Genomic DNA, 72,089 nt, shown 5'->3' with positions numbered 1-72,089 from the left:
TTTGCTTTGCTTCAAGTAAACCTAGCTTTGTTAAGACTTTTCTGTGTGTTTGTCCCAGAATCCTTTCTTCAGGGAGACCAAGAACCAATCCAGTCCCAAAATCTGATCTGACACAGGTAGCACTGACTCCTCTTTAAGAAGAACAAAACTACCATGTTGGAGACCAAGCTTTGGACACATGAACCTTGGAGGATACACTCAAACTACGTCATGTCCTAAAGAACTTGATCCAAGTAGCTTTTAACTTATCAGGCAAGGAGACTGCTTACCTGACAGGCAAGGAGACTTTAAAAGAAAATTACTGTGTGGTATATAGTCAAGAGTGGGAGTTGATGTTGAGATTATGGTTTAAAAAAATACCACACTAATAAGGAAAAAGTAGTGATAGTAATGTTTGGGTCCAAAGTAGATAAAATGACAGTAGATAGAAATGCACATTTGCACAGATAAACAGATGGGAGAGATGATGTAACCATAGAGAAAGAGATGTGGAAAGAATATTTGCCTTGTTTGTTGACATTGTATACCCTTAATTCTTTAAACTAAAATCAACCAGCCACTCAAAGAAAGAAAGCATTTAGAAAACTGCCACAAAGACACTGTCAAAGAATGGCTAGTGTTAGTCTTAGGAAGAAACAGCAAAGCATGTTAAATAAGGAGCAAGTACTTTTCTCTATTTAGTCCCACTAAAAAGGAGGGAGCTAACCATCCAGAAGTAGGAGAAAGAATACACCTGGCTATAACAACAGAGGTTCTTAAATTTTTGGTTCTCCAGACTCCCATTCACTCCTAAAAATTATTGAGGATTACATGAGCGTTTTTTCATATAAGGTATATCTATCACTATTTTCTATATTTAGACTTTAAATTAAGACATTTGCTTCTGCATTTAATCTATTGTAATATATTGGTTTGAGGGAAACACATGAAGAAAATTTGGCCTTACAAACATGTAGCTGAAAAATGGGGGAATAATTTAATATCCTTTTTAAGTAATTGTGAATAATTTTCTTTAATATTAGGCTAAAACATTACAAATAGCAATAGTTTCTTGGAAGTTAGATGCAAAGTAAAACCTGAAAATCACATTGGTAAGCTTTTTGTACTCTGCACATTACACATTGCATTTGTGTATCATTTTTCCATGTGTAATTTTACAGCACAATTTATTGGCCATTTGAAAACTATTGATTCACTGAGTTATGAAGTTCATCCAAATGTTGGTACATATCATTTTAATTTTTTTGGATGTACCCAAAACATCCACAGGCTTAATTCACTAGAAAATGTCACATAGGAATGTTCTTAATTCTATTCATAGGAATGTATGACATCACAAACAAAGTATTTCCAATAAAGGAAGCTCATCCTAGCCATGGTATCCAGGATTTTTGTAAAGGTCAGACAAATAGATGTGCAGTGGTTTCATGACTGACATTAGCTACTCAGTCTTTAGTTCCCCAAACAATTCTTTTTTTCTAAATTCTGACAGAGCAACAAATGTGGGGTTTACCATACCAAACCATTCTTCAGTTCTCTGGACACCAACTGAATGTCTGATAATTCAGTTATGACACTAGAGTTGATGCACACCCAAGGTTAAGAGCTCAGCATCACAGGCTTCCCCCATGTCAGATGCCAATTGCAAGTAGTGAGTCCCTAGGGTTTCCACATTTATGTCTGAATTTGCTACATATTGGTGGTTGATGACTTCTTGCTCTGATTTGTTCATTTTGACATCTCAGAGAATTAGGGACACACATCTACCTGCCTGGTTTATTATGAAGGCTAAAATAAGGGTACAGATGAAAATGGTACATAGGGTAAGGTCCAGGAGGATCCCCAGTACAGAACCTTCTTTCCTTATGGAATTGGCATAATACTCTCCCTTCACATGGAAGTGTTCACCAACCCAGAAGCTCTGTGAAATCTGTACATAGAAGATTTTTGTGGAGGTTTCAAAAAAGACATGATTGATTATTCATTCAATACCCAGCTTCTTTTTGTCCCTGCAGGGTAAGGCATGAGGATGAGAGTTCCAAATCTTTAATCATTGCTTGTTTTTTCTGGTGAGGAGCCCCTGTTCAGGAGCAAACTATGAGTCACCTCATTATACCAAGAAAATGCTTCTATTGCCCCCTCCCCAAATGCCAAAGGAGTTAGGAGCTCTGTGTGAGGAACCAGGGTCAAAGTAAAATGTTAGAACAAAACATGCTGCTAGCTTGCTAGCACTCAAATGATTATAAAGGTTTTAGGGGCTCTATATTAGGAGCGAGTATTAGGGGTGTGTGTGAGTGTGAGGGAGAGAGAGAGAGAGAAAGAGAGAGAGAATTACATGATTACTTGCTATTTCCCAGTCATCTTTACTCATATCATCACTAACCTAATGACTAAAAATGTTCAAGTATTAGGAAAGTATTAAGCTCTTACTGACAGGTACAAATTTTCCATATTTTCATTTTTACCCCTTGAAAGCTCAAATTTTATCATTGCCAATAACTACTGTCTACCGTTTATCTTTCTTTCACTTTTAAGAACATATCTGCCAAATATTCAAGTCTAAATAATCATATTTTATCTGTCTTCAAGGAAATAAAAATTCTTCAAGAAAAAAATTTCCTGTGGGGGAAAAATGTCTAGTTCAGCCTAAATAGCAAACAATTCACTTTTTCTCAATATCCCATCATACTCCAGATGCTACAAGAGTTTAATGTCAATTTCCAATATTTTTATTAAGATTTAATGATATATACATTCTCAGGTTTATATTTAATAAAAATTAATTAGTTTTACATCTTTATCAAAGGCATTCCTAAGTGGAGCTGGCTTCTTTCTCCTGTGAATGCCTGCTGGTGAGAGGAACCATAACTGCTGGTGTGGTTTGGCGCCACTGTCTTCATTTGTTCTAAGGCACCAGCGACTCTACCAATCATTAACTTTGCATAAAGTGTGCTATGATAACACAGTAAAAATGAAACATATATATACTATATATGTAATATTATGAAAATGATTTTGACCTCACGGACCTCTAAAGTGTCTCTGGGTTCCATGAATCACAAATTGACAACCTAGTTTTCAGACTTAAGTCTTTTTTTTCCCCTGATAAAAGTCTCCTAAATATGGTCTTATAAACACTTCTAGTAGATCACATGCTTTCAAAAAAACTTTATTTAGTTTAAACAAAGAGGAGAATTATGATTACTATTGATTTTTATGTTAAGGAAGTTTAGTTATTTCATAGTATTTACCTAATTAACATAAGTAAGCCTTGCAAGTCAGTTACATAAAGTATAAAACAATTTATTGGCTAAAAAATATTATGGCCGTATAACATATGTGGTGATGTAAGAAACTAGGTGAAAATGTGAGACTTGTAATAGCCATGAAAAAGGACCACTTTGTAGAATTATCAAAAATTACATGTGATAAAATTGGTTTATAATGTAAATTAGTATAGATTTATGTCATATTAGCATTCTAAAATCTTGGTTAAAAATCTGATGTCTGCTCCTGTTTTTCCATACTTGTTAACTTTTGGTTTTCCATGAGTTAAAAACATTTCTAATGTTTTTCTTGCTTTTCTCTTTCATTCTCTTTTTAATGAGACATAATTTGGATAGAAGCCACCCACCTACCACATACTAGCTTGCTTCTCCCAGGAAACGAATCATGCACCATTGATTTCATAATGCTGTTGTTTTCATGCACTATAGGATATTTGACTAATACTGATTCCAGTTGTATAGCAGTATTTATTAGTAAATCCAAAGTAAAAATCAATCTCTTCATATTTTCTTTCACTATTTTTGCCTTCTATAATTGAAATCTAGAAGATTCTATTCCAAAAGTAGTATTTACTTACACTGCTTAATTTTCATTTAGGAAACAATGTTGTTTATAGTTAGCATTTCCAATTATGAAGCTTAAAATACTTAAGGAGATGCTTCTACTTAAGCATGATCTTTGCTAAGCGATAATAATACCTATTTTTTATCATCTCCTATAAATATTACATCTTATAATAACCCACTATGTAAATTTGAAATTGTTACATAAAAAACTGTCATCATACTTTTATGTCTTCTTTGAAGAGAACTGGAATAAGGTGATAGTGAAAGATTTCCCTGTTAGTTAGAACATAGCTCATACTTAAAATATTCAAAAGTATTCTTACAGTCTTTCCAATTTATAGGATATGGAAATGAAAGTGATGCTCTTTTGTATGATATATATCATGTCTAGAATGGAAACTTAGCCCAAAGAACTATCAAATTAAGGAGAAAATAATAAGTACATGAAGAAAAAATGCAAAATAGAATATCTAGAGATACTGTAAAGTTAAAATAATCATAACATTCAGATGTAGATAAGGATGAAAGATTTCTTGACAAAAGTAGCATTCGAGTTGGGCCTTAAGTAGGAGAAAAGTTGAGTAGGTAGATATGTGTTTGGAAGGCAAATGAATAAGAAGAATAAGCAGACATTAGGAACAGAAGCAGAAAAGTGATTTTAGAGAGGAATGAATCATGCACTTTTTATAGAGCATGGAGTGAATACATGCAAGACAGTAGGACAAAGAGGCAAAAGTGAGGAGGCTAAGAAAACATGAGGCCTGGAGAATTTTTTAAAAATGTCTTTACAAAAGACATTATACAAACCCAAACCCACCAAAAAGAAAAGCACAAGCAAGCAAAACAAAAGCAAGTTTTAGGAGGAAAAGCTGTCTTGATCCAGAAGAAAATGAGTTTATATTTGGATACTTATTTTTATAGGTGTTTCTTAATATTGTGCCTTTCCATAGAAAGTCTTGCCTTTTGGTTAAAATCAAAGAATTAATTTTGAACCAAATATTAAAAAGTAATTTTATTGCTAGCAGGAGGAGCACAGGCTTTGGAATTAAAGACAGTCTGAGGCCTGAGTCAGCTTCCTTTACATTATACTCAGCTTCTCAAATTGCACCCTATCTCTCTACCTGGGAAGTTTCATTGCTCATGGGCTGCAGACCCCCAGTTTGCAGGATTCCATTGATGCAGTGTGTTTGACTCTTCGGTGTCCCATGATGGGTTAGTTTTGAGTGTTGAAGTTATATACTATGACTTTCCCCTGAGGGTTTATATATTTATATTGCTCATGAGACTGTAAGCAGTATAAGCCACTGAGAGGTAATTCACCACTTGGCTCTAAGAGCAGATTCCAACCATACATTACTGTAGTGGAGGAGAAATATTAGACAATGACAACACTATGAAATGTACCTATGAACCTTAGAACTATTCTATAAGGTAAGAAGAGCACTAGCACACATGTTAGGGCTGATTCTCAGCCTGGGAGAAATAAATTCCAAACTGAGTATTTGTTCCTGAAAAATGATAAAGTTAAAAGGGGTTTGTAGTTTGTCACTTGTGATGGGGTGTTTGTAGAAAGTCAAATGGTTCTTTCTCATTGCACTAAACTCCCTGTGAACTGGCAACTGAGATAAAAAGATTTTATAGTTCTCCTCATTAATGTTCATCCCCTTTTGTCTATTTATTGTAGGTGGCTTCCAACATGTTTTATTTTCATTACTCCTTTAAGTAATGTATTTACCTGATGAAACCATCTCCTGGAGCTAAAAACTAATATTAATGTATTATTAAAACCATTTCTGTGTTTGCTTTTATAATTAAGTCCTCAAAAGCAAAACACACCAATCACTTAACTTTATATTGCATGTAGCTAATTTTTAAGTGAAATAAAGTCAGATTCTCTAGAGCAATTGATTGGATGAAAAACTGATTAGTAAAGTTAGAGAAATATATACCATGGTTATATTTAAATAGAGTTTATTTGGCTATGATAGCAAACCAAACTTTGGAAACCTAAACATGCTTAATTAAAATAATTTTTGCAGAGCTATATTTGAACAAACAATATAGTAGCAGCAATTATCTATAATTATGCAGTTCCAATCACAGAATAATAGAGGTTTCAATGTCAGTAAGCACAATAAGAATAATTATGCTTTCATTATTCTGATGGGCATGTAATTAGCAGCTTTAAAAAAACCTTTGTAGGAACATAACAGTCACAGTTTCATTAAAGATTTACATTGTAAGCAGCTGAATTAATCGTATTGTAGTTAAAACTGACCTTTTCTGTAACAGTTTTAGATCCCAAGCTAGCACTTTTTCAAACTGCCTATTTTGCCTTTTCAAGCATTAGAACTCCCCTCCCCCCCATTACTACTATGTATGCCTAACAGCATGATGGTATGACTTTTAGAAACCTTACCTTTACCAAATCCAAAACTCAGTGCTCTGTTTTCTGCCACACTCTCCAATGAATTGGGAGGATACCACTTGTTTGGATGTTTGAGGGACCTAGGGCAACAAACTCAGGAACCTGTGGAGCAACTAGGAACCTGGCTAGCACACAGGCTGCAAAGCTCCTGACATCCAGCAGTGGCTCCCAGTACATAAAGAAGGATGGTTCTATAAGAAATCAGCCCTGAACCCTGACCAGCCCTGCTCTCAGACCACCTACAGTACCAATTTCTTCCCTAGGAACTATCAGAGACTACAACTAGTTTTCTCTCTCTGAATGGAACTAGACAATAAGCCTTAATCCCTGAGAACATGGGAAAATATTTGGCTTCTAATCTATTCCCCCAGTCCAGTGGTGAAAAAAAACCTATACCCATTAACCCTAATATTACCCAGTCCTGCCTAAACATTGAGAATACCTCAAGTGAAAGACTATACATGATTAAAAGTTCTAAAAATGTATACACTAATCCCACCACAAAACAAAAGAAGTAAGAAAAAATAAGGCAACATGACTCATCCAAAAGTCCACAATTCCACAATAATGGGCCATAGAGATAGTGAAGTGGATAAACTCTCAGACATGAATTCAAAAGAATGCTTATAAAAATAATCAATGAATGTAAAGAGGATATGAATGAATTCAAAGAGAATAAAAGTGAACAGCTTAATGAAATATGAAAGACAATGCAGGATATGAAATAGTAATTCAATAAAATATATTAATCTTGAAAAAATCAATTGAAATTTTGAAAATGAACAGTTCAATAAGATAAATTTTAAAAAAAACTAAGTTGAAAGCCTAGTCATTAAACTGGATCAAGCCGTATAAAGAATAGCAAAGCTTGAAAACAAAATAGATGAATTAGAACATTCATATGAAGAAAAAAAAAGTTCAAAAAATATGCAAGATTGCTGGGAAACCATTAAAAGAACAATTCTGTGAATTAAGGGGATAAAAGAAGAGGTGCAAGCTAAAGACTTAGAAAATATATTCAGTAAAATGATGGCAAAAAAATTGCCAAATCTTGAGAAAGATTTGGTTATGTTGTTAAAGAAGGTTTTAGAACACAAAATAGACAAGACCATGTTATATTAGTTAGAATATTAAGCATACAGAACAAGGAAAGAATATTGAAAGCTACAAAAGAATATCAACAAGTCACACATCAAGGAAACCCATTAGAAAAACAACAAACTTCACATAAACTCTAAAAGTAAGGAGGGCATGGAATAATGTATTTGAACCCTGAAAGGAAATAACTGCCAATCTGGACCACTGTATTCAGCAAAGCTACCCTTCATAACTGAAGGAGATATAAATAACTGACATGATAAATAAATACAGAAAGAAATTATGACCACTAAGCAAACCTGTGCTGCAGAAAATAATGGAAAGAATCTTACACATAGAAGAGAAAGAAAAAAAATCTCACTAGATGAGCAGATAAGCAAATGAAGATTAGGAAAGTATTAAACATTATAAAAACAAATGGTAGAAATGACTACCTATACTTCAATATAAAATCTGAACTTAATGGTCTCAATTTTCTGATCAAGAGACACAAGCTGGCAGATTAGATTAAAAAAACAAGACCAAACTATTTGTTGCTTACAAGAAAAACACCTAACTGGTAAAGACAAACACATGCTTAAAGTGAAAGAATGGAAAAAATGTCCTAAACAAACTATAACTGAAAGCAATCTATAGTAACTATACTCATATGTTACTTCAGACCAAAATTTGTCAGAAGAGACAAAGAAGATCACTCAACATTGATAAAAGGAACAATCTGTCAAAAGGATATTGAAATTAAAATTCGTATACACTGAACATCAGAACACACAATTTTATAAAACAAATGTTACTTCGCACAAAAGGGCAGATAGATCCCAAAACAACAATAGTGGATGACATCAATACTGCACTCTCACCTACAGATAGGTCATCAAGACCAAAATAATAAATACCCAAACTCCATAATTAAACACTATAAACCAAACAGACTTACTAGAGATCTACAGAACATTCCACCAACAGTTACAGAACCCACATGTTTCTCAGCAGTCCATGGAACTTCTACAAAATATCACATATTAGGACTTAATGAAAGTATAACAAATTATAAGAAAATGGTAATAACTTTCTGTACTTTATCAGGTTGCAGTGGAATAAACTAGAAATCTATAGCAAGCAAAACTACAGAAAATAGCACATGGAGACTGAACAATGCACTTTTGTATCATTAGCAAGTCACTGAAGAAATAAGGGAGGAAGAAATTAGAAAATCCTTAGAATTTAATGAAAATGAAAACACACAATTTACTAGAAACTTTGGTACATAACAAAGGCAGAGCTAAGAGGAAGTTTGGGACTAGGGGAAAATACATTAAAAAAATCAGAGATCTCTGAAGTAAATTATCTAATGGTATAACTCAAGCTCTTAGAAAAACAAGCCAAACCCAAAAGCAATAGATGGAAAGAAATAGCAAGGATCAGGAAAGAAATTAATGAAAAGAAGACTAAAAATGATACATAGAATCAATGATACAGAGTTGGTTCTTTGAAAAGACAAATAAGATTGACAAACCTTTAGCCAAATTAACCAAAAGAAAAAGACCAAAGACCCAAGTTATTAATTACAGATGAAAAAAAAGGATATATCAGTAAAACCAATGAAAATTAGAGAGTCATTAAGGAAAATTTAGAACATAGTATTTCGTAAACTGGAAAATCTAGAAGAAATGAATGTATATCTAGACACATAGGAACTACCAAAAATGAACTAAGAGGATAAAACCATTTAAACAGATCTATAGTAAGCAATGAAATTGAAGCAATAAGTCACTCAACAAAGAAAATTCCAGGACCAAATGGATTCACTACCAAATTCTTCCAGACTTTTGAAATGTAACTAACTCTAACCCTCCTCAAATGAATCCATAAAATTGGAAGGAAAGGAAATCTAGTAAACTCATTGTATGAAGCCAGTATTACACTGATACCAAAATTAGAAAAGGACACAAAGATGAAAAGAATAGACCAATTCCTTAATGGGCATAGATGCAGAAATTCTCAGTAGAATTCTTTCAAACTGAATTCACCAACCCATTATAAAGACCATACACCATGGTCAAGTTAATATGCATGCATGAAATTAGTATAATGAAGCATACTAAAGATTTTTTTGTGAAGAAAAACAGGGGGGGAAGATAACAAAAAGTAATAGAAGAGGGCAAAAATGTGCATTCTTATTTTTTTGTTAATGTTCATTTGTTTACTTAATAGAAATTGGAATTTTCATATCAATATCAATTATTTTATTTTGTTATCTTTGTGAACTTGGAACTTAGTCCATTTATTTGTCAAATTTTCAATACTTTTTAATAGTTTTTTTGTGATATTTATATTAAAGCAATACTAACACTATCATCATAGTGTACATATATTACCAATCTATTGTCTTTAATTTTTTATTTTGCATGCAGTTGTTAAATTATATTATCAAACTTTGAAACATTTTATTGTACTTCTAAACTTAAAAATTCATGCTTTCTTCAAAATTTCACTAAAAATCTAATTCTGTTTCCCTTGATTATATCATAATAAAATGCATAATAATGAAGTTATGTATTTTACTTCTAATCTAAGATTCTAAATTGATTTTTATAAATGGTTTACCTATTTATCCAATACCACATGAAAAAAAATGCAAATTTTAAGTAAGAAATGATGCCTCTGTTTGCAAATAACCAAAACATCTCCTTGCTAAGGAAAACCACCTAAAAAATAAATAGGTGAAAATAGTGATATAAGAGGAAGTATAACTTAACAAATGGTACCTTTTGGAATTTAGTATCAGTGAATAGAGTCAGATTTCACAAGAGTTGGATATAAAATGAAAAAACTAACAAAAACCAAGATCACAAACCCCAAAACAAGCAGAAGGAAAGAAATAATTAAGATAAGGGCTGAAATCAATGAAATGGAAACAAAAAAAAAATACAAAGAATCAATGAAACAAAAAGCTGGTTCTTTGAAAAAAATAAATAAGATTGACAGACCCCTGGCAAACCTAACTAAAATGAGAAGAGAAAAAACACAAATCAGTAAAATCAGAAATGCAAAATGAGAGATAACAATAAACACCACAGAAATTCAAGAAATCATCAGAGACTACTTTGAGAGCCTACACTTTAATAAATTTGAAAATCTCAAAGAAATGGACAGATTTCTAGAAACTTACAACTACCCAAAACTGAACCAAGAGGATACTAATCACCTGAATAAATCTATAACACAAAAAGAAATTGAAACTCCCATCAAGAGCCTCCCAAAAAAGAAAAGTCCAGGGCTCAATGGATTCACTGCTGAATTCTATCAGACATTTAAAGAAGAATGAATACCAACCCTCCTTAAACTGCTCCACGAAATAGAATGGGAAAGAACACTGCCTAACTCATTTTATGAAGCCAATATTACTCACATCCCATAACCAGACAAAGACACCTCCAAAAAAGAGAACTACAGGCCAATTTCCCTAATGAACCTAATGCAAAAATCCTCAATAAAATAATGGCAAACCGTATCCAACAACACATCAGAAAGATCATTCACCATGATCAAGTTGGCTTCATTCCAGGGATGCAGGGGTGGTTCAACATACACAAATCTATAAATGTAGTACAGAACATTAATAGAAGCAAAGACAAAAACCACTTGATCATCTCAATAGATGCAGAAAAAGCCTACTACAAGACCCAACACCACTTCATGATAAAAGCTCTAAAACAACTAGGAATAGAAGGAATGTACCTCAACATTGTAAAGGCCATATATGACAAACCTACAGCCAACATCATACTTAATGGTGAAAAACTGAAACCATTCCCCCTAAAATCAGGAATGAGACAAGGATGCCCACTATCCCCACTCCTATTCAACATAGTGCTGGAATTTCTAGCCAGAGCAATTAGGCAAGAAGAAGAAATAAAAGGAATACAAACAGGTAAAGAAACTGTCAAAATATCCTTATTTGCAGATGATATGATCCTATATCTTAAAGACCCAAAAAACTCTACCCCAAAACTCTTAGACACCATAAACAGCTACAGTAAGGTGGCAGGATACAAAATCAACCTAAAAAAAATCATTAGCTTTTCTGTACACCAACAATGAACAAACTGAGAAGGAACACATGGAAACAATTCCATTCACAATAGCCTCAAAAAAAAATCAAATACCTAGGGGAAAATTTAACAAAGAATGTGAATGATCTACAAGGAGAATTAAAAACTCTTGAAGAAAGAGATCGAGGAAGACTACAGAAGATGGAAAGACCTCCTGTGCTCATGGATCGGTAGAATCAACATAGTAAAAATGGCTATAATACCGAAAGCAATCTGCATGTTAAATGCAATTCCCATCTAAATCCCAATGACTTTCATCACAGAGATTGAAAAATCTACCCTAAAGTTCATTTGGAAACACAAGAGACCGCGAATTGCCAAGGCAATACTCAGCAAAAAGAGCAATGCTGGATACCACTCTTGGGGATATACCCAAAAGACAGTGACACAGGTTACTCCAGAGGCACCTGCACACCCATGTTTATTGCGGCACTATTGACAATAGCCAAGTTATGGAAACAGCCAAGATGCCCCACCACTGACGAATGGATTAAGAAAATGTGGTATCTATACACAATGGAATTTTATGCAGCCATGAAGAAGAACGAAATGTTAACATTTGCTGGTAAATGGATGGAATTGGAGAACATCATTCTGAGTGAGGTTAGCCTGGCCCAAAAGACCAAAAATCGTAGATGTTCTCCCTCATATGTGGACATTAGATCAAGGGCAAACACAACAATGGGATTAGACTATGAGCACATGATAAAAGCGAGAACACACAAGGAAGGGGTGAGGATCGGTAAGACACCTAAAAAACTAGCTAGCATTTGTTGCCCTTAGTGCAGAGAAACTAAAGCAGATACCTTAAAAGCAACTGAGGCCAATAGGAAAAGGGGAACAGGTACTAGAGAAAAGGTTAGATCAAAAAGAATTAACCTAGAAGGTAACACACATGCACAGGAAATCAATATGAGTCAATGCCCTGTATAGCTATCCTTATCTCAACCAGCAAAAACCCTTGTCCCTTCCTGTTATTGCTTATACTCTCTCTACAACAAAATTAGAAATAAGGGCAAAATAGTTTCTGCTGGGTATTGAAGGGGGGGAGGGAGGGGGCAGAGTGGGTGGTAAGGGAGAGGGTGGGGGCAGGGGGGAGAAATGAACCAAGCCTTGTATGCATATATAAATAATAAAAGAAAAAGGAAAAAAAAAAAAAAGAGCAATGCTGGAGGTATCACAATACCTGACTTCAAACAATATTACAAAGCAATAGCAATAAAAACAGCATGGTACTTGCACAACAACAGACATGAAGACCAGTGGAACAGAATAAAGGACCCAGATATGAACCCACACAACTACATCCACCTCATTTTTGATAAAGGTGCCAAAAATATACGATGGAGAAAAGACAGCCAGCCTCTTCAACAAATGTTGCTGGAAAAAGTGGCTACCCATCTGCAAGAAACTGAAACTAGATCCATGTCTATCACCCTGTACTAATATCAACTCAAAATGGATCAAGGACCTAAATATCAGACCTGAAACTCTGAAGTTACTACAGGAAGGAGCAGGAAACACTCTGAAACAAGTAGACTTCCTCAATAGAGTCCCAGCAGCCCAGCAACTAAGAGAAAGGATGAATAAATGGGACTCCATAAAATTAAAAAGCTTCTGCACAACAAAAGAAATGGTCTCTAAACTAAAAAGACCACCCACAGAGTGGGAGAAAATATTTGCCAGCTATACATCAGACAAGGGACTGATAACCAGAATAGATAGGGAACTTAAGAAACTAAACTCTCCTAAAAATCATGAACCAATTAAGGAATGGGCAACTGAACTAAACAGACCTTTTTCAAAAGAAGAAATTCAAATGGCCAAAAAACACATGAAAAAATGCTCACCATCTCTGGCCATAAAGGAAATGCAAATCAAAACTACACTAAGATTCCACCTCACCCCTGTTAGAATAGCCATCATCAAAAACACCACCAACAACAAGTGCTGGCAAGGATGTGGGAAAAAAGGAACCCTAATCCACTGCAGGTGGGAATGCAAGCTGGTGCAACCACTCTGGAAAAAAATTGGAGACTCCTTAAAAATCTAATGATAGACCTGCCATATGATCAGCAATCCCACTCCTGGGGATATACCCAAAGGAATGCAACACAGGCTACTCCAGAGGCACCTGCACACCCATGTTTATTGCAGCGCTATTCACAATAGCTAAGTTATGGGAACAACCAAAATGCCTCACTATTGATGAATGGATCAAGAAAATGTGGTACTTGTACACAATGGAATTTTACTGAGCTATGAAGAAGAATGAAATCTTATCATTTGCAGGTAAATGGATGGAACTGGAGAACATCATTCTGAGTGAGGTTAGCCAGGCTCAGAAGACCAAAAATAGTATGTTCTCCCTCATATGGGGACTTTAGATCTAGGGCAAATGCAGCAATGTTGTTGGACTTGGATCGCAAGAAAAGGGGAGAGCACATGCGGGAGATATAGGAATAGGTAGAAAAACCAAAACATGAAAATGTTTGATGTCCCCACTCCAGAGGAACTAATACAGAATCCTTAAAATGACATGTTATCACTAGCAGGGGATCAGGAACCAATGTAAAGATCAGTTAGAGTTGAATCAACATGGGTCATTACACATGGGTACATGAGAGCAATAGTAGGAATCTTTCTGTATAGCTATCCTTAACTCAACTAGCAAAAATGCTTTGTCTTTCTTACTATGCTTATGTCTTTTCTTCAACAAAATCAGTCACAAGGGCAGAAGAGGATCTGCCTGAAACTGAGGAGGGGAGGAGGGGAAGGGTGGGGTGGGGAGGGCAGGGTGGAGTAATGACCCAAACAGTGTATGCACATGTGAATAAATGAACAAAAAAAAAATAAAATAAAATAAAAAACCAAGATCATCCTTCGACTTCTCTTTTTCTGTGATCACCTAGTCTCTCTGATCCACTCCTGTGTTTGTCTACGTAACTCTTCTTCTATACTTATTTTGCCTCAAGCATATCTGCCTCTGCCCTATTCCTCTAATGAAGTATCTTGCGGTTAAAAGTAATCCAATCTTTCTTAACCCCAAAATTCAAGCTTACTAAAACAAGCCTCTGAAAAGGTCCCCCACAGTCAAGTGTCTACTCTTTTCCCAATCGGATGTGTGTGGAACAAAAGTCAAACAGTACCCCTGTGGGGGATGGTATCCTACCTGTCAAAGTGGAAGACCTTTGTCACAACAGGAGAAAAGAGGAAGCAAGTACCACAAAGCCAGTCTATGAAGAGACGATTGAAACTGTGGTTAAAAGATTGCTCTAGTAGCCATAGCTTGCATTTTCTTCAAGAATAACAGCTAATAAATAGTACTTAATTTGCTTAGGTCAATGTAATTTATACATTTTAAAATTACAAATTTTCTTTATGCTGTGAATTCATCCAGTTCATTTAATGTAATTTAATCCATGCATACATAACTTTATTAGGAATATATCCACCTCAAAAAACATACATACATGTATTTGTTCATTATTACATTTCAGTTCATTATGCGGGTGTTTGTTTTATGTCTGCACAAATGTTAACTTTTGTCATCACTTTTGCAAAGTACTAGTTTAATGCTTTTTCATATTAATCTAACAGTAACTGGTTCTCTTTAATTTTTCTTTCAGGTCTGATTTGCTAATTTAATACTGTTACGAATGTCCTATTACTCACCAACATGTTGCTTCTCTTCTGAAAAGTTCTCTTAGTCCCTTTCCTCTCATTATCATTTTAAATACAAGTATTAAAGAAGGAAAATGGATATTTAACTCAAAGTTTTGTCAACCACTGTCATTCAAGTGAAATAGTTCACATAAGTGTTTAATAAATGAGCTCTATAATCTCTTTTTTCCTAAAAGATTTTTTAATGTTAGGTCTATATTCTATCATTTTGGTGTTGCTAAATTATTTCTCAGATAAACCAATTTAATAAATGTTTTCTTTACTATTGATTAACTGTGCTGTGGTTTGAATATGGCTTTAAGGATCCCTATGTTGGAAGTTCAGATCCAGGGCAGCGACACTATTAGGTAATAGAACCTTTAAGAGTCATGTGCACTCAGAAAGTGTTAATGTATTTCTCAAGGATGTTTGAATTAGTCCTCATGAGAGGGTTTTGTGAAAGGACAAAACCTAGCCCCATTCAGCACTCTTGCTTCTTGCTTCTTGCTTGAAGACATGATCACTTGCTCCTGCTCATGTTCTCTCCATTGTCATCCTATGATGCAGTCAAGATGGTCTCCCAGAACTGAGTGGATGCAGGAGCCATGCCCTTGAGCCTCCAAAACTCTGAGCTACACAAACCACTTTTCTTTAAGTGCCCTGTCTTAGTATTTCCTTACAGTGATAACAAGCCAGTGAAAACAAGTCTTATTATTTTCATGAGTGCATTAATTGAGTGATTGCTGTATGCACTTTTTTCCTCTTTGCGTTTTTTGAGTGATTGCAAAAAGCTCTTCTGTCTTTTCTTTCTGCATGAAGAGACAGGCCAAAAGTGACATTTCTAAGAGGGTTTCTAAGAAGTATGCACATAGTTTTATTGACAAATATGGCATGAAATGAAGTTGCCTGGAGTTTATTTCAAGATGCACAAAGGCTTCCAACAGCAGAAATAGAAGGAAATTAATTTTTATTTTATAGTTTTAAAAGAATTTCATTGAAATAAAAATAATTTCATTTGTAAAAACTTGAATTGCATAGTTATTTTCTAAAACAAAATTTACAACTTTTCTACTTATGTTTAAAAGCTAATAGGATTTACTTGGAGCATTTCATCCTTCAAACATCTTGGTGTCCTCAGCAGAATATGTAGGCACTTTTTACCATAGTGTACCAAAAATGAAACTTGAAAGATGTTATTTCTGCAAACATTTTAGTGGCTATTAAAAAAGACTTTAAAATGCAGATCTTTTTCGACATCTTGAATGAGCCAGGAAAATATTTCTATGATGAGTCACCAGTGCAAATGGCAAGGAAAAGTAGCTGCCAACTATATGACATTTTTGAAAAGGTGAAACTGTGAAGATACTAAGAAAAAATTTGTATTACAATGTGGATTTACGTTAATATACATTTCAAAATACATAGACTATATAATGAGAAAAAATGAATCATACTGTGAACAATGAAGACATTGGGTGAAAATATCAACTTAGGTTTATCATTGTAACATATTTATCCCTCTAGTACCAGACCTTAACAGTGGAGGTTTTGTGTGGAGGAGGACACAGAATTTTAGTACTCTGTATTTTCTACTCAAGTTTTATGCAAATCTAGAACTGTTATAAAAGTTAAGGTTATTGGTTAAGAGAAAGAGAAAGAAAGACACTGAATTTACAGAGTTTGAACAGAATATTGTCACAATGGTTATGGTAAGGAATTAGACTAAATTTACAAATGTGAGAACAAACTCAAGACTAAGAGGTCAACAAGACTCACATTGACATTGATTCCTAGAGGTGAATAATAAGTAAATGACTAAAACTACTGAAGCAAATGAAACAACTTGATCTTGACCAAACTGAAAGGTTAAAAGAAAAAGCATTGCAATTTTTGCAATATCTGTCAATTTTACCAGTCTTTATGCTCCTCAGAATTTATATTGTTTTCCACAACAGAGTTAAATGTACAGCAATGTAGTTGGTCTACATGGAAGCAGATTGGTTTAGTTCTGCAATGGGTTTAGTCTTGGCATTTCCACTTTGAACTCTGCAAGTCACTTAATGGTTCATCTACCTTCTTTCTATCTTTCTTCCTGAAGCTATTTTCTTTTGAAGCCACTTTTACTCCTTCTGCTAGGTGTATTCTCCTAAACATTGGTCACTCTCCTCTGCTTCTTACTATAACTTGAGGAAATACAAGTGAACTGTCCTGGATTGAGACTAAACTTTCAGACAATTGACTGAGAAAGAAAGACTAAGAATCCCTCACAAACTTAGGATTTAGAAAGAATTTTTTTTCATATCATTTGAAGAGGGCCTTCATCTAAAGTGTGACTTGGAATTTTGTTCATTTAAATTTAAACTCATGGGCACTATAAACAATTTCAATCATTATCTTATGTTCAAAAGGACAATTGAAATTTGAAATTGCTTGTCACACAGTCCTTTTCTTTGTGAGTAGTGAATGACTCATTATTTACTCCCATTCCTACCTCAGAATTTTTTAATTCTTCTGCCCCTATGTTCTTGCATCTTTGCCCATCAATAAATAATTCCTTTTATGCAGTTTTGATATTTCCTTCTTTTTCAGAGACTGTATAAAAATCTAAATTCAGGATTTATACTCCATTTTCCTTTATCTTCCCCATGGGCCTCACACACACACACACACACACACAACTCTCTGATTTACCCTCTAAACTATTCCTGTCTCTCCATCTCTGCTTTTTACCTTACTATTATTTGTTTAACTCAGAACTTTTAGATAACACAAAAATTCTTAAGAATGTTGAAATAACACACCTCAGAAAGTTAATGAATTGTTGAATTGCAAGAGAGTATTGTCACAAGGGATCTTTATACTTTCAAGTCTGTAACTTATTCTCTCATTTATGACAGAACAGTGAAAAGAAGGAGTGTGAGACAATAAGAACAGAGAGAACCCCTTCATAAATCCTGTCTAGAGAAACACAAGCTTTCTAGATTATACCATGGAGGTAGGAAATAAGTGAAGAATACTAAACTCAGTTTATATCCATAGACCTCATCTTTTATGATGAGGCTTTGGGGTTTATGCTTTTGGAGGTGAGAGTGAGGTATAAATGTATATATTGCTGAAATTTTATTTTTAAATATAACACTGATATGTAAACATACAGATAAGGCAGAGGGATCTCTATCCCTATTTTTCATCAATGTAAATTTTTACATATGAGTATTTTCAGTAATCTTGCCCAGGGTATTTTAATCTATTCATAATCTCCTGCTCTTTTCAAAGAAATGCAGTTTATGAACCAAAAAGGGCATGTTAAAACTTTATTTGTACCTTGACTTGAATAAACCACTTTTAAAAATAAAGGATAATTTTTAAGGGTTCTTGAAAATGTGAATGTGTACTATATGTTAGATGACATTGAGGAATTTTTAATACTGCGATGTGTGGTAATGGCAAGATGATTATTTTTAAAATGCCTATTGAGACTTTAGCTAAAATTCTAACAGCTGATATACCTATCAATGATACACTTTAGTTTCTCTAGCCCATCCTAATCTAAAACAGAGAAGTCTATAAAACTGCAAAAATGATCATTATTGAATGACTGATCATTGTGGAATATAACTGGTAGACATTCATTTTATCAAATCTCATGAGTTTGAAAAATTCCAAATATAAAGTAAAAAAAGAAAAATACCATCCAAAGTAGTAAATGCCTAAACAAACACAAAATAAATATTGGCAACCAGATGAACAATAGAAAAATTAAATATTAAACCACTGCCTTTGAATAATGTCTAAAGTGTTAAATGCAGACATATGTTTCAAAGCCATTTAGATTAAAGAAAAATGCAATCAAAATCTTCATAAAACTCAGTTATTCAGATCTAAAACCCTGAAAAGCACCATAAGAATCATGATGTGTGGGAGGGAATTACTGAATCTCTAAAAATAGAGTACCCTCCACTTACACACTATCAAAGTTCAGTCATATTTTATAGGATATTGAAGTGTTCATTCTCACAGAACCATTGAATATTAGACAAAGAGGCAATCTTAGATGACACTCTAATCTCATCTACATTCCATATCTTTTCATTTTGAGCTACCAGTACAAACAGACAAGTCCTCAAGTTTCAAAATGAGTAGATAAACAATATACTCTAATTTCAAGTTATAGAATGATTTGAACAAGTTATAGAACCAGGCCTTTCTCTGGAAAAATAACCTCTAATAACAACCAAGATCTTATACTTGAACAGTTTTCTCTAAGGTTCAAACTTTATTTTAGCTTCACACATTTCAAAATCATGCAAATCTTAGAAATTATATCACCATAACCAATTATTCCTATTATTGTACAATTAATTTGTGTGAGTTTTAAAATTCTATCTGAGTCCTGGGGCTGGAAATGCTTTGGACATACATACAGTGTAGTTCTAAGTAGAGGCTATGCCAGATATGTGTAGTACCTAATGTGGAATTGTTGAGACAGGAGTTGGCAAACTAATACCTGCAGTCCAGATCTGACCCACATCTCTTTTTGTAAAACCAGTTAAACTAGAACACACACACACATATTTGCTTATATGGTGTCACTGGATTCTTTAATGTCACCATGATACGGTTGAGTAACAGAGACCATAAGACTAATATATACTGCATATAGAAAAAGTCTGCTGAACTCTGGTCTGAAGCATGACTCTCAGCAAAGTACCAATGCAATAAAAGATTCTCAGATTAACTAGGTCAATACAAAGATACAGAGAAACTGTTGTTGAACTTGTGTTAACATAAGGATAGTAACCATATTGTTGTATGTTCTAATGATGACTTTATTGATATATTTTGTAGAAATATATTATTAGGTCTTCTTTAATAAACCAGAACAGGTACCACTGGCAAGTCAGTGATAATGACTAATCCTAGAAAAAGACATTCTTATTTTCCTCATGATTTCCATTATAACATTGATGATAAGCTTTTTGGTTGTATTTAGAAAGAAAAATAAATAAGATCCATAAATCCTTAAATTCTCAGTCAGGAGCCTGCTACTATTATAGCTTTCGTTTCAAATTACACAATAAATTGACATTTGTATTAGAAAACTGACCCTTCTTTTTTGTTTTGTTTTGTTTTGTTTTATTCATTTATTCACATGTGCATACATTGAGGAAAAAAAACCCTAATAATAATCAACAGTTTATACTTGAACAGTTCCCTTCTCCAAGGAGTTAAAAGTAATCATAGACTATTTTAGCTCCACTAATTTCATTCTTGTATCATACCTATCCTCTGAGTCTCTCTCTTGGCCTTAATATAATTAAGAATTATTTTCTTTTTTTCATGCTCACTGTCTCTCTCTCTCTCTCTCTTTTTCTCTCTCTCTCTCAATCTCGCTCAAAAAAGAATTCATAGTGATATTGTTTAATTCTGGATAAACTAAAGAACTTGATGACTGTAATAAAAGCAGAAGAAACGATTTTCTTAACCCCTTTTTTTCTGTCAAATACTAACTCTTTTTGTGTAATCTTGCAAATTAACCTTTTCTCACAACAATCCTCCTTAAACTTCATTTAGGAATATTGATGAAGTTCAAATGGAGCTGGGATATATTTTCTTGCCCAATAAATGAATGAAATTCAGTAATAATGATGCTTTTGAATCCCAATTTTCCAATATCAACCTTAAACCATCTAGGTAGTTTGGGATTCTAATAACATCATGGTGGTCATATGTCACAGGTCCAGACCAGGATGGCCTTGACAGCCCAAGATAAGTATAGCTACATTATAGCAGAAATGAAACTTGAGTCTATGTAGGTTTTGATGTTTCTTGAGAAGACCTGTTGCAAGCATTTGTCAAGTTGGATTTGTGATGCTGAGATAAATAAGACGCAAGCCTTACTCTGTTGATAAAGAATCTTGTGCATTACAAGATTCATTGAAGAAATTTAACAAGTTCCATATGGAAAGATTGTGGTGTTATTTTGTTTTTCCAAAATTTTAAAGATGAGTCACAATATCTTGTAACATGTTAACAAAAGCCTTCAAAGCTGGTCCTCTATATGGGAGTTCTTCAGTCAATGAATCAACTGACAATGAGGCTACTATCAGTCATCACAATTTGTGTGGTAAATAAAGGAATGACAGAATGCTAGTCGTGTGTTATTAGAGCTAGCCAAGAAAGGAATAGTTGTATTGAATCTCATTATATCTTATATGTAAAACATATGTGCAACGGGGCATAGTACCAAAAGCCTATAATCCCAGTACTCAGGAGTCTGAGGCAGGATTTGAGGCAAGCCTGGAATATACAACAACTTTCAGGATATTCTGATACTATTAGCATGACCCTGTCTCAAAAAAAAGAAAACATAAACACAACAAAAATGCAATAAATATTCATAAATCATCTGATATTTATCTCTGACTCCATTTAATTTTCCCTTCTTTCTCCCCCTCCCCTTTCTCTCTCTCTGTGTCTCTCTCTCTCTCTCTCTCTCTCTTGTTTTTGTTTTGTTTAAGTGTTCTGTTTTTTCTTGCAGTGCTGAGGATCAAAACCAAGACCACACACACGCTATGCATGCACATTACCACAGCTCAGACTGTTATTGAGTGAAAAATGAAAAATAAACATATCAAAATAGAGTTGGAAGCAATGAAATATGGGGAATTCTCTTGTGCTCAAGTAGCATAGTTTCAATGAATTGCATAAAATGGGCTTTGAGACCACATGCATTTGGAAGGACATATTTGTGTGATGTTTTATTTATAAAAAATGTCCAGAAACAAGTGAGAGTTGAGTTATAGATTACTCAGGGCTATGTAATAAAAATAATTATCCTCACTAATAAAATCTACAGTTAAAATTTATTAAGTGGGAAAACAATTTAAAATTAAATTTTAGGGGGGATAACAGAGAAAGAAGGAGGGGGTGAATTCAACTATGCTATATCGTAAGGACTTTTGTAAATGCCACAGTGTACCCCCAGAACAACAATAATATAATAAAAATACTTTAAAAATAGAAATATATTTTATCTGTCTAATATTATACGTGAAAATACAGTCTATTTTTCTTCCACTCTACAGCTACATGTTAATTATAAAAATTTTTATGTTAATAGTTTTTGAGAATTAAATAATTATAATTTACTGTTAAAAATCACTATTTTAGAAAATTATTCTACATGGCAGAAGAATGATGTGTATACTCTGCAAAGAGAAAGGGGATTTCCATCTGAGGTTTTTTGTGACTATGATTTCCTTGCATTTATTTTTGATTATTATTTGTTTTGATGATTGGCATACAGTAGACCCGTGGCACCTGCAGGTATATAATTCCAAGGAGGCCACCACTAAGAAAAAAGAGCAAATATTCAGGATGCATAGGTTTCACTACTCTGAAGTTACTAAAATTTACCTGTTCCATACATACAGTAGGGACATGTGGAATATCCATTATTAAAACTGAATGGAATAGGCTATATTACTGCCACAAAAACTACTGCTGCTTACATTACTATTACTCACTAAAAACTGGATCTTATTTCATGCTCTTTACCTCAAATACTGCAATGTTTAATTAGTTTGTTCCATAAAGCTGCCTATCTTCTACTAAAAGCATGCCACCTTTCAATGAATCTCTAAAATGCTCACTTAATCACTTAAATTAAGCACATTTCAAGCCCCTTTTTAGCGTGAGAGGTTGCTACAACTTTTACCCTGCTTTTGGTGTACCACTTGCTTTTTGTGAGGCATATTTTCACAAAATTAAGGGCAGGGAAACAGCAGATCACACAATTTAAACCCAACTGATGATGACCGTGGACTGACTGAGAGCTTCTCCACATCAACTGAACTTTGTGATGCACATGTAGAAATTAAAAAGTTTTGTTTCTGAAATGTATTTTGATTTTTAATTTTATTTTTTTTCTTTACTGCACTTGGTCAGAATCGCGTGTCATAAATCTGAAAACAAGACAGGCTTATTGCATCACTTTTTTTTCAGTACTGCAGATTGAACTCAAGCTCTTGTGTATAATAGGAAAATACTCTACCAATTGAACCTTACTCTGAGTCCTTTGGCTTTTAGTTGCTTTTCTAGGTTGTGTGTAAACACTAACTTGGCCAGGGATGACCTTGATCTTCCTACCTCCTTCTGGGATTACAGGCTTACACAACCATGCCTGGCTTGCTTAAAACTGCAATCCTTCTGTTTCCATTTCTCCTATACCTGGGATTACAAGAATGTACCACAATGCCAATCCCACATGTTACTTTTTGTTCTGCCATTTATTGCAATCAAAAAAATATTCAAGCATCTACAACCTTCTATTAGCTAGCTCTATTGTTAGACATGACAATATCAATTCATTAATTTTACTATTAAGCAAAATAAAAAAGTACAGAAATATTGATGAATTAAAAAATAGCAGGAATATTTTATTATAAACAGTAGATTACAAACTATTACTTAGATAATATTAAGGAGTGTCACAGGTGGTATTGTTAAGTCATTATATATCTCCTTTAAATTGATGTACAACCTGCCAAGTTTCTGGGAATTCTAGAAAATAGAGCATAATGTGTAGAAAGTAATGTCTGTCAATATCTTGAAATTTTCTTTTTAGCCATTTGTGTAAAGCTTCCTCCACCAAAGTATTCACCATCACTGCTACTGAGCTATGAAACTGTTTGACTAGAATTGCACCTCCTCTTCCTTCCCCTCCTACATTTTTGCTAACAGTGCTAATGCGCTATCAGATGGCTGAAATGAAAAGTCAATCCTGACAGCTGTAGTATGAAGAAGTGTGTGTGCGGGGAAAATGACACAGAGTTAAGCACTATTAAGTTATCATGTTTTTATTATTTGAGAAGTGAATGCAATGAGCTTTTGCTTAATTTGGGGCATCCTTAATTTTTATCATCTGCACAGCATGCATTATATATCTGATGCAGAAAACAAATGGTAGCATAACAAAAGTAATTCTGTTGACACTTTCATTGTCTAAACAAAACCCATTACCATTTACCTGAAAATGATGAGTTACAAGGGAAAGTCACCGATTGGTTCCAGAAATCATCATTAAAGAACCGTCAACACAGTCTCATTTCTGGTGTCAGAAGTAGAATTTCTTTAAGCACTATCTATATTTTTGGTAGAGTTTAGTAGGCCAGTGCCAAGTCTACATTTGATTGTTATAACTGGAAAAATACTGCTTCCAATTGTCTCAATCAAATGCCACCATATTTGATTATTAAAGCATAGTTTTATCCAAATGAAGATTAAAACACATAAAATAACATGATATAAATTAGAACTTAACTTAAACTTAAAAAGCTTCAATAATAGGGTGAGTTGATAAAAAGTATTTAGAACAATTCTCCAAACAGGCATCAGTGAAAGTATATGGATGTAATTTTATCAGATCAATTAGGTTTGTTGACACAAGTGCTGAAAATCAAATGGCATAAGGACTCTGAAGTATATGAAATGTAAGAATTAAAGAATGGCTAGCCTATATAATTTAAGAACAATGACAGTTTAATTATTATAATTCTGTTTATAGGTAGAGCTGATCATGTGATTATTATCAAATAAAAATGATTCAGATTTTTCCCCCTAAGAAAACTTTTTTCTTAGTGTTGTTAAGGACTCTGAGATGACATGTAATTATTTGCTCCTACTGTTTCCACATTTTGCATTTCTTTCAAGGATTATTTCCTGTTTTGTCTTTTCCATTTCCCACTGAACTGATAGATTACTGATTACGTCCACTGATACCTTAACATTTGGTGATCTAACTTCTTTGATTCTTCTTCTTGTCTGATTTCAGCACCTGCCACTGACATCCTGCCTAGCTTCTTCATGGTTGTTTCTATCATTCCACTGAACAGCCCTTCTCCTCTGCCTGGTATGAGTATTTGTAATCAATAGCTATATAGTTATCCACCATATTATACTAAATTAGTTACTTTTCTCATCACTGTGACAGAATGCCTGACAGAAACAACTTAAGAATGAAAGATTTATTTTGTACATGATTTCATAGGCTTCTGTTCATCATGGTGAGTAAGGCAAGGCAAGGAATGTCACATCATAATGATCAAAAGGTAGAGTGTAGCAGGAGGGGCAAGAGCAAGAAAAAGCCACAAAAGACATGCCCTCCCTGCCTAGTTCCAAACAGGTCCTACCTTCCACAGTTTTACCACCTCCTAATAATCTATTCAAATTTTGAAGCTACCAATGAATTAAACCATACATTAAGTCAAAGCCCTCATCCAACCATCTTTAGAACACCTCACTTACATACCTAGAGGTGCAATGTACTAATCTCCTTGGTATTTCTCAATCCAATCAAGTTGACAATCAGTATTAGCCATCACAAGGTCACCCCTTGTCAACTTGACACCCAAACACATTTATTTAAACCATACTAAGTCCCCAAAAGGCTTGCATCAATCTCATAATACAAAATCTATTCAGTTCATCTCCGTGAAGCCCCATTGTCTTAGCAGTTCCAACATTGTTCAAAAGCACAAGTTCAAAGTTTCCTCTGAGATTCAAGACAACTCTTAGCTATGTGCCCCTGTAAAAATCAAAACTAAGTTACATATATATATATATATATATATATATATATATATATATATATATATAAATCAAAGTTAAAACTCAGTAGAGCAGATATTAAATCTTATATTTCCATGTCTGGCAGCATTTGAGGCACTAAGAGTAGATGAACTCCCAAAGAACTCCCAAAGGCTTGGGATCCCTTGCTCTACCATTACCAGTTGCAGGACCCATGACCTTTCTCTTGGGCTTATTCTGCTGGTTTCTTCAGCTTCTTTAGTAGATATTCCATACTTCTGGAATCTCCAACTTCCTGAGATCTCCATTGTGCCCTCTCTCAGGGTCTACCCACAGGATCCTGGCCTCCTAATCCTTCTTATTGTCCTGTAACTTTTGCCTCCTTGGACCATTTCTGCAGTGGTCTTTGGATGACTGGGTAGCTGAACCTGAGAAAACATCTCCTTAGGCAGTCCTCTATAAGAAGGGATCCCTGGACAGCTATACCTTCTGTCTTTCTCTCTCTCTTCAGTAGTACTAGTGTTTGAACTCAGGGATTTATGCATGTAAAGCAGAATCCCTTGAGGCACATCTCCAGTCCATTTTGCTCTGGTTGTTGTGGAGATGGAGCATCACAAACTATTTGCCTGGGCTGACCTTGAACAATGATCCTCCCAATTTCAGCCTCCCAAATAGCTAGGATTACAGAAGTGAGCCACTGGTGCCTGGCTTATCTTCTCAACACTCTTTAAAATGAGTTTACAATTTTGCACCCGGAGCTTGGAATGGATGTAATCTGACCAATTTCTAGGATGCCTTCCTGGTGCCTTTCCTATTGTCCTAAGAACAAGTGCTTGACTTCTTTTTAATGGTGCTAATCACTTCAGAAGCCACTCTTTCCATGGGTCCAAATTTATACATGCTTCTTTTCTTGGTAAATGGAAGTTTTTCAAGTTTTTCTGCTCTGGATTTTGCTCAATAAATCAGACTAAAAGTATGTAACAATGACCACGCATAGCCTGAATGCTGAACTGCTTAAAATTTACTCCAGCAGATTAAATAAATAGTCCACCACCTTTAAACTCAGCCTCCCACACATCCCAGGACAGAAACAAAACGCAGACAAGTTCTTTACCAGAATACAATACAAATGGCCTCTAGTCTAGCTCCCAATGTATTTCTTGTACCCACCTGAAACCTCATTAATACAGTGGTTTCTGTCTATATTTCCATCGGCATTTTGGTCTTCTGAGCTGCCACCAGAATGGACAACTGAACTCTGCTTACAACAGTTTAAGACTTCTTTAACCTGTGTCTCCAAACTCTTCCAAATTCTGCAAACGAATTCCAAGGAGTTCTGAGCCACACTGTCAGGTAAAGTCAAAGCAATGAACCCACTATTGGTACCAATTTTTGACAAACCACTTTCCTAATTTCTGTGACAAAATGAGTGACAGAAATAAATTAAGGGAGGAAAGGCTTATTTTGCCTATAGTTTCAGAGGTTTCAATCAATCATGGCAGAGAGGGCAAGGCAAAGCAGCTAACATCATGGTGTGCAAGAAGCAGAACCATAGCAGGAAGGGACTGGGCAAGATATAATCCCCAAAGACATGTCCCTGAGACCTACTTTTTCCAACTAGACACCAGGTTCTACAGTGGCATTGCCCAATAATTGATTCAAATTTTGAATCATCAGTGTATTAAATCATTCCTTAACTCAAAGTCTGTATGATCTAATCATCTCTGGAAATGCCTTAAGACACACCCAGAAGTGTGATTTACTAATCTCCTAGGTGTTTCTCAGTCCAACTAAGTTGACAGTCAAGATTGATCATACATATAATTATATTGTATCTTCAGTTCAAAGTTGAGAAAACTTAGTATAGTAAACAACACTATCCTGTCTTGCTCTGTTTGTCTTTTTGCTTATGTCAACTGGCTGCACAGGAGGTAGAGATCACTAGCTTTGGGACTACATTGAAAAATGAAAATTAGAAATGCCCTGTGACTTTTAGTGGCTAAGTTATATTTGGTGGCATTCAGTGCAGACAAATAGAAATAGCTAAATATCAACTTCAGTCCAGCATGGATATATATGAGAGAGACAAGCAACTCAGAATGAGTCATGGCCATAATACATACGGCTGGATAGAGTTGGAAAGTCTGTGCTCATTATCACCTCAAGCACCCAAAGCACAATGATTCATGGAAGCGTACCTAGGTAAATAAAAATTCAACTCTTTAACAAACAATCACCATCAAGCTTCAGGTCCAAAGGGAATATTCAAGAAAGGATGATAATAACTCCAAAGACATATACAAGATAGTTGCTGCACTGCAAATATCTTTGCCTTGATGGAGAAAACCTTGTCTCTAATCATCCCTAAAGATATATGTAAAAAAATGAAATTCTCATCTGGGTTTCAGTTGAGTTTGAAGTCTAGAAGTTTCCTTTATTTTGTGGCTATTGCTCGACCACAAACTGTATATATCACCCTGATTTATCAAAAAATCAGAAAAAAAGAAAAAGATTGCCCAAATTATAAAGAGCTCTTGACTCAGAATCTAGTCGGGTTCTGAGTTGGGACCAGAGAGCCCTTTCTTGGTAATTTTTCCCAGTAGATTACTCAGCGAACTTCTAACTGCAATCATCCTATTCTCACAAACATGATAGTATACAGGAAAACAAGTTACTACTTTTTGATAGTTTTGACTACATAACTCTAAAGACCTAGTAGTACATGTTTTGCTGCATTATCTTTTACATCTCATGAAATACATTTACATGGAGAAGAAAGATTATTCTCATTCATCTGTGATTAATAATGGAACAGCACCTTTACTAGAAATCAACCTTAAAATGAGCATAGCATTAATTATTCCTCTTCTATTTCCCTCTGTTTTATAAACTCCTTGTTTTATTTTACTGAGAGAAATTAGCTTGAGTTTGGTTTTAATAAAGTTATCATTTCAAGTATATTTCAAGAACGTAACTGAAGGGCCTTTCTGACACTGTCCTAGCAATGCTGTGGACAAAAATCACAGGATCTATAAGTGAACATATGGTTGTCTGTTCCTATGTAGTTCTTGCTCTAGAGATTCTGAGAGTACCAGTGACTTCAACCAACATTATTTCCAAAACTATATGCCCTAAATTCTCTCAAATAAACTAAGATGTATCATAATACTCTGTATACCATGAATAATCTGAACACAGCAAATCAGGAATAGGTATACTTTAAGATCAATCAGTAACGATTGTCTGTGGGTAGAGAGAGATTACTATTTAGACAGTCTTTACCATATACCCAACCATTCATTTAAACACTATATTCTTGATTTAACCATCCTACTTTATAGTTGCAGTAGATTGTTAATGTATTACATCACGTTGAGTGTAAAGAATATCCATGCCTTATTTTAAAGTCAATTTTAAAAGTATACATTCTTACCTCTATTAGGCAATGTTGTAACCAAATATTAAGAGAGCAGCCTGCATATTTCCTTCTTTTCAGAGTTACATTTTCAAAGGTTAAAGGCTTAAATTTGCTATCCCACCAAAGTCTTTAGTAAGTCTGATGAATTGCTTGGAGCTCAGCATACTTAGTTATTGGAATAAAATTCTCTGTAGAACAGAAATTGAATGTTGAAGGTTCTTTGCAATATGAGAATTTCAGAAAAAGTCACAACTAGAAATAGGAGATTCATTAGGAAATCATTAAGACCTTTTGAACTCAGTATTATGAAGCTTTGAGAGATTTGCTCTTATAAATGCATAGCACAATCTACTTTGATGTATGAGTTTAAGAATAAAATTTAACTACGCATAACTAATTGCTTAGGGTGCTTAAAAATGGGAATTCACAGATCATCGACCTCCATTTTGCTCCTAATTCAAAAATGTCTGTGCTACGTCTTTGAAGGAGAGGCATTTGACCTCTTCCTGGCTTTAGTTCAAGCTTTCTTGGGACATTTCTAACATTTAAAGTTCCTCCTCTCATTAATCCCAATTTACAACCTCAATTCTGGATCCCTGGGAATAACACAGCACTGGTATTTTCTTTCTTCCATGACAAAAACTTAAATATGTACAGCAAATCTTTTATTGTTTCGTGAAGCCATTCCACATATTTCATGAACTATAGTGCCTTCTCTTGTTCAGTGTATTAAGTACACATATTAGCTGGACAGTGTTCCAATTTACATGTTCAATGTCATATTGTTAGTTCAAATTGATCTTCAGGTTAACAAAATCACCATCAATTTTTTTTTCATTTGAACTGTTACCAAGGAAAGACTTCATTACTTTTCATTTGAGAAGTTTGTCATTTTGAATATAAACACTCAGATCTGTTAAATTTCATCACCTATCCCATCTACAATCCCTACTAAACTGAGTCTGAATCACGATTCCACTCCCTGACCACAAATGATTGGACTGAGAGAGATGCTCATCTACCAATTCCTTGCAAGGATAGACGGGTTTATTGACTATTCAAGAAAATGTCTCTTTAATAACCTGTGTTGAAAAAAAAAAGGTGAGAAAAACTGGTTAAGCCATTCATCTCAGGAATTAAAACAAAGGGAGAATAGCTCAGAGAGTTGCATATATACCAGTAGAAACACATGAAATTATTTTAGGTGGTATATATGTGATTTAAATGGAAGTATATTAAAAATGTTTGATTGCTCATATTTAAGGACTAGCACACTAGGTCCATTATTTTATGGACAGCAATTGAGGCATGTTAATAAAAATAACCCCAACCAATTCAAAATTAGTTAGAAGAAAAAATATTGAGTAAATAAAAGGCTCCAAAAAAACCACAAATGAGTGGAACATATTTTGACCTATTCCCTTAAGATCAGTTTTTATTAGAAAGTATTAGCAGCCTCCTTCTCTAGGAATGTATATTTTCAGATTTTTTATAGAAACAGTCAAATTTTATTTTCAGAAAAGATTTTTCCAATTCTTAAATAGTATAAAAATAAACATATTTGTTTCAAAAATTATATTTTACATAAGTTAATTTAAATACCTATTTTGTATGAGGCACTGAAACATTCACACACAACCTGAATTCCAGGTTCAGTCAGCAGGTTTATGTTAGTGATGATTGAGTTGATTTTTTTTTAATCCGTGTCATTAAGTTTTTTATACAAAAATGTTGACTATTGCTTAACCTTAAACTTTTCAAACATAAAATCTTAAAGAAAACTTTTCCTGAGTGATTTCTCTTCACTAAAATTTATTTCCTCTCCTTTCCCTTCTTGAGACATAGTTTTTCAGTTATTTACACAAATATTGATATTGTCCATAATCAATGGTTGATTTGAAAATATGAAATCCTGGGAGCTTTGTACAGAATATTTTTCTCAATTATGTTTTGATGAGTTACTGAAGCATCCACGGGACCTTCAAAATGTACATTTTGGTTAATGAGACTATATTCTGTGTGTTCTGGTACAGGTAAATACCAACAACATAAATTCTATTCTTAAAATCTCAGTCTCTTAATCCAATCATTTCCTTTGATATTTTACATAACAATTCAGAGAGGTAGTCACAAAAGGTTACATTGATTCTGACATAACAACCATAATGATTATAGTCTTAAACAGTTTATATAATATCCACTAAAACATAAATAATAATCCTCAATAAATTAAATCATATACAGTACCAAAACTGTCAGCTGACAATGAGATGTAGAAATCTGTTCATCATTATTTTTGGTTTTTTATTATTACTGCTCAGAACTACTCACTAATTGGTTTTATTTTCAAATTAGAAAGGGTATTCATTAGAACAGGAATAGGACTTTCTTCCTGTCCAAAGGAATCCCTTCACAGTTCTTTCCAAGGTCCTAACCTATAGAATTAGTTATAAATAAAATTTGGGGTCTTTCATTAAAATAAATAAATACTTTTTACTTTTTTTAACAAAAAAGTCTGTTATTTTTCTTTTATTCCTACCAAGGGGAGCTAAATAGTTCTGAGCTGAGGTTTTCCTGAAAATATGCAAAAAGTTCAAGTAAGAAATATTAATGGAGTTCAAAGACAGAGAGCTCTGATCTTAAAGTCTGGAAAACAAAACAGAAAAAATATAGTGATTGGAAGAGTTTCCCTTAATAAAATGGCTACAAAAAGAGTTAAAGTGGTAGCATGCAGATAGTCAGGCTTCATTTAAATGTCCATATTGAATTGGCTTATGGATACTCAGCTAAAATTCATGTGTGAAATGCATTTAAGCATTTTGAAGAGGTTTTTTATGAGGACACTGCTACTTTATGCACTGGGATATGGACTGCTGGATCATACTGTGAAACTGAAAATCTGAGAAAATAGATCATTATTCAAGTCCAGCTTTGTAATTCATTAACTTCACAGTAAAATCTGTTAAGTCCAGGCCTGCATTATCCAAGGTTAAGATAAAGTCTCCTTCAAAAGCTGAAAATCAAAGTTGAACTTTAATTTAGAATTCTTCTTATTCTTTATTTCTAACGTAGACATAGATTTTTGGTTTTGCTTTTGCTGCAATAGATTTTGTTTGCAAATATAAACAAATTCTGAAATCTCTTTATATAAAATATTCTTATTTTAAGGTAGGACTTGATACAGTAGCATTTGATTTAAAAGGAAGCTGTAACCATCACATTCAATAGATTTTTCACTCCTAGTAAAAAAGCAAAATCTCTTATACAATATTTTAAGCAGCAATTATAGTATACTTTCTCCTGATTTTATTTTTATTTTTTTATTTTATTTTTTGCCATTTGCTTCACTTTGTATGTCTCAAAGTCTTTTTTTTTCTCCTGAATTTAGATATTTAAAATCTATGATAACTTCTTTATGTAGGTACAAGTTTAATAACTTTAGTCTGGGAAATAAAATAAGCTTTCAAAAGTGAATTCAGAAATCTCAAGTTATGATTTAAGCCTGCTTTAACAAAAATATGAAATGATTGTTCTTGTCTGTTTTAAAAATTTGTTTAAAAGTGCACTTGTACCCTTTTTTGTTAGTTTGATGACAGATCAAAATGCCCAAAAGTTCTTTAAAATTCTGCAAACTTAATTGCTTCTAACACATCATGAAAGATACATTGGAAATAGTGACAGTACAGACAGTATCTTGTAACACATTTAAGTGTTCAAACATCTTTGTTTTTGTTCTTGTTAAAACATCATATAAATTGAAATTCAAGTTAAGAAGATGTCAAAACTCATTTCCTATTGGCTTATAAAAAAGAATGAGTCAGAAACCTTTACAATGACTCCTTTCTCCTCAAGAAGACTACTGCCTTCTGTTACAGAGTATGGTAAGTAAATAAGGCAGTTAGTATAAATACTAAATAATTAAGTTAAAAGAGATTGTTCATATAAATAAATAAATATGATTAATGGACTTCTACAATTATGACGAATATTCTTTTGGTAGTACTGTAGGGTTGGTGTCCTCCAGTCTGGAGTGGGTTGGTGGCTGTTTTGGTGAGCTGGGGATTCTGACCACTGAAGGAAGTAAAAGAACAGCCTTTCACGTTATTGCAGATGAGAGACTGAATTGAGGCAGTGTTGATGATTTTAAAACCTACTTCTCCTCCAAAAGTACTCGGTTTCCAGTACTGAGGAGAGCATATGGAGTAACCCATAAGGGCTTTCAAGGAGAACAGTGCTCCCACTTCTACCATGGTCTCCCAAAAGATAGCATCTGGACAAGGCTTATCTATCAAAAGGGCAGGATAGAGCTACACAGCATCAATGACCATTCAGGGTCTCCAGCTCCGCGGTCATTTCTTTGTCTCCTGTAAATTATTCAAATGATGCATAGGGCTTCAGTGAGAAGTGTTTGCGGTACTCGTTTAGAGACTGGTATTTCATCGGTCTGCTCTGGCCAATGGAGGCCTTTGCCAGTTTGTACAGCAAATGGAACATTTCTCGCGCCAGCCACCCTGCCAACATTTTGCCTGGTGACCAATTCCACAAACTGGTTAAGTCCGTGTTCTATCAGGATGGAGTTGTGGTAGAGAAACTGTTTAAAGTTGTACTCCTGCTCATCTATCTAGAAGGTGTTGGGCAGCAGAGGATGCCAGTGGTAAAGTGTGTTAAACTCTGAAGGAACCCAGTTTTGGTACTGGAATTGTTGAATGAACAGCAACTCGGGATCAAACCCCAGATTGAAGTGAGTCGCTCAAGTGCTGCACATAGTCTTGGAGCACAATCTTGATCGTCTGTGCTATTAATGTGAGCCTGGTAGTCTGGAATAACCGCTCATCATCCCATTGGGGTGCTCCTGTTTGAGCACATCCCATACTCTGCTGTGCTGCCGCAGCCAAATTGTGGCATACATCATGAGACCAGGCACCAGACCAAAGACCTCTTGCCCCACAGCAAACCGGAGGTGTTTGGGGAAGCAAGGCAGGTAGATCATTTCTACCTGAGTGTCTTTTGACTGTGGGGGGGTACACCAGGAAGCTCCTTCTTCCCTTTAACCCCCGTGGGAGTTAGGCAGTCATCATATACAGGAGGAAGGGAACTGGTACAGTAGGAGAGGTTAGAGAAGGCATCCTAGTTTATGTAGCCATAGTGTACATTATAAATTGGTGGACTGTCAATCAAATGTGATCTGGACATCAACACATATTTCATTATTGAATTCGCAGGAAGGGAATGTTATTGACAATGTTCCAGACTCCCTTGAAGTGAGTAAGTATTTAATGTACGTTTGAAGTGGTCTTTAGGAGCAATTTTATTCTTCTCAGAAATTCAGGTGTGGAACACGTTTCTCCATAGAATCCGGTCTGGGTACAATCGCACTTGTACTGGCCAAATCCTGTGATCACACATTCCCCTTGGCTTTGACATGGGATGGAACAGCAAGGATTTGTTGAAGCGCTGAACAGTAAGAGATGCTAGTTGCAAATAATTAAAGAGAATACCTTTCAGCCTTCTCTTTTGTATTTCCCCATGTTACATCTATTATTATAATTTGGATTCTTGTCTGTTTATTAATATCAGGGCTTTAACTATTATTAGAAAAAGTATTATTTTTAATATGAAAAAGCTCTCTCTGTTTTAAAAGTCAATACAACCCTAACAAAAGCTTATTTCAATTAAGATAAGATTAATTAGAACTATTTTAATTCTAAGTGATAGGAATTAATAGTTTCAAGGTCATTATATAAGATTATATGGTACAAAATACCTAAGGTAATCTTTCTAAGTATAATGTGAATTTGGACTAGCTTTATTTCTCCAAAATTAAATCCAAGGCCCCTCAGGGCAATATGGTCTAGGATATTTGAATACAAATTGGTTGCATTTCATTTTAATAATTTTTACCACTGCTATTCACCTACATGCAATTTCAGAAATTTGAAGTCAACAAAATCATTTGTACCCAAAGACATTTAGAGAGAGAAAATATGCAGTAATGAAATTTTAATTTGTATTTCCTTGTAGACTAATAGACAAAGATTTGATAAGAGGATGATGGAAGTAAAACATGATGCTTTTATTAATAAGCAAGCAAAAACAGATTTTTTGAGATTTCTATCTAATTAGACATTGTCAGTATGATAGACAAGTTTAGAGTATGTCCCTCTGCTGTGTTAAATGAATGTGCAATTTCAAGGGAATGTAATATAATTAGAAAATCCTTGGTGAATCATTGACATCAGGAAAGACACTAAAATCCCAGCCATAGTCCTTTAAAAAAAACCTCAAATTCCATTAAATGCAAACTCAAGAAAATCAGTGAACTCAGTCACGAAGGTAAAATAAGGAGAATAAAGTGGTCAACATTGTACAGCCCCATGTGCTCAACTCTCTATGCTTTGTTTTGGGAACAGTGACCTTAGTGACAGGAAATTGAAAGTCAGATACTCCTGCAAATACTGCTCTTACTGTGCTTTATTTAAGAAGCAATGGTAGTTGCACAACCAGAGGCCTTTTCTGCAAATGGAGTGCTACTCATGCAATGCAAGCAGCTTCCACTCCTGTCCATAAAGAATCCAATCATGTGAATACAAACTGCTAAGACAAAAGCCACATTGTTCCATTCCTGAGCTTAAAATCCTTCGATAGTTTTCTATCTCACTCAAATGAAAGTTCAAGTCCTTCTCATGGCCCACAAGACCCTAATGAAGCTCCAATTGCCTCACTGAATTCATTCTCTGTTATTCTTCCCCTTGATTATTCTGTTCCAGATGCCCTGGCTCTAAAAAAATGCATTGGACATTATGCATTAGGACTTTTTCATCTGTTGTTTTGCCTGGATTGTTCTTTGCCTACACAGCCACATGGTTTTGTCCCTTGTCTCAGGTTTCTGCTCAGATATGACCTAACCAACTTTATTTTCCTTGACCACCTCACTAAAAAGTGAACAACCCCATTCATCACTCTGTTTTCTCCTTTGTTGTTTCACTTTTCTTCATGGTACCTATAAGTAAGTTCTAACATACTATATATTTTACTTATTTTGTTTAGTTTCTTGAATGTCTTCTCTTAATCAAATTAAAATTCTATTATAGTATTGATGCTTAGAGGACAACCTATAATAAACTAAGTGCTCAAAAATATTTGTTGAATAACAACAAAGGAAGGAAAAAAGTATTAATTTATCCATTAATCATACTTCTTCATACAAAAAAGCGGCAGCGCTGGTTTTATATAAGTTTCAAGGGCTTTTGAATTATATATGGACTCTTTCTTAAAAATGCTTATGGTCTAATACAAGAAATTAGTCTTTTCTATAAGTAACATTAGCAGTGCTGAACACCTCAAGGCCAATGAGTTTTTTTTTTTTTTAATTATTTTATCATGTAACTGTTGTACTGGGTATACACTGTGACATTTACAAAAGTGCTTACAATATATCTTAGATAAATTCACCCCCTCCATCATTCTCCTTTATCCCTCCTACCCCTTCTTAGAATAGTTTCAACAGGTCTCATATTTCCATTTTCATACATGTGTACATAATATTTCCATCAGATTCACCCTCCTCCACCCTTTCCTTTTATCCTCCCCCTCCCACTGTCACCAACCCCCAGACAGGACCTGTTTTACCTTCCTGTCCTCTGTTTTTGAAAAAAGACACTTTTGTTTGTTTAAGGTAGCTATACAAGGAGTGTCATGACATCTCCAGTATATATGTATATCCCCTCCATTTTTAAATACCACCCACAAGATGGAAAAAACTACATACTGCATTCACCTAAAGCAAGCAGAGAAGCCTTATAGAAGAGATAAAATTTGAATTAGTTTTAAATGATAGAAGGGATTTATATGTGGAATGGATAGGGAGAGTATTCAAACAGGAGAAAACAATGTGAACAAAGACTCAAATCCCAGTGGTCATGAGGCACAAATAACATTAAGTTCTTGTGTCTGGCTGCTGCTATATTGGACATAGAAAGGGGAACACAGGAAGAAGTTTGAAAAGGCAGTGAAATTATGTAGAGTCTCATCAAAGATCCATCATGTTAATAGTATTAATTACCTACTTGAATATAATTGCATTGATTTCTACTTGGACCTTGGGCTTTTTTTCTTCATGCTTTGTTTTATTTACTTTGATGGTTCAATTTTTTCTAGGGAAGAATTTGGCAGTGGGTAAGAAGTAGAAGACTTCCAGGAGTCTTTTGGGGTTGATTAATGACTTCTTCTACTTCTCAATCTTAGATCATCTGTCTCCTAATGGATGAAGGGGGCAACCTCTGTGCTTTCAAGGAAAGGCCCAAAATCTTCCCTACAATTGGGGCATGGTGAAATTAGTGGCTGGAAATTAGTGTACCAGAGGGATTAGCTTCACTGGGGAGCTGCTTACCAGGAGAAATTATATCCAAACTAATAAATTCATGACTAATTTTGTCTGTTTTGGATCATTCTTTCAGTGTTCCAAACTAGCCCCCTGTTACTTTTTTCTATAAATGTAAGTTATTTATGTATTTAAAGTAAGGTTTTTATACTTCATTAAAGATAAGCTATTTATTTAAATTTTTTTTTGCTGGTTTAAGCAAAGTTTATCTTTTTTCCCTTTTACATTTTTTATTATTTCTGGTGAATTCAAGTTTAAATTTTTTCACTTCCCCTTAAGGGGAATGGTTATATCTCATTTAATTATTTTTATTTTTCACACTTATTTTCAATTGGCATATAATAATTACCCAAAGTGAGGGGTTTCATTGTGATAATTATGTACATACATGTGATGGACTTTGATCACACTCACCACCTTGTTACTCTTTGTTATCCCCATCCCTTTACCTCCCTTTGACATTTTCTTACAAACATTTGATATGGGTTTCATTATAACCTTTTCATATGTACATATAATTGCTTTGATCATGTTGTCACACTTCACCTTCTCTTTTCCCCATCCTACTACCTGTTGGTTCTTCTCCCAATAGCCCTCCTTTTATGTTCATGTCCTTTTTTTTCTTAAATCTTGATTCTGAGTAAGAGAGACAACATGCTATTTTCCTTTCCGAGTCTGGCTTATTTTGCTAACCATGATGATCTTCAGTTCCATTCATTTTCCTGAAAATGACAATTTCAAGCTTCTTTATGGCTGAAAAATATTTCATTGTATATGTGCATGCATGTGTGTGTGTATGTGTGTACACTGCATTTTCTTTTCTCTGTTGATTTGGAGCTAGGATGGTCGCCTAATTGGCTGCTGTGAAAAATGCTGCTAGAAACATGGTAGAGCAGATATCTCTATTTTTATTGGCCTGTACTCCTTCGGGTATATATCTAAGAGTGGTACACCGGGATCATAAGGTAGCTGTAGTTTTGGTTTTATGATGAAACTCCATACTGATTTCCATAGTGGTACACTAATTTACACTCTTACTAGGGTTCCCCCAACCCCATAGTCACCAGCATTTGTTGTTATTTGTTTTCTTGATGCTTCATGGACTTATTTCTGGGTTCTTTATTCTATTATGTCTTTTTTGTGTGTCAGTACCGTGCTATTTTTCTTATTATGGCTCTGTATTATAACTTGAAGTCAGATACTGTGATGTCTCCAGCATTGCTCTTTTTGCTCAGGATTGCTTTGGCTATTTGGATTTTTTTTTTGCTTCCATGTGAATTTTAAGATTTTTTTCTATGTCTGTGAGGAATGTCACTGGGATTTTAATGGGATTATATTGAATCTGTAAATCATATGGAGCCATTTCCACAATATTAATTCTATAATTCTAATGTCTTTTTTAATATCTTTCTTCCATGCTGTATAGTTGTGGAGGTCTTTCATTTCTTTCTCTTTTTTTGGTTTATTTATTCATTTATTCATATATGCATACATTGTTTGGGTCATTTCTCCCCCCCCATCTCCTGCTCTCCCAAACCCCCCTCACTTCCAGGCAGAACCTGTTCTGCTCTCTTCTCCAATTTTGTTGAAGAGAAGGCATAAGCAATAATAAGAAAGACATAGCATTTTTTGCTAGTTTGAGATAAGGATAGCTATACAGAGAGATTCCTAGCATTGCTTCCATCATTTCTTGCTTAAGTTTTTATCTTGGTATTATTTTAGGCTATTATGAATGGAATTGTTTGCCTGATTTCTTTCTCAGTGGGTTCATTACTGGTATAAAGAAAAGCTACAGATTAAAATCTGTATGTTGATTTTGTATTTTGATAATTCATTGAAAATATTTATAAGAATAAGAGTCTTCTGGTGAAGTGTTTGACTTTTTAAAGTATAAGATCATATTATCTGCAAATAAGTATAATTTCAATTCTTCCTTTTTTGTTTATTTCTCTTTTGTTTCTTTCTCTTATCTTCTTAACTCTGGCTAAGAATCAAACACAATATTTAGAAGAAATGGAGAAAGTGAATACCCTTGTCTTGTTCCTGATCTTACAGAAAATGCTTTCAGTTTTACCCAGTTTAGGGCAATGTTGGTATAGACTTACATACAGCCTTTATATGTTGTGGTGTGCCCCTTCTGTTTTTAATTTCTTCAGTACTTTTATTGTGAAGAGATACTGAATTTTGCCAAAGACCTTTTCTATACTTATAGAGATCATAATGTGATTTTTGTACTTTATTCTGTTCATGTGTTGCAGTACATTTATTGATTGCATATGCTGAACCATTCTTTTATCCCTGGAATGAAACTAACTTAATCATGGTATATGATCTTTTTGATGTGTTGTTAAAGTTAGTTTGTGCTGGGTACTGGTGGCTCATGCCTATAATCCTAGCTATTTGGGAGACTGAGATAGGGAAGATCATGGTTTGAGGCCAACCTGAGAAAACAGCTCACTAGACTTCATCTTCAAAATAACTTAGAGAAAATTGGACTGGGGGTGTGACTCAAACAGTAGAGTGCCTGCTTTGTAAGCATGAAAACCTGAGTTTAAACCCTAGTCCCACCAAAAAAAATGGCTCATAAGTATTTCATTGAAAAATTTTTTCTCTATGTTCATCAAGGAAATTTGTCTCTAGTTTTTGTTTTGTTTAATTTTGTCTTTGTCTAGTTTTGGTATCAAGCTAATACTGTCTTCATAGAATGAGTTTGGTAGTATTCATTCATTTTCTATTTTATGGAATAATCTGAAGTTTCTTTGTTATTTTTGTCCTAGATGATCTGTCTATTGATAAGAGTAGAGTATTTAAGTCAGTCACTATTATTATATCCATACCTATCTGTCCCTTTATGTTCAGTAGTGTCCATTCTATGAAAATGGGTGTGCTAATGTTTAGCGCACATAAATTCAAAATAATTATATCTTCTTGGTGGATTTTCCCTTTATTAATATGCAGTATACTTCTTTTTCTCTTCTGCTAATTTTGATTTGAGTATACTTTGTTAGATATGTACATAGCTTGTCCTGCTTGCTTTCATTCTCTACTTGCTTGGTGTCTCATCGTCTGTCCTTGCACTTTCTGTCTGTTTGCTTGTGTCTTTGCCAGCCAGGTGTGTCTCTTTCAAGCCAAACAAATACTTGGATCTTGATTTTTAACCCAACCACCTGATCTACATCTTTCAGACTAGGAAGTAGTGAAGAGGTCTGGTAGAGATGAACCAATGTGGGTTGCAATACCCAAGGGCATTGAAGGAAGGCTGGGAATCTCTATATATAGTTACCTTTATCTCAAACTAGCAAAAATACTATGTCTTTCTTATTATCACTGGTTTTCTCTTCAACAAAATCAGAGAACAAGAGGGTGGAACAGGTTCTGCCTGGAAGCGTGGGGGGAGGTGGCCCAAACAATGTATACACATGTAAGTAAATGTAAAAATGATAAAATAAAAGGATAAAAGAAAAAAACAAAATAAATAATGTGAAGTCCAAAAAAAAGAAAAATTAAGACAATGTGCAGGTAGGGTTTTTATTGGTAGATGATTACTATTTCTTGTGATTCTGTTTATCTTTTTCTTGGTGGATTCAGCAGTTCTTTTCTTTTGCAGTTTGCCCCTTATTCATCCTAAGATTTTGCTGAATTGAACATGTGATGCCTTCCTAATTTCCATGCATTCATCTATTCCACTCCTGTGTACTCATGTTTGTGACTTTCTTCTTCCTCTGTGTGCTATATTTCCTTATGTATCTTCTGCAATACACGCTTGGTGGACAGTAACTGCTTAAGCTTATAGTTATTTTGAAAGTTTTTATTTATCTATTGAATTTGAAGGATAACTTTGCTGAATATTTTAATCTTGCTTGACTGTTCTGTTCTTTCAGAAATTGAAATATATCATTCCATGATTTTCTGGCTTTTAGGGTTTCTGCTGAGAGGTCTGAAGTAATTCTGATTTGTTTCATTTGTAAGTAAGTTGACATTCATCTCTTGCAGTTTTTGTTGGCAATAATGGCGCCAATAGGTTTCAGTTCTTACTGCACCCTTAAGCTTCTGTTTCCCAGGGTCACGGTCCTGCCTCAAGTCTAGCTTGAGTTCTCTTTCTGCCCCAACCTACAATCAGCATGAACCATAAGATCCTAACAATCAGATCATGCCAAGTCTCACTGAAGGGTATTTAAGCCCCTGCCCTTCTCTCTCTCTCTCTCTCTCTCTCTCTCTCTCTCTCTCTCTCTCTCTCTACTCTCTCTCTGTCTCTCTCGGCTCTCCCCCTCTCCTACCCAACAATAAAGAATCTCTTGACCAGATCACTCCTCTCAGTGTGGTCACTTTGAGGCCTACATTTGGTGCCATGACTCAGATTGGGTCTCCCCACTAATCCTGGTGGGACCCCGATTCCGACTCACCCCACGACCACACTGAGGATGTGACTGGCCAGGACTCATCCTCCTGATCGCTCTCACTTGCATCCAACGCTGGACATCCTTTTGGTGAGTCCACATACCCTTATTGGGCTCCCTTTACAGTCTCTCCCTTCACTGTCTCCAGGGTTCCAGCGTCCCCCTCTTTCCAATCATCTCTGGGGATCAAACAGTAGAGGAAAGGCCTCTTTCCAAATCAGCCTCCGCTTGGGTCTATCTTTGTCATTCTCAGTCTCAGAGGCCACTCCCTAAAAAGCCCGGCACCGGGTGACCCACAGCCCCCTCAGCCTTTTGGCCTTACAAGCCACTAGAATGCAGTGACAATTGCTTCTTGTGCACCTTGTACCGTTCTAGGATATTTGAGCCGCGTTGGGATGCCCCGCGATTCATAATATCCTCCCAATCCCTTTTCAGGACCAGGTTCCAACACGGGGGCCTCCTCCTCTTTGCTGTCTGACTCCCCACTGAGATGCCTCCTCAATAATTTAGACACCTTGGGCTTGACCCCCGATACAAAACCAAAAAATTTGATCTGCTTTTGCACTCAAATCTGGCCCACTTATCCTTTAGACAACCAAAGTCACTGGCCCCTTTTTGGGTTTTTAGATCCCAACCTTTTACAGGACACATAACTACTGTGAGCGATCGGGACGATGGGGAGAGATTCCATATATCCAAGCCTTTTCATACCTCCATGTAAATCCAACTCTCTGCACCACTTGCAAGCCAAAACATGTACTTCAAACCCTCCCTCCATACTTTCTGTTCCCCTGTGCAGACTCTATTAGCCTGTAAACTGGTTTCTAAATCAGCCAATTCCTCTCCCAAACCTCCTCCTTCCCCATATAAACAGACTTCTTGCACTGCTTACCATACTTATCTCCTCCTATCTTCTTGAAAAACTTTCCCCGTCAGGGAGTTAAGCAAGCTACTCCTTGCCAATTCTGGCGTCAAGGCAGTTCCAGCTCTGGAAGAGTTCATGCTCCCTTCTTGTGGGCTGAGACCAAGCCCTGGATTTATTTGGTGACCGGAGAGTGGAGGTTTCGTTTTGCTGAAAGCCTGCCAGTACCAATCAATGGGAGCAACCTGGAGACACAGGTGTTGGCTAATCCCTTAAGCATGTGTCATGCCTCCAGGCTCTGCCTTCCTCTCCCTTACCTAAGGTGTCAGCACACCTTTCTGCCTCCTTTATGGTCTCAACCACATGTCCTTTGTCTCTGTCTGCCTTCTCCTCCTTGGGCTTACTGGGACCCTGCCTCCCATGAAAACTTGTGGCATGGTACCTTATGACTTAAGTTATTCCAACTAGTTTGCCAGGCCTCTCAGGCTAAAGTAACTTTAAGTCAGCTGCCTTACAAAAGCACTTACAAAAAACTGCAGCTGCCATGCTCATGCTATAACTCCGCCCCCACAAGGGGAGGAAGGAAAGCAAACAGGCACACCTGTGCACAGGATGCTGGCTTCTGGACACAGCAAAAACGCCTGCCATAGCTAAGAAAATCTGTAGAGAGGACCCAGTACATCCTGGGCTGCCAACCACATGTGGTGATGGCTGTAGCCTGCCATCACTTCCCCTAGAATAAACGCGCGCAGAGTACACAGGAAGGGGGGAGGGGCGATGGGCCGCAGGATCAGGCCTAGGCAGTCAGGGTCATTTCTCCCAGGTGTGGTTGGAGGGAGTGGTGCCTTGCACAAGTCCTGCTCCTAGCCCCACCTCACACCTCAGGGCATCAGACCCAGCCCTTGTAATCCAATTGTTAGCTCAAGGTTATAGTTCCAGAAATAACAAAATAGACATTACTGTGGTCTCTAAACTTCTCATTTAGAGTGTTCTATACCTTTGGCCTCAACATAAATTTTTCCCTCCAAATATTAACACTAGTTATCCCGTATAGTACTGTTATTGGCCTGAAATGCCTTCTAAATGCCCTTCTCTAACTTTACAAATGATTTCTTTGTTAAAAAGGTAGACTTTATTAAAGAGGCTGCCTGCTGTTAGCTAAAAGACAGGATCCTAACATCTTGTTCTTTCTAGATTGGACCTGCACCTTCCAGTCTTCTGGCTGGTAGATGTTGGAAGCTTTGTACTGAGTGACCAAGAGAAGTGGCCTTCACAGGGATCCTTAAATTACAATACCATACTCCAATTAGACCTTTTCTATAAAAGTAAAAAAGTAAACTGAGGTCCCCTATACAAATTTCTACCTTCTAGGCCACCCCAATACTCAGAACCTCTTAATGAGTGCTTCCCTCTCCAACAGGCAATGGTAGGAAGAGGGCAAGTCATATGTCCCCTTCCAGTTATCAGATCTAAGGGAAATTTAAAAACATCTAAACAGCTGTACTGATGCACAGACAAATATAATCAAGCCTTTATCTCTGTGATCCAAACCTTCCAACTGACATGAAAGGATATTTTGCTTCTACTAGACCAGACTCTTATCTCATTAGAAAAGCAATGGGTTCAGGCCCAGGCCACTCAGGTTGGAAATGATTATAAGGCTCAAGCAGTAGAGTGCTGCTTTACAAGCATAAAGTACTGAGTTCAAGCCCAGTACAGCCAATGTAAAATAATAATAATAATATTTGGGGCTGAGGAAGTAGCTCAATGGGAGAATGTCTGCCCAGCATGTGCAAAGCCCTGGGTTCAATTCCCCAGTATTATTAAAAAAAATAAAAAATGGTAAAGAAGATAAGTGGCATTAATGTCACTTCAGCCATCTCATAGTAGAAAAACGTAGTTTAACCTAGACCAGATCCCTCATTCTTCAAGTGAGGAAACTGAGGCCCAGAACAGTTCAGAGACTTGCTCTCCAGAGTGTCAGGTGTCAATGTAAAGTCTTACCTTTCTACAGCATCTTAAGGACGCTATCAGAAAGCATACCACGGTGAACTCAGAGTCCCAGGTGAGAGAGGTTCTCCTCAGAGATAAATTTCTAACAGTCAGCCCCAGATATTCGTAAAAAACTCAGACTGTGGCTGAAGGGAAAAGTCATTGAACCAAGTAACACAGCTAGCCATGTCTGTATTTATGGCCATGTCTGTATGTCCAGGACCTTACTAACAAGAGAGAAAAAGATAAGAGACACCATGGCCTCATTGCTGCTCTCAGAGAGGGCCCCACCCGACTGGGGCCTGTATCCTGAACTTGCTACCATGGTGGACAGGAGGGGCACTTTCTGCAGAGAATGCTTAAGGGGGGACAGCTTGGGAGACAGCCCCACCCCCAACCGGGACCCTGCCCTCTGCAAGGGTAACCACTGGAGGTCTAAGTGCCCCCATCACCAGATGGAAGGTGAGGTGCCATCTCTTATGTATTGATGGGTCCCAGCCTCCTGTCCACACTCCACTTCTTGGCATCAATGTTGAGGAGCCATAATGGCAGAAAAACAAAAAGTCATTTTCCTCCTAGACAGTGGAGCCTGTTTCTCTATTTTACCTTTTTCTCCTTGTCCCCGGTCCAATGACAAAAGTTATCCCTTGGGACAAATCTAGCCAGTCCTTAGAGTGCTAGTTTACCTGGCCTCTGGCCTGCTCTCGTGGAGACCTCCTCTTCTGTCACTCTTTCCTCATAGTACCTAAAACTCCAGTGTCCCTGCTGGGATAGGATTTAGTATCTCAATTAAAAGCTCAAATTCTCCTCCCTCCAGGCAGCTATCTCTGCTGCCCCCTCCTTCAGGAACAAAGAGACTACACAGTGTGGACTGATGAGATGAGTGTAGGGTGAGCCAGGATGGCCCTCCCTATTCAAATAAAACTCAAAAATCCCTCACAGTTTCCACACCTAAAACAATATCCCCTCAAGCCTGAGGGACAATGAAGCCTTATGCCTATTCCTTAAAACAATAAGGGCTACTAATTAGTTGCTCCAGCCCCTATAATAAATTTAAAATTCTTCTAAAAGTTAATTTTTAAATACAAGTTACAAATTAAACAACTGGAAATGATATAGATAGGTAATAAATGTATTTTTTGAGAAGTTAAAGGAAAAAGAAATGGTTTTTTGGATGAGAAGGGATTTTGTAAAGAAGGGTTTGTCCTAAAGATTGTTTCAAATAGGAAGGATAAGGACAAACCATCAAAGGGTTTAGTATGTTGTATGAAGGTCTGAGTAAGTTTGAAAAGTGTATAATAGAAGCTTCTGTGTGTGATAAAGTAAAGTTGAATATTGGCGTGTGATAAAGTTAAAGTTGAATATAATCTAAGAGTTGCCTGAAAGATTTTTAGGGTCATGTCAAACTAAAATCAAATCCTCTATGTCTATGAAATAACAAGGTTATCTTAATATTGTTCTGCTCTGAGTAACATCTACAAAAACCATTACAGAGAAAGATTTTATCAAAGAAAGTATTTGTGTTTTCTGCTGATCTTGTCAAGCTTTAAGTACTACTAAATCAGAGTTCATTTACATATTTGCTTATGTGTCTTAAATGGCCACCTTGTAACAGTGTTATGTTATACTTTATCTAAATATGGTGCAAACATTTAAAAGGTTAAAAGTGTCAATTTATATAAAACAATGAGCTAAAGCTCTCTTTTGTCCAAGAGTGTTATATTTAAATCCTGACAGCTCCTTCCTCCCACAGGTCACCTACCTAGGTGTGGCCTTAAAGGGACAGACTCACTCCCTGAATCATAAATGCATCAACCCAATCTTCCGTTTCCCAACCCCCATACCATAAGACAGGTTACGGCTTTCCTGACAGTTACAGGATTTTGCAGAATTTAGATCCCTAGGTATGCAGCCCCTGTGCAGACACCTTTTTATGCTCCTTGTAATATTCCTATTTGGGTCTTAGATAATGTATGACTACCCATTTCTCTTAGAAAACTTGCCTCCAACAGACTCTGGTCCTCTGGCTGACTACCTGCCTTCTCAGGGAACGTCTCAGAAAGCATGCAAACCATATCCTTCCCCACCCTATAACAATTTCTGTTAAACCAGGGCATCTTGTTCTCCAAAAAGGACCTTCTACCCTATCCATTGGGACTTCTATGGACCAGCCCTCATCTGGTCATTCTCATGACACCCACTGCTGTCAAGCTCAATGAGTTCTCCCAAAGACTGCACCTCTCAAGAAACAATTAGAAAAATGGAGAAGGGAATTGGAGGACTCTTGAAATTGTCTAGGGAACAACATTTCACAGTGGTTCTCCTAGCCAATGCCCATCCTGATGCCTATGTTTCTTGCTCTCCTATTCTTAAGCTTCCTCCTTTGTATCACACTACATGTCTGCTATTGCTAATCAAAAATTTAACCAGTTGTACCTCCAGGGATACCAACCTCTCCAAAATGCGAGGACAGTTGGCTGATACCCACCATGCGGAGGTTGGAGGATTGGCTCGAGACTCTTTACGACCTATGGCTACAAGGGACATTCATCAACTTCAGGAAAGAGGAAATCTTCATTTTCGGAGCCTGGGTGTACACCATCATGAGGCTCACCACCCCAACATTGTTTGCCAACTAACCCTCCCTTCCCCTATGCCACCCCTTCCCAGCTCAAAGAAGCCAGAGCAAACACAATACCCCCCTTCCTTAACAAACAAAAAAGGGAGGAATGTTGGCAATAATGGCGCAGATGGGTTTCAGTTCTTACCACACCCTTAAGCTTCTGTTTCCCAGGGTCACAGTCTTGCCTCAAGTCTAGCTTGAATTCTCCTTCTGCCCCAACCTCCAATCAGCATGAACCATAAGATCCTAACCAATGAGATCATGCCAAGTCTCACTGAGGGTATTTAAGCCCCTGCCCCGCCCCCCCCCCTCTCTCTCTCTCTCGGCTCTCTCCCTCTCCCACCCGGCAATAAAGAATCTCTTGGCCAGATCACTCCTCCCCGTGTGGTCACTTTGGGGCCTACAGTTTTCAAAATTCATTCTTTGTGCTTCAGTCTTGGTATTTGAATTGTAATGCAGCATGGAGAAGTTATTTTCTGGTCATGTCAATTCGGTGTCCTAAATGCCCCCTGTACTTGGATGTCCATGTCTTTCCAAATATTTGTGAAAACTTCTGCTATGATTTCATTGAATAGGTTCTTTGTATCTTTATATCAGCTTCCTCTTGTACCCTATGAATTCTTAGGCTTGTCTCTTGTTCATGTCCAAGAGTTCTTGAAATTTGTGGCCATGATTGTTTATTTTTCTTTATTGCTGTCTGAGTGAAATGTTTCTTTGATTTTGTCTTCAATCTCCAATCTTCTTTCTTCTACTGTTTGTATGACACTGGTAATGCTATCCACTCATGTTTTTTGTTTGATTTATTGAACTTTTCATTTTGAGCATTCCTTTTTTTTCCCCCAGAATCTCAATATCCTTAATGAATTTTTTTCCATGTTGTTGACTTTCTTGCCCAGATCTTAGATTGTTTCTTTATATCCTTCATTTGTTTAAATCCTCTGGGAGAACATTGGTCATTTTTAAAAAATAAAGTTTTGAATTAATTGTGTGGCATTTCAGCCCTTTCAGTGTCTTTGGATTTGGTTATTGATGTGTTATGAACTTTTGGAGAAGTCATATTGCATTGTCTTTTCATATTACCTGTCTTCTACTTTGTGATTTGCACATCTGTGAGGTTGGAAATCTCTTTCACTACTACTCAGAGGAGAGAAGACATATATAAATAAGGAAACTAGTAATACAAAACCAAACCATATATTAAAATATAATAAGCAAATTAGATCAACTACATTCCCATATATTGAAGAAAGGAATAGTGTTCTTATAGAATAAACTATGAATTTTAAATTATTAAAGTTATAGGTATTAAAATTGAGTAGTAAAAAGAAGAGAGAAGGAATATGGGGAAAGGGGAAGAAGTATATGGAATGAAAGTATGGTAAATAATATATTTGTGAGCACTGTATAATTATTACAGAGAAAGGTAATAGAGAAAGAGAAAAAAGTAGAATGTAAACTTAAAAAATAGAAGTAGTATCTATTCTTTGCTGAGAAGAGTGAATAGCAGCTATGCTCCATCATGGCAGCAGATACCTTCCTCCAATCTCTGGCTGTCAGAGTTCAGTCTGTGGCTTTCCCATGTGTTCACTCCCAGTTCCCTTCTGTGCATGAAGTAATCCATCATTCCCCTCCAGGTGCAGCCTGGAAGTCAGTGATTGGCAAAGACTGTGAGACTATGGCAGTGGCATAGTTGCAGCAGCAACTATGCTGGGCAAGATGGATCTGGTGGCTCAGCAATAGCTGTGGGAACTGGGGAGCTCCAGTTTGCAGCAACAGTTGCAGAGGGCAGGGCAGCTCCAACACAAAACAGCAGATTGTAGAGCAATTTCTGTGCAGCTAGCACTTTCCACCCGAGAACCCTGGGTAATGTCTCATAGTGTGGAGTGAACTTGGGCATGCCCCATTAAGTTTGCTTAGTTCATGGGATTATCCTGTGGTTTATGGCACAAGACAGCTCTGGCTCCTCCGAATAGAGATTTACAGGTGCTACCCAAGTCTTATGGGCTGATACTCTGGTTAGAAATTGTCGCTGAGCCTTGTGACTAGCTCTCTTGACACACTTGGAGAGGGAAGAGAAGGAGCAGTAGTACTACTTGGATCAGTGGGTGTGCCATGAAGTTTGCACACTGTATTCTTTGTGGATTATGCAAAGCAGAGTGTTTATGGCACAGGGCTGTGCTGGGGTCATACAGAGAAAAGTTTTCCCTGCTCTAAAGTTGGATGCTTCTAGGTTTCTCCTGGTGTCTTAACTGTCTGCCCTACTGGTAATCCTCCCCTGTAATTCTAAGCCACTCATCTTTCCTTTTACCCACACACATGAAGTTCTATTTCAGATTTGTGGGAATTCAAAAATATGAGTGAGATGTGTCTCTAATCCTTCACCTTGTCCCTCCTTCACCACTTAATTACTTTTAAATCTAATGAGATCTAAGCCTTTTTTCCTTCATTGAATCTTTTTAAACCCTTATTGGTGACATTTTAATTTCCTCTGCCACATTTTTATACATGTAACTTTAAACCTTTTAACTCTGTACATTTTTTCACTATTCTGTAATGACCTATTTTTTGCTGTTTTTTTCTTCTTCTTTAACTTTTTAATGATGAAATAAAATTTTTTATATGAATTAATGAGATCAAATGCAATAAATGCATAAATGTGGTAAGAAACTTCCTCAACTTTTCCCACACCAAATTCCCAACCTATCGTCTTCTGCCCACCCAGTTACTACCTCTCATAAGGTGGGGAAAGACAGTGTTACAGAAAAATCATTTTGAAAAAATCTGAGAATTTATGAGTTAGTTTTTCAAAGTCTTGTGCAAACACACACACACAAATAGCATCATTATTTTTACTGGATGACATTGTATACTCACACATCCTTATCCTCTTTCAGGAGAAAAGCATATTTTCTATATGTTATGGTCTCTGATAGCCAATGCATATCTAGTAAACCAAGTTCAAATCCTGCCAATAAGTTAAGAGGGAATACAGTGAGTAAGCTCATATCAAGGAAAAGAGCCTCACTCAGATAAAGGATCTAATGGCATTGCGTCTCCCAATAGATACCCAAAAATGGATGAGCAGGACGGATACCTCATCCAAATATCTTGCCCTAATTTTAAATCAGGTGTCAGCATGCTTTCTCACTCTGTTTTTCCTCACCATTGAAATCAAGGAAATACTCTTTAAATAAATAACTAAATAAACTTTGATCAATGTGCTCCTTACTGTGTCTTGCCTTTACCATCATAGGTGAAACTCAGAAGTACCTATAGGTTACAGTGTGTGGAGAGCTGCCTAACTCAATGAGCCTTGGGGTACCAACTTCTGAGACCCTTTTTGGATTTTTTGGGAGGGTGCCAGGAATTATTCTGATAATACTTGTGTCCTTAAAGAGGATGTAATGACAAATCAGATTCAGATTGAGTTGTTTTAATCATGCTTATTATTTTATCATTTGGATGTTCCAGATCTCCAATTTAGTCTCTTCTCCCTGGTTGGGATGCTTCAGTAGTTTCCCAAAATTTTTGCAATCAACTTCAACATTTTATGTCTCCCTTTTTAATTTTCTGGCTATGAAATTTCATCCTACTTGCGATCACCACTGAGTATACTATTCTTGTTTCTACTATAAGCTTCTTTCCCAGGAAGAAAGCCTTCTTTCCAAAGAAGTCACACTACAGCAGAAATAATCTGGCTTAAAGGCCTTCACATACACATGGACCAGGACAGACATGTACTACCTGGGTTCAAAATTGAGTAGGCCACAATTTGAGAACAAGCTGAAAATCCATTTAGGTGGAACTCAAGTGATAGTTCTAGAGACTTGGAACACCTGAAAGATTTTGATCCATAATAACTATAATGGTTTAAATGTAGTTTTTCCTTCCTGAAAACTCATGCTCAATTTTAGTTCCCATTGGGAGGATTAAGATAATGGAAACTTAACCCTACTGTGATATTTAGCGATGTGGTCTTTGGAAGGTAAGTAGGATTAGGCAGCCATTAAGTTGCAGATTGGATGCTGGTAATTTTCTAAGAAGAGAGGGACCAGACAACACAGAAACACATTTGTCTCTCACCAAAGGTATAGCAACAATTTGGAACTCTGCTAGCAAGAAGCCCATCAGAAGATGCAGTCACTTGACACTGGATTAGAACCATGAACCTAAATAAACCTCTATTCTGCTAGCAACAGAAAACTAACAGGCTAATACAAAGACAAAGACTCTTCTCCTGGAATCATACAGGATGTATTCTTAAAAGAACACTTATATTTTGATATTTCTGATGGTGCTTTTTAAAAAAAATATTATTGAGCTTATAAGGAAAATCACTTTGTATAACATTGGGACAATTTAGGGGAATTTCGCATAGCTCCTTAGACCTTTAAACTTAAGATGAAATGTTTAGAAGGAGTATAAGGAATTTACACACACCAAATCCTAAGTCTTCTAAGAGATAGAATAAAATATACTTTTATATAAAATGTCTATGGGATTTTACAGTTTATTCAAACAGGTAATTTTTAATAAAGATAAGAGGGAGGAAGGGAAGAATGGATGGAGGGATGGAAGGATGGAAGAAAGGAACAGAGGGTGGGAAAGAAGGAGGAAAGAAAACTGTTTAGTGTATTTTACTTGGAAAATGTAGAAATTATTCTAATTTTTTCTCACTTTAGTTTTATCCATTATAATTTCCATAAGAAGTTATATGAAAATATCAGGCATTAAACTGATAATTAGACTGTCTCATGGCCTTCCAGCCCTGCTGTGAAGATTCCCTCAGTTTCATTCCCCAAGGCTCTATGAAGATCATTCTGAAGCACAATATGAGGCAGCAGGTTATTTCATGAAAATCAGCCAAAATTTCCTTTATTTCCTTTTATCACTTGACTCATGGTTAAGCCTCTGGAGGGATATGTGCGAGGTTACCTTCAAGTGTCTATAGCTCAAGGAGGACCATTGCACTCTGTAATTGGAAACTTTATATCAGCATTAGATGGGCATTTTATCACAGAGAACCTCAAAGTCAGAAGCAGTAAATTGGAATTTGGGGAATCTTGTCATTTACATACTCTCACCCAACATATGGCAGTATCTGTAGATGCCAACCACTGTCACTCTTAATTAAAAATTTAGACAGTAGGCATGCAGAAGTATGAAGGTTTTCTCTAAGCTCTTTTACATTATTCAACCTGTCCATATGTCCACCAAAGGAAAAAAAAGAGTAAAAATAAGAAAGGGCAAAAAGTCCAGAGGTTGAAAATTTGTTTTCCTTGATATAATATCATATTAAAACTCTGTGAACATATTTATATGAAGTTTACAATCTGATAGGGCAGTGGAAGTTTCATATAACTACACTAAATATAAAAACTGGGCAATATTAATTTTAATCTTTGACATTTGCATATAGTTGAAGTTACTTTTTTCCATTGTTGAAACAAATGTATTCACAAAGAAAATACATCTTAGAAGAAGAAAGTATAATCCCCTTATACAACAGATGACATGTAGGCATTTTCAGACGTACTTCTGAACTGATGTTAATTACAAATCTTTTCAAATTTATTATGTAAAACATCTACTAAGATTTTATCAGTTTAGTTTCTATAGATTATACTAAAAGACAATTAATTCTAATAAAATAATCTTCAATTGAACTTAATATAATGTATTTCTTTCAAGTATTATTCATCTTAATTGGTCTTCATAGTTTTATTTGAAATTTATGGGGTTTGTGACTCTGTTACTTGACATCACCCACAAATTTTGGGAAAGCATTCTTTTTATTAGCATATATTAATCGTAAAATGAAATTTTATTGTTATATTTCCATGTATCCATATAATATACCTTGATCAAATTCATCCCATTATTGCATTTTATTGTCTCCCCTACTCTCTTATTAACCAATCTTTAATAAGTTTAATTATTCTATTTTCATACTCCTATATGAAGTACTTTGATCATAATCATCTCCCCATCACCCTCTCTTTTTAATGTGTTGCAGGTATTTTTTGAGAACTTTTGTGTCTGTGTTCATCAAGCCTTAGGTTCATTGTTAGGTAATTTACTTGAGATCTCCCTGATTTTTAACATAGTACATACTTTCCTCTAAATGCTGCCTTAGCAGTATCTCAAAGGTTCTAGTATGTTAGGTTTTCTTCAATGATCTACTGTTCATTCATAAGTAAATTTTTCATTTTTCTATTTCTATGCACAAGTACATAATATTTCCACTACAGACCTGTTGAAACTATTCCAGGAATGGGGGGTTATAAAAGAGAATGATGGAGGGTGTGAATTCAACTATGGCATATTGTTAGAGCTTCTGTAAATGTCACAATGTACCCCAAGTACAACAATAATATAAAAAAGAAAAATAAGTAAAAATCTCGGTATCCATGTGTTTGAATATTTTCTGTAGTTTCTGTTGCTGTTGATTTCTAGTTTAATTTCATTGTGGTCAGATAAAATGTAGGATATTTTTTCAATATTCTTGTATTATTGAGACTTGCTTTAAAATATGTTGCATTTTGGAAAATTTCTGTGGGATGCTGAGAATTTCTATTCTTCTGCTATTGGGTAGAATATTCTGTAGGTGTCTGTTAAGTCCATTTGACTGATAGTGTTATTTAATTATATTTAAAAAATTTTTTTGATCTGGATGATTTATCTTTTGATGAAAATGTAGTTTTGAGATCTCTCACTATTACCGTTTTGGGTTCCAGCTGGGCTTTTATGTCCAGTAGTGTTTGTTCTAAGAAATTGAAATTGAGTATGCTGATGTTTGGTGAATATATGCTTGCAATCATTATATCTTCTGGATTAGATATATATTGATATATTTATCAATATGAAGTGACCTCCTTTGTCTTTTCTGAATAATTTTGGTTGAAGTGTGTTCTGTCAGTTATGAGTATAGTCACTTGCTTTGCGGTTTTATCCCATCATTTTACTTTGAGTCTATGTTTGTCTTTTCCAGTTGGTGTGTCTTTTGTAGGAGACAAATGTTTGGGTCTTGCTTTTTAATCTAATCTTCCAGTCTATGTCTTTAGTTAGAGAATCAAGACCATTTACATTCAGATTTATTACTGAAATGGATGTAGTAACTCCTTTCATTTTGTTACTTTTGTACTGTTGGATTTTTCTCTATTCCTCATTTGGTGTTTATCTTCCTCCCTCCTTCTCCTTCTTCTACCCCTCTTCCCCTTCTTCTACCCCCTCTTCCCCTTCTTCTTCCTCCTCACCTTCCTCCTCCTCCTTCTTCATCATTCACTTCTCTTCCCTTTCTGTAGGATACTTTTAAGTATTTTCTGCAGCACTGGCTTAGCAGTCATGAATTTCTTTACTTTTTGTTTATTATGCAAGGCTTATATTTTTCCTTCAATTGTGAAGGATAGCTTTGCTGGATACAGTAACCTGGGTTGGCCATTGTTTCCTTTCAGGACTAGAAAAATATTATTCCATGCCCTCCTTGCTTTTAAAGTTTTAGTTGAGAAATCTAATATTCTGATGGATTCACCTTTATACCTGACTTGTTGCTTCTCTCGCACAGCTCTCAATAGTCTTTCCAATTTTGTGTACCTAGTGTTCTTATTGCAATATGTGTTGTATATGTCCTTTTATGATTGGAGTCTTAAGATGCTTCTGTAACTGGATCAACATCTTTTTCTTAAGGTTTGAGAAGTTTTCTATTACTTTATTAAAAATGTTTTCTATGCCTTTGACTCTCATCTCTTCTCCTTCTCCAATCTTCTGAGGTTTTTTTTGTTTGTCTTATTGCACTTTTCATTTCTAGAATTTCACTTTGTTTTGTTCTCTATAATTATACATATTTGATAAATTTCTCTTTCATGTCCTTCATTGTCTCTTTTATTTCATCCAGCTCTTTCTTTGTGTTCTCTTGATATTAACTCAGGTGTTTATTCATGTCCTCTTTAATTTCATTGATCATTCCTATAATCATTGTTTTAAATTCTTTGAGATTTCATCCATTTCACTACCATTGGTTCACTATCTGTGGTTGTTACTACAGAGTTGTTGAGTTTTTGACAAGTCATTTTGTTTTCATATTTCTTGGTCTGAGTTGGGATTTGCACATCTGAGTTCAAGTTGTTAGTTGGAACTTTAAATCATCAGTATTTTTTCAGAGGAAACATTCTCAGTGTTCAGGAAGGACAGTAGCAGCCAGGTTGAGGTGCTTTTTCTCTCCAGTGGAGTTGGAGTACACTTCAGTAGCCAAGCATTTGCCCTCATGCCCAGGGACAATAGGACTGATTTTTAGGCCTGAAAACTAGCTCCAGTCTCTTATAGATGGGCCAGTTGTCCATTTCTGGTTTGTATTCATTATAGAAGCTTTCCTTCTTTGTGCGCTAGGAGATGTTGTGGGCCACAGGGAACTTAGCCTGTGGGCTATGCCGGGTGGTACCTATTTATTCCACAAAACCCCCAGTTTGTTTCCCTAGTAACAGAAAGCAGCCAGGCCTATACGTGTCTGCCAAATGGATCAGAGGGTGACAGGTGGAACAAGCAGAGCATGGTGTTTTGCACTAGCAGGGAGAGAATTGAGGGACTGATGCACTCTGCCTGCTGGTTCAGTGCTTGCAGACCCTACCACTGCTCACCACTGTTGAGAAAAAAGTCAGGGGAAGAAGACAGAAATGGGAGGCTCTGCTCAGCAGCAGAGGCAGGTTTATTTCGGGATAAACTCTAGCCAGAGATATCGAGAGAGACCAGAGTGCCGCCTCTTACAGGTGTGGGATTTTATAGGGCTGTACAGGTTGTTTTCAGGATGTCATCTTTGGGGCAAGTGTTCGATTGTTCAGGCAGGTTTGTTACAGTGGAGGTTGACTTAGTTCAGGACAGTTGGCTACATCGCTTAATGGAAACCTTCAGTTGGCAGCATCATTTATGAGAAATGAAAAATTACTTCAAGGAAGCAGAAAGCAATGTAAGGTGACATCAGAAATAGCAGAAGCAGAGTAGGATGAGCCAGTGGGTGAGCCTTGAGATGGTTGCCTGGTTTTAAGATGACCATACTCTTGTTCCAACAACCACCGTGTGGTGGGAGAAGGCAGTGGAAATCATGTGGTTCAGAGGACCTACCTGGGCTCAAGGTTCTCCATTGCACCTGGCAGCAAACCATCACTGAGACTTATTTCCTGGTGGTGGGTCTCAGAGCTTTGGGATGACACTCAGCAGTTCCCATCCTTGTGGGGGGAAGTCTATGAAAATCACATGGTATGGGTTTGGAGCTTTCAGTCCTCTCTAGCATCAAACACACTGTGGAATTCAGTTCTTAGAAGTGTGTCTCCATGCTTACACACACCACCTGGCAGTTCCTCTCCCTGTAAAGGGGAAGAGATTGTAGAAATCCTGTACTTTAGAGGGTCTGAGTTTAGAGTTTTCAGTCGTACCTGACAGCAAATACACTGGCTACGGTTCCTAAAGGTGGATCTCAATAGTTTTAAACCTTGCCCAGCAATTCTACTCCACATGGAAGAAGGAAGCTGTGGAAATAATGGGCCTGAACTTGGGGCTTTCAGTCCTGCCTGGCAATAAACACATGTAAGGGTACAGTTCCTGGAGTTGGTCTCAGTGCTTCCACACTCCTCCAGCAGTTCAGTTCACTTCCTTATGTGTGGGGAAAAAGGCTGTTGAAACTTTGTGATTCCATGGGGCTTGGGTCCAGGGCTTTCGGTTCTGCTTGACAGCCAATGCCATAACCAGGAGGCAAGTCCTAGGGGCCAAGCACTATGTCAGCCATGAGCTCACTACTTTGTATCCACTGTGAAGCTCAGGTGAAAAGACCTGGCCCCTTCCAGGAAGGAAGGGCCTCTGCTCACCATGCCCTTCACTGTCCAAGCTCCCTGCTATTTAATTTTCTCAGTAAGACCATGTGAGACCTTATCCTTCTCCACAACCTCCTTTTATACCCATCTCCCACTGAGCCTGGATTGTTTCCTGATTTTAAGACCCAAGAGTACCCCATAGGCCTTCTCATAATACAGTGACTTGCTATAGCTATGTGAGATAAGGGAGTGACGAAATATCTTTTTTTTGCCAGTGCTAGCTAGCCTTCCATACTGAAGCACTCCTGCTGTCACCAAATCCTACATTGGATTAAGGTTTGTAGGAAATTACCAGTCCGTCACTAGGACCATCTGGCTTGCTTTATTGCTGTGTATTCATCTTCTCTTTTCTCTCTCTTTATTCCTGGGAGATGGAGTTTGAGACTGTTTTGCTTTTCACTTTGACCTTTCTGTTTTTCCATGTTCGTCTTCTGTCTTGCCAACTCCTTCATGATTCTCAATGCTCTTCCTCTCTTTCTTTCTTCAGAGTATAGTCATACTTTTTCTATCCAACTCTTCTCATTCACAGAGTCAAAATGGAGGATGCTTCTAATCTGCTATCTTGCCCTTATTTTTTTAAAGTTATTCTTTCTTCAAATATTTCTTCTGTTTTTGTCTTCTTTCATTTCTTTTGGGATTCTTAATAAATATCTGCTAAATCTGGGTAACATATCTTCTAATTTGTACTTACCGTGCTTTGGCCTCTTCAGTTTCATTTGGATGCTTTTCTTGCCTTTCTTCTGATTCATGAATTCTCTTTCCATTCGTACCTAATCTTGTTTTCAACCTATCTAATGAGTTTTTATTTTTGGTAATTATACTTTTTAGAGTTAGAATTTCTACTCATTTTTTTTCTTTAAAATAAGAATTTCATGTTATGTACTTTCTAACACTTTGGTAGCACCTTAAAGAGAATAGTATTTTTTTCTCAACATGAGCTTAATATTTCCACTGTGTGACATATCTGTGAGTCTTTGTCTGTTGTCTATCATTTATCTTTTTAAAAAAATTTTTCCCTTCTTTCCACGTGTTCCTAGGTATCCTAGCATGCCAGAGATAGCACTTGCAAACTGATAGAATGATTTGAAGCCAAGGTGATGATATTAATGTTATTATCATCCAGAGAGGTTTCATTTACTTTCTTAGCTTTCCAGAATCACCTTGCTCCAATTTTTCTGGTCTACTTCAATGACTTGACATTGGATGCAATGTATTTCAAGACTAATTTACTTCTGGCTCAATATTTGGGTTCCTAAATTTAAGTCAGGAAAGTTCACCCAGATATTTCACCTTTAGCTTGCTGTGCAGTTCAATATTTATCCCTAAAACCCTTGAAACTCTGTCAAAGACCAGTTCAGTTTCTCATGTGAAGTAGCAAACAATTCAAATTCTCAGCTCATCTCTCTAAATTCCTTCTTCTCTTACATCTCAGTCCAGTTATTTATCATTACTTTGTTAGTTGTTCAGTGCTTGGAGAGTAATATTTTTTCTGATCTATATTTTTAAAATTACAATCAGAAAGATGGTTGGTTCAAATTATTCAGTCTGACATTACCATAAACAGAAATGCTTTTCTGATTACTCATAACTGGGGAGTTTTTAAAACACAACCTAATGACTACACTGATATGCATACACAACCATGAAATTGTTTTACTGGGAATGAAGATGAGGTAGATCTAATTAGAAACTGTCCCATTAATCCCAAATCTGTCCCTTCTGTAGTGATGGGTAAATGCCTCAATAGCTCTGTTTAATGATTGCCCTATAATTCAAAAGGAATTTATAAAATAATCTATCTTTAAAATAAAGAATAAGTAAAATAAATTAGGGCTGACAGATTATGCACTAGGAACAGAAATGGACCACATACAAAAACATAAATCTTGTTAAAATTCAGGACAAAAAGTAATGTCCTAAGAAAACTTATATATCAAAATAAATTAGAGTTTGAAGATGTTCATGTGGTAATCAATTCCAAATGATTCTCATACATTTATATATCTTCAGGTCTACAAACTTTAAATGGTAAAGAGAGAAGTGGGTGAGTGGAATGATAGGAACTGACAAATGGTTACCTACCTCTTATTCCCACCACTGATTTGGCACACCAGGAAAAGCTCTTAGGCAGCAAGTTGTTCATGACTTTTGTAGAGAAAAATAGCCAATAAGCAGTTATTATAATAAAACAAAATGATGTAGAAGTAGTGCAGAGTAGGGTGGAGCTTGAGCTATGGTAGCCTCATGGAGAATGTAACATGGAGATATGAGAATAAGAAATCCCATTTGGCAGGTCAGTGGTTTGTTAACTGGGAGAGAGTCTTCTGAGCAAAGACAACCAATTCTGGGCACAAACACACTAACAAGAAGGTTGCTGGCATATTAGAGAAATAGGGAGAGAAGGGGAGTGACTAGAATGGGGCATACAATTAAGAAGATAGTGAATTACAAACACATAAAAATGTAAAATCTTTCAGATTTTGAATCTGAATGAAATAGAGTATCATTGCAAGACTTTTTCACTTTTAAATTATTTATTTTTAAATCACTTTTCTTATTTAAATTATTTATAAAGACGAAATACTGCTGCAGGAATATTTACTTGATATTGAATAAGTAAAATATCTCTTGTAAAGCAGTTTGATTATTTTTCTCTCATGAGCAGACTAGCATATGAAGTTCAACCTGTATGTTAAGTTTGCCTTCCCCCATAAGCAATTACTTGGAAATAAAATAAGTGTCACATATGGGTGATATCTTTGTAATCAAGAAAACTGAGAATAATTTTAACTAAGAATTATTCTCCAGAAAAAATATACAGATTGAGTGGGACATATATGCTAGAAGGAGAAAAAAGCTAATGATAAAGTATACCACATCAGGGTGAATGTTCAACCACTATTTGTTCCCAAGAAGATTAATCCAATGCCTGTTACTGGTATTTTTTTTCTCTTTTTTTCCAAACTTGACAGAAATAAAGGAGACATCAAAAGGAACGTTTGCATGGGTTCTGTTGAGCTGAAGAGGGTAGATGGACATCTCTTTAGAAAAATGACAATAGCCCTGGTCATCCATCTCACAAATGTGAGTCATCAATCCAGGAAAGACAGTGAGAAAGAGCGTGGATCAAACCAAATCTGAGGCAAAGTAGAAATGATGCCGTCTGGGAGTCAAAGAATCTGAGGAGTACTACTGATGAATCACTTATTGATGGGCAGTATGTCCTTGAGCAAGTCTTTAAGCTTCTAAATGTTTATGAGGTAAGTGGATTATATCAACTTCAAACTCCTTCAAGCTTTGTTTCACCTGCAATTTATAATTCTGATCTCACTATTGGAAAGCAAAAAGATGCTATACTAAATGTGGTACATTAGTAGAATTATTTTCACATGCAAAGAAGGCACAGTGTCATTAGATGTGAGAAAGAAACAGACATTAGAGGTGTCCCCTCATGCAGTATTTTGAATCACTGACTGGTTGTACCTCAAAAGTTCCCATTTAGTTACATGAGTTTATACTTTTGGAACTTACCAAGGGTTCTCTGCTTGAGGACAAAGGAAGTCAATTCTTACTATAGACAGTTTGAAATAAGATGTTGGAAATTTTATTTTAGGCCATAAATGTCTTATGTATATGAGCTACATATGAAATCCCACAGTATAAGACTTGTAAATTGTATTTTTTACATGGCATATCAGAACTGGTGATTTAAAAATGCATAAGAGATCACCCAGAGAGTGGGAGAAAATATTTGCCAGCTATACATCAGATAAAGGACTGATAACCAGAATATACAGAGAACTTAAAAAAAACTAAACTCTCCCCAAATCAATTGAACCAATAAAGAAATGGGCAACTGAATTAAACAGAACTTTCTCAAAAGAAGAAATTCAAATGGCCAAAAAACACATGAAAAAATGCTCACCATCCCTGGCAATAAAGGAAATGCAAATCAAAACCACACTAAGATTCCATGTCACCCCTGTTAGAATAGCCATCATCAAGAACACCACTGACAACAGGTGTTGGTGAGGATGTGGGGAAAAAGGAACCCTCATACACTGCTGGTGGGAATTCCAACCACTCTGGAAAAAAATATAGAAGCTTCTTAAAAATCTAAACATAGATCTACCATATGCTCCAGTATTCCCATTCCTGGGGATACACCCAAAGGAATGCAACACAGGTTACTCTAGAGGCACCTGCACACCCATGTTTATTGCAGCGCTATTCACAATAGCCAAGTTATTGAAACAACCAAGATGCCCCACTACAGACAAATGGATTAAGAAAATGTGGTACTTACACCAATGGAGTTTTACTCAGCCATGAAGAAGAATGAAATCTTATTATTCTCAAGTAAATGGATGGAACTGGAGAACATCATTCTGAGCAAGGTTAGCCAGGCTCAGAAGACCAAAAATCGTATGTTCTCCATCATATGCAGACTTTAGATCTAAGGCAAATACAGCAATGTGGTTGGAGTTGGGTCACATGCTAAGGGGAGAGCACATATGGGAGTTATGGAGAAGGTGGGAAACCCAAAACATGAAAGTGTTTGATGTCCCCCCTGCAGAGGAACTAATAGAGAAACCTTAAAGCAACAGAGGTCAATATGGGAAGAGGATCAGGAACTAGTGAAAAGGTCAGGTAGAGATGAATCAACTTGGGTTGTTACACATTTGTACATGGAAGCAATGCTAGGAATCTCTCTGTATAGCTATCCTTATCTCAACTAGTAAAAGCGCTTTGTCTCTTTTACTATTGCTTATGTCTTGTCTTCAACAAAATTAGAGATAAGGTCAGAACAGGTTCTGCCTGGTGGTGAGGGGTTGGTGTAGAGAGGGAGGGAGTGGGGGCAGGGGGAGAAATTGTCCAAGCAATGTATGCACATGTGAATAAATGAAAAAACATTTTTTTAAATACTTAAGTTTATACGGTTAGAGTTGCTATGATTTAAAATAAGGTTTTAATAGCTAGCATTTGTTGCCCTTAACGCAGAGAAACTAAAGCAGATACCTTAAAGCAACTGAGGCCAATAGGAAAAGGGGAACAGGTACTAGAGAAAAGGTTAGATCAAAAAGAATTAACCTAGAAGGTAACACCCACGCACAGGAAATCAATGTGAGTCGATGCCCTGTATAGCTATCCTTATCTCAACCAGCAAAAACCCTTGTTCCTTCCTATTATTGCTTATACTCTCTCTACAACAAAATTAGAAATAAGTGCAAAATAGTTTCTGCTGGGTATTGAGGTGGGGGGAGCGGGAGGGGGCGGAGTGGGTGGTAAGGGAGGGGGTGGGGACAGTGGGGAGAAATGAACCAATCCTTGTATGCACATATGAATAATAAAAGAAAAAAGAAAAAAAAAAGAAAAACTATTCTTGTGAAATGAAAAAAAATAAAAATAAAAATAAAGTTATACCCTAAAAAAATAAAATAAAATAAAATAAGGTTTTAAAAATTCAAGGCATTCACTACACTCAGGAAAAGGATAAAGTCATAATTTGGGCAATACATTTGTCTCACAATTTGTGTAGCAGGGTAAAGCGAGACAGATAGTTTTGCAAGAAGCCATAGTCCCTGCACAACTGAAATGTAACCTCTGGGAGAGTACATTTCTTGGGGAACACACTGGGGAAAGTACCATCAATTAAAGAAACAATGCACATTAGAGTAGACAATGGAGCCGTTTACCAAAAGACACTACCCTCATCAAAGTCAAGTCCTTGGATAAGATGATAAATAACAAACTTTAATTAGTTGATATTGGCTTAGAACCTTCTACATTCCAGACCTCTTCTTAAATGCTTTACACTTCCATTTCATTTCATCATTGTAGCAAATCTGGGAATTAGGTAGTAAAATCCTCATTTAGTACTTTAAGAAGCTGAAGCTTAGAAAGATTTGGCAATTTTCTGTGGTAACAAAAGTAATATGAAGCAAAATGAAAAGTAAAACTCACGATCTTCCAAATCCAAAACTACTACTATTTCAATTACTTTATGCCACATAAATGGACCAGTACTTCTCAATATTCTGAGAAGTTGCTTAAGAGAATCAAGTGAAAAGTAGTTATATCACAAAGCACAGTGTCCATAAAGAATACTTGAAGCAAAAATGATTTAGGACAATTTAAGAATGGAAACTCATGCTTCTGTGGCATTGGAGATCCAGATTGTAACTTTTTTATCTGAGTGGATGAAAGCACTCATGTATAAACTCCAAATTACCCAGTAATCAAATGAAATAGTTTGGGGTACATTTTTGTACATAAGTAAAAGCCTGGATGTATTTTATTTTAACTTTCAAATACTATCTATCTTATAAAAGTAGCTTTATACATTCCATAAAAACCACTAAGCTCCATTTTAAGCTTTTATTTTTTTCCCCTAAACTAGACACTTTTTTAACTCACATCTCACATAGGAGGTAATGTACTTGGTGTGTTTAAATCTAGCTTATTAATAACGAAGGGGGACATTTTAGTCATGCAATAAAAATGACAAAATATTACCAAAATAGCCTATTGTTAAGAGATAATTGAGTTTATTGCTTACCCTGGTAAGGGAGACTACCACCTTCACATAATCTTGATAGAATTTCAGAAGGAATACCAAAGATGTGGTTTTTATGAGGCTTTGGAGTCTGGTGTAAAGCAATGAATTTGATTAGGATTGGGTAAGATTCATGGTATAATAGTTTAGGTTTGATGGTCATAACAAGCCAAGTATGGTAGGCAAGCTCTCTACCACAGGACTACACCTCCAGCCCCTTGCAAGCCAATGTTTAAGAGATTTTCAGCAAGTACCTTCAGAAGCCAATAGTCTTCATGTTCTCTATTGAAAAGTTGAGCAATCTACTCTTCATTTAAATGCACTTATGTGTAATGAGGTGTAGCTCAGCAATAGAGGATTTGTGTAGCATGTATAAAGGTCTTGGGTTCAATCCCCAAAACTATAACAATAAAGAAATAAAAAATAAACAGACTTGTGGGAGTTCTTAGGATAAACAAAACTTATTTGTAACTTTTCTCAAGCAGCAGTTTCATACACTAATAAAATCATGCAAATGTAGAGGTAACTTGCTTTGATATAGATAGTTTGGATTCCTGAATCATTAGAATAAAAATGTATTTTAGGTGTACATTGAATTTGATCTAAGAAAATTAATCCTTTATTACTTTGGTTTATTATTAATTTTTGCATAGTTTTAGGATAACTTCAAAGAATGATTTTTCATGAAGTATGATTGAAAACTTTTATGGTCACGGTAGTCTCCACTAAAATTCTGCTCAGTGATAATTGCTAGTATTGACTAAAATTTTACAATGTTTAAATAAATATGATCTTCATTTTCTCATCTGAAAATTATCTCATGAAGCAACATTTTTATGACAAAATCCTTTCTATGGATGTACACAATTCACCACTTTTTAATCCTATGAATAAAGCTAATAAAATAATTTTTTCCACTACTGAACTGGTAAAGGGACAAAAGGCATAATTTAATAAATCACTATAAACATACTGCACATCAGATGGATTGAGTAGACTTCAATTAATCTCTAACCTCAATTGAAAAATGTTAAAAGGTTAATGTAGTAAGAACTATAAAAGACACATTGTAATACAGCAGAGGTAAAGAAAATAGAATTATTAGTTCTCAATACCTATCCCAGTAAGGGTCAACAAGAAAATGGTATTTGAGCTAATCTTGAAGGAGGCGATGGGTATTTCTAACTGAGAGAAAATGAGGTCTCAGTGGTTGTGTGGCACACAGTGATTAAAAAAGTCAAATGGAATGAGCAACTCAGCTGGGCAAGAATTTATTCTCATCTCTTTTTCTCTTCAAATTCAGTAACAGTTTGGGTTCCCTGTCTTTCAAAAAAAATAGTGGAAGCTATTACAATCTTCTGTGCAGATGCAGATTATGTGTGAAGTCTGGTCATACATTAGCTTGTTTAATCAGAAGAGCATAAAAATGTATCTAGGAGTTTGTGCTTTTGATTCTCTGTGATAATATTAATAGAGAGTAGGATTTTTGCAATTTGGGAAAATGTTTTTCTTCACTTTCATGTATCGAATTCATTAAAAGTAAGAGTAGGTGTTATATTAATAGTTTTTATGTGGACTCATTGAATAACGTGTTTCTTTCTTTCACTTTAACCAGTTAATAAGCAGCAATAATCCAGCCAACCAATTAGACTATTTCAGAATCCTGTGGCTATTCACAGTTTAAAAATCAGATGCAAACATGTTGCTGGAGAAATAACATTTACTTAATGGCAGAATGTGGGAGTTTGTTACAGTAGAAATTCATCTGAAAGAAATAATAACTTCAGATTTTGGAAAGTTATCTTTCTAAAGTGTTCTACTGTAGAATCTTTATTTTTACACAGCTCACTCACAAACAGGTAGAATGCAGGAGAGGAGTCAGTTTACATGGAAGTATAGCCAGGGTTGTACATTGAGCACATTAAGCCAGGGGTCAGTGGTTCACGCCTGTAATCCTAGCTACTCAGGTGGCAGAGATCAGGAGATCAGGGTTCAAAGCCAGCCCCCTGGGGAAATAGTTCATGGGACCCTATCTTGAAAATACCTAACACAAAAAAAATGAACTGGTGGAGTGGCTCAAAGTGTAGGACCTGAATTCAAGCCCCAGTACTGAAAACAAACACACAAAAAAGCTCATTGACCATGGTTAGCACACCTTCCTCCAAGAGAGGCAGATTTATGCCTTTCTGTTCCTAACTGGGCTATTTCTTGAATCTTAATGTAGTGGATTCAGAAAGCATAGAGAAAAGAATAATGGAAATATGTCAATTAGGTCTTTTACAATGAGAATTTTAGCATTTAAGGGAAAACTGAAAGCTACAGCAGAGAGTATGACCTCTTTGTACAGGACATCAAAGGAAGATACGATTTCATTCTAGATGGAATTCTTCAGCCAACAACAGCTATATTATATACATTCAGGCTTTATTAGATTGGTTCAATTGAGTTTGAAGTATCTTTGTTTAAATAATACAGTCAAAGCTTTCTGACTTCAATTCAATTATATTCATTTTCTGATATTGTAATTGGTATCAAATTTAATTCTGATGACCTGCTTAAACTATGGTTTCTTTTGTCTTCCTAATTGTGATGGAGTTACTTAGCAGAGCAAGGCTATTGTCATCTTTTCTTTTCCCTTAAACAAAAAATGTATTCGGTTTCAATTTATTCATACCAGAGAATAGAATGCCAACTAATTTTTATTCACTTTGTTGAAAAAAAATCCTATTAGGTAGTTAACATGAAAGAGTTTAAGGAAAAAAAAACTGCTTATCATTACTTCCTACAGGTTCACACTATGCTAATAAGTGATCTTAATGAATGAGATACTATTTTTTATAAGAAGGTTATAACTTGTCATCCGATCTTGCTGACTAGGTTATAGATGTCTCTTCTTAACATAACAACTAAAATTCTTCCTGGCATGAACTTCTTGATGCTCAATGATGCATTGTTTTGATATCTTAAAACTTGAGTAGGTGAAGGCTGGTGGAATGTCTCAAATGGTAGAGTATCTGCCTAGTAAGCATAAGGCCCTGTGTTCAAACCTCAGCACTGAAATAAAACAAAACAAACAAAAAACATTGAGTACGTGAAATGCCTTATAAGCTTTCTTGACTTTACTGAAAGTCCATAGAAAATCTGGTTTATTGAGGCCAACCTACTCTAAAATGCTCTGTCCAATTGCTTTGTGTTTATATGGTTTTCTTATTTCTAGGAAATAGGCTTGCAAAAATGAATTAGACTTCAAATTGGTGTGAGGAGCATGAATGATACACTTTAATGTGAATGATGTGTGTTTGCAGACTTACCTTTGTGGTAGTAAGGAAGGTGCAGTTTCTGCTCCTTTTCACTTCCTACTCACCCTTTCTCTTCAACTAGCTAGTTCTTTTTGTTCACTCTGCATTCCTCTGGCTGTGCAGAATCTCTATTCAGTTATACATGGTACTAAGTGTAGTCCCTATGTTCAGAATCTATTTTTCTTAGATGAACTCTGAAAGAAATAGACTTCAAGTGGTAAGGTAACTTTAGATTTTTCCTAACCTAACAATCCATTCTATGTGGTAATTCTACAACAGCCTACCCCAGGAACTTGCCTTATTCCATTTAATAACTGAAAAGGAGTCAAATACCTTAAGCATATTGATGGAATGATAATATCTAAAGTTTCAAATTTAGTCACTGATTCTAGGCTTACTTTTATGGGAAGAGACAAATGTCCAGATTTTCTGTTACATAACAATCCATTACATATTTTCTAGTCTTTATCTATGCTGTTTTATGATATTAAGATCTCAATGATATCCTTACAACAGGATAATCATGAAAATAATACAAGACACACCATACTTCATCATAGCACCTATTAAAAATGATCACCCAAAACACAGAGACTAAAATACTGCAAAATGGTGGTTAACCAAGCAGGTCATGTTATTATCTTATGTTAACACTTTGGTCAACAATATTTTGCTGCATATTTCTTCTAAGAACTCCTTCCAGACCAAAATTTTCCCATTTCATATTTAATGAGATATTTTGGGACTTAATTTTTATCCATAGGTTTTAGATTGATACTTTATCCTATCACATAATTTTTGAATCTAGATTTTGACATTAAGTATCATTTGTCTACTCAAATTTTAATACCTGAAGTATTATATTACTAACATGTAGAGATTTTGAAACCAGAAATGGATTGTCCAAAACCACGTATAGAAATTTAAATCAGTATAAAGTCTGTGACAAAATCCAACACCCATTCATGATTAAAAACACTCAACAACTAGAAATAGAAGGCAACTTTTTAAGCTTGATAAAGAACATCTACCAAAAAAAAGGCCCTGATAGCTAACATTTTGCTTAATTCTGAGAAACTAGATGTATTCTCCTAAGATCAGGAATAAGGCAAAGATGTATTTTCTCACCATTTCTATTCTATATCATAATGGAAGTCTTAGTAATTCAAAAATAAATAAATAAATGATATAGAGACTTGGAAAAAATAAATGAAACTGTTTTCCACAAATAGCATGATTGTCTACATAGAAAAATTTCAAACAATGGAAAACAAAAGCTCCTGGAATTATCAAGTATAGTAAGATTATTATGAGGTACAAGGTTATACAAATATACAGATGCACAAAAGCCAATTGCTCTTCTATTTATCAGCCATAAACAATTAGAATTTTAAATTGTACATATCATGCCATTTATATCAGTATCAAAAGAAATAAATGCCCGCTTAACAAAATATATGTAAATATACGTGAGTAAAATTGCAAAAATTTGAATTAAGGAAGTGATGTTAAAAAAATGGATAGATATTCAATGTCCACTGATAAGAAGAGAGAATAGTAGACAGGTGTGCTGAGACAGTAGGATCTTGGGTTAGAGAACAACTTGGGCTACATAGTGAGTTCAAAACTAGCTTGGATACATAGCAAGTGACTCTCAAAACACCAAAAAGAAAAAACCTCAAAGCAAAGGACACTGTTAGTGTTAGTTCTTCCCAACTTAATAAATAGATTCAACATAAAATCTCAGCTAATTGTGTTATGTATAATTAACAAATTGATTTTAGCTCTTATCTAAGAAACACCCAGAAGAGCTAACAAAATACTGGAATAAAAGAAGAAATTTAGAGATCTGGCACTGCCTGACATCAATACTAACTATAAAGCTACTAAGATTAAGGAATGGGGTATCAAGGAAAGAACACACAAGTAGATTAATGAAACAGAATAGGGAATAGACCTATAAAATATAATCACAGGATCTCTGACAAAGAAGCAAAGGCATTCCAATGGAAAAATGATTGTTTTCAACAATATTGCTTGTCATAGTTCACTTGTGTTACTACAACAACACAGCTGAAACTGGACAATTTATAAACAGAAATTTGTTGCTCACATTTGTGTAAACTAGGAAGTTAGAGCTCGAGGCACTGGAAGGCTCAGTGTCTGGGGAAGAACCATAACTCATAATAGATGGCACTATCTACGTGTCCTCACGTGGATATGTGTCCTCACGTGGTAGAAGCCTGAAGAAAACTAACTTATGCCATAAAGCATGTTCATGAGGGTGTTCATGCGAGCCCTAATCCCATGCATGGAAACTCCTTCCTTAGGACTTACTCATCTGCTAAGCCCTGCCTTAGTGTTATAATACTATTAAATTCCATCCCATGGTATTGGGAAACACAGTCTAACAATAGCAGTGCTGGAAAATCAGATATCCATACGCAAAAAAGTGAATCTAGACACTGACTCTTCAACTTTCACAAAAAATAACTCAGAATGGATCTTGAACTTAAGTGTAAAATGCAGAACTACAAAACATCTAGAAGATAACACAGGATAAAATTGTGGTGTCCATGAATTTAGCAAGACATCTTTTTGACACAACACCAAAAACACAACCCATAAGAGTAAAAATTGATGAACTGGACTTCGTTGAAATTAAAACCATCAGCTCTGTGAAAGACATTTCTAAAAAATAAAGATAATAAACAAACTGGCAGGAAGTATTTTCAAATCACATATCTGATAAAGGACTTGCATCCAAAGTATGAAAAGAACTCCTAAAATTCAGCAATAAGAAAATAAACAACCTAATTAAAAATGGGTAAAGATATGAACAGACACCTAAACCAAAGAAGAAATAGAGATAGCAAATAAACATATGAAAATGTGCTCAATACCCTAGGCCCTTAGGAAATTGGAAACTAAACAACAAGACAGCATTACACACCTCTTAAAATGGTTAAAATACAAAACTGTAAGTGTTAGCAGAGATGTGGAGCAACAGGAACTCTTATTTGGTGTAAATGTAAAATAGTATAGCTATACTTCAAGGCAGTAGGACACTTTTTAAAATAGCTAAACATACTCTTCAGCATCTTTCCCAGAAGTATGCTCCTTGGTGTTTACCAAATAAACTGAAAACTGATGACTACACAAAAGTTTGCACATGAATTTTTATAGTAGCTTTACTCACAATTGCCAAAAGTGTCCTTCAACAGGTGAACAGATAAACAAACCAAATGTCCAGACAATGAAAAATATTGTTTAATACTTCTTAAAACTGAGCTATGAAGCCACAAAAATGTGGGCAAACTTTAATCCCAAGTAACAGAAACCAGCCTGAGAGTCTGTGTACTATATGATTCCAATCATGTGACATTCTGGAAAAGGCACAAGTACAAAGACAACAAAAAGATCACTGGTTGCCAGTGGTTAGGGAGGAAGGAAGAATAAATAGGTGGAACACAGGAAATTTTTTGGGATCTGGAACTATGTTGCCCATGATAAATCATGACAGTATATATTCATCAAAACTTACATAATTATACATAATACATAAGTTCACAAAAATGTGAATGTTAATGTAGAACAATAATGGATTATTGTTGATTAACTTCATTAACTGTAAAAGGTGTACCACATTAATGCAAAGATGCTGTAATGGGGGTTATATGGGAATTCTGTATTTCTATTTGATTTTATAATCTTAAAGTTTCTCTAAAAAACAAAATATTGCAGTAAAAATTAGACGAAATACTACAAAATAGCCACAAAAATAGAGTATGGCTGAAAGATGCTAGGAAATGACCACATTGCCCTGAAAATCAGTAAATAAAAGAAGACTATAACACATCTATTCTGCTTTTTTATATGAGCTGTGCTATAGTTTAAAAAGAGAAGTTTCTTTTTATGGAAATATTTTAGTTTATACCCAGTGAAGAAGGAAAGACTTATAATCAATATTCTGCACCTCCTAATGAATTAATGGATCTAAACCAAACCATGAGTGTCAATTGTTGATAACGTCAGAAAAAGGGAACATCAGATTTAGGGATCTCATGATGAAAGTACATAACCTGGTACAGTGTGTAGCTCAAGTGGTAGAACACCTGCCTAGCAAGTGTGAAATCCAGAGTTCAAACCCCAATACCACCAAAAAAAAAAAAGGGCTCTGAAAGTACACAACCCTACTCATTAAGCATATTTAATAATACCCAACTAACTAACCTACTGATTAATAAATTAATTCTTGATCTTAATCAAACCTTTAGACCAATTTCAAGGTACAGACAAATGCAAATAATACATTGAAAAATTTCTGGTACTTCATATTAAATATGACAAAAAATCAAAAATGAAAAACCAATTGGGGTAAGTTTTAAAGAGTCTTAAACCTAAATACTGTGTGGGATCCTTGAATGGGTCCTATATTAATAGAAATATCTGGTGAAGTTTAAATAAAGTCTTTTGTTTATAGCACTGAAGCAATGTCAGTTTCTTAGTGTTGACGTACCATGGTCAAGTAAGATGCCAATATTAATAAAAGCTGATTAAAGGAATAAGGAAACCCTGTTCTATCTTACAGCTTTTCTGTGTATCTACAAATATTTTTTAAAAGATGTAACAGCCAATGTGTGAACATTATTCTGATGATAATACAAAAGAAAACAGATTACAAAAATAACTTTAAGTCAATTTGGGATATGTAAACATTAAATGTTTAATAAATTAACAATAATTAACCATAAGAACTATTAATTTAGGTGTCATAATTGTACAAAGTTTATGGTTTTAAAGAATTTCTTTTGTTTTAAAGATACATTTTTTCGTACCAGGGTTTGGAACTCAAGACCTACTTTTTGCAAGGCAAGCACTCTACCATTTGATCCATGCCTCCAACCCCTTTTGCTTTAGTTATTTTTCAGGTAAATCTCAAAGTTTTGTCAGG

General features: G+C 35.6%; 1 pseudogene; it reads right to left on the bottom strand.

The window, feature by feature from the left end:
• Positions 1 to 33,142: 33,142 nt before the first annotated feature.
• LOC141414718 (prostaglandin G/H synthase 2 pseudogene) lies at positions 33,143 to 59,423 on the bottom strand (annotated as a pseudogene).
• Between the last annotated feature and the right edge of the window lie 12,666 nt (positions 59,424 to 72,089).

This window comes from Castor canadensis, chromosome 12 (assembly GCF_047511655.1).
Source record: "Castor canadensis chromosome 12, mCasCan1.hap1v2, whole genome shotgun sequence".
In the NCBI taxonomy this organism is placed as follows: domain Eukaryota; kingdom Metazoa; phylum Chordata; class Mammalia; order Rodentia; family Castoridae; genus Castor; species Castor canadensis.
This window is presented reverse-complemented; position numbering and strand designations above follow the sequence as displayed.